Consider the following 60065-nt stretch of genomic DNA (forward strand, 5'->3'; position numbering starts at 1 on the left):
AGAAATCAGACCATTGTAACACAGCACATTTGGCACCAGTCTGAAGAAAAACTATTTAAGGCATGTGGTTCTATCATAGTTCCAGTTAATTGCAATACTGTAGATTAAACTGATCTATATTATTTTGACTTTTTGGGGTTAATGTTCCTTATAGAGAATATTCTTAAATTTATTGACAACAAAACCGAAATGCTTGCCAGATAGAATATTAAAATGTCATCATAAAGGAAACATCAATTTTTCCAAGACAGAGTTCTAGTTGAATATCTGATTATATTCTTACACACTATAATTGGAACACCTTTCAGGCACTTTGTCACCATAAGCATTCTAATGAAATAAAAATGAAATTACAACAGAATAGGAACTTTAGCAAAGAGAACTCCCCTTCTCTGTATATGTACACAAACACACACTCTCTTCTGGAATTGGAGCCAGCATGCTTCAGAATGGTAGTTTCTGTAAGAGTGACAATGCCACTGCACTCAAACATTGCTGTGAACTCCCCAGATAAATCTGGTTGGCCACATAGAAATTGCCCTTTGGTCTGATCGAATACTGTTCTTATGTTTCCAAAGGTTTCATTGTTGTAATCTGAACTCATACTGATGCATGTATTTTAGATGTAATGTTCTAAATTACTAAGTGTTAGCAGTGTTGCTATTGCTCCAAATCTGGAATACTAAATACTTTCCAAAACAAATAATTATATTGATTGAAGAATTTGGTCCTTTTGAAGGGTGGAGACACCACCTGAAAGCTCATAATCTGATAAATGTATTATTACCATGTGAGATAAATGTAATTTGGGAATAATTATTTTACTAAAAATCTAGGGGCTAAAAATCTAGTCCTCTTTAGTCAGAAACAATTACCTAGAATCAACAGGTATTAAACTCTAGTTAAGTGTCCAATATTTTGTGTAAAAAATAGTACATCATTATGTTTAGTATCCAAATATACTTCCACTGCTACATAACATGAATATTTACTTTCAGAGCTTCATCTGAAAATATGAATTCCTCTAATTTCTGCATGATTATACTAAGGTCTACATATTGTTTTAAATTCAAATAACAAAATCTTACTTATTACTATACTGATCTTTCCAATTTTACCCCATTTTCTTACCTGTTGAAAATATCAGTACCTTATGGTACAAATGTATGGATGTCTATTGAGAAGTAAATGAAAATAGACTTTAATAGGATTTAGCCCCAAGTAAGTAGATGAAGGATTGCAGCTTTAGACAAAATGTATTATGCAATAACACTGGCCAGATTTGAATTACCATTCAAATAAAAATGCAATTTTCAATTTTTTTAAATATATGAAGCACTGTCATTATGTGCTGATCTATACATTTCATGCTTTTTAAGTCCAATGAGGAAATAAGCATCCTCTATACTGGAATTTCCTCATAATGTTTGGCTTTGTTTTGTTTTTCTTTCCCCTAGGAAACCACACTAGCTAAACTACTTTTTTTCTACATTCTCAAAATGCATTAGAATGGCAACCTCTCTTCAGAGAGTTCTCCACTTACAACCAGTCATTTAGCAACCATTCAGTTATGATGGCCTCAGAGTGCTTTAATGGTTCATAAACCACTTCTGGCCACCATAATATGTGCTCCCCCAAGCTCACATTTAAAACTGCTTGCAGTGACCCATGAGCATGAACTGCAACATTTTTTGCTGGTTTTCGTCAAAAAAATGTCAATTTGGGAAAGTGGATTTATGACCATGTGATTTGTTTAACAACCACTGTAACCCTAACCCTAACAACTGTAAAAAAAATCAGGTCACATAGAGCCTTGGCTTACAACCAAAATTCCGGTACCAATTGTTGTTGTAAATTGTGGACTATCTGTATAAACTTTATAGCTGCTTAAAACAGGTTTTACTTTTTTAAAATTGTAGATAGAAACTGCTTCATACTGTTATAAACTTTGCACAGCACTGTATACATAGAGACTTCTAACTGGGAATTCGACAGAGTCAAAAATAGATTGAAAGGTAAAACTCAGCAATGGCAAATGTATAGGAAGTATTCGGGAGTAATTAAGCTATCAAGTATCTATTAAGGAGTTATGAGTATTAATTTAAGAGATTACATTCAGTAGGCATTCCATTTTTACTTTCAGTAAAACTGATTTAAGATTAAGTCAGTTTATAGAAAAGAGTAGCTTATAACAAAACTGAAAGGATTTTTGGGCCACAAGCTCATTATTCATAGAACTAAACCATGTTACTGGCTTTTATAAGTAAGTCATACAATGTATTAAATCCATCATTCTAACTTTGATACTTTGGTTTGCAATTCCTTTTTTCTGGGTTAAACTAAATATGAAAACATATTACATCATGCCTCTGTAAAAATAACAATGCTCTGAAATGAACATAATGCATCCTTAAATTGTGAAAGTCAGCTTTCTCTTAATTGACAATATTACAAATGGGCCTTTCCAATACACATGAAAAACACTGAACAAGATGAAACACAGAAAATATGCTGAACACAAATTACATACAGAGTTAAGCTACTGATACAACTGAAAAGAGGGAAGTAAAAGAAGATTTTCAAAAGTAAAAGGTAAAAAGAACCCACTGTAGATACATGATTGTGAATTATATTAAAAATATTTAGAGTGTGAATATCTGTATAAAAGTATAAAAAGAGCTATCTAAAGCAAGACAAATTTTAAATTCTTTGATGGAAGAAATCTGATGGAAAAAAATTAATGCTGTATCTCATACAACAATAGTGGCAGGTGAATTCTAAACTCAAGTTGGTGTATTTAAAAAAATAACTAACACGGAAATCACAAACTAAAGAGACCTGTGCATTAGTGGTACTTTTGAATGGATTAGGAGGAGACCTGATTTTTTACTTCTGCTTGCATCCTGTCAGAGTGCATGGAATATTTGTTCCAGGAGGCCTTCATAGGTCTTTGAAGGTCTCAAAAGCAGTTTTAGAGAAAGTAATAGAGCTACACAAAGAAAAAAGAGCTAGAAAAGTTGCACTGTAGATAAATGCAATATTATCCTTTATGTCCTATATATACAATTTATAGCCCTTAGCCCATAAAGCATAGTACTCCTTTAACAATATCCATCTTCACTTGGCAAAAGGTTTGAAATTATTTAGGTGCATGTCATTTTCCTGCTAAATGATGTACGTTCTTCATATTATTTACCTGTTGTTATTAACTTGAGAAAGAAAAAACAAATTCTAGAACTGCAACACAAACTTTTTAATAAAATAGTACCAGAACATGTTTTAAATTACTAGTTGTTGGACTTATGGTTAGTGAATTTAAAGTGCATCTAAAGATCATGGGTAATTTTAAACCAATTCCATGAGCTACATGACATCTGAATGAAATCTTAATGAAGATGACAATTTCATCCATTTTCCCTCTCTCCCAAATCAGCCATTAAATGGCATTCTCCTCAGTACTAAAATTGGCTTTATTAGATTTAATAAAAGGATTTACTATAGAAAGCTGCTCCTATTAGAAGAGGTTTGGAGGGTAACAGCTGCCTGTCAGTCCTTTCTCAAAAACCCAGCACTCTGAAAGAAAACCGTACCATGATTTTACCACTGACATTGACTAAAATCTTTCTCATTTATACCACACATAAATTCAACTGGAATCTGTGAGTCTATTCATGTACTATGAGAAATTCTACTGATTTGAAAATAATGCAAGTTTCAGGCAGCATAGGAGTGTCATAATGCCTTGACAGTGATTTTAGGCACATGGCCAATTTATTATAATTGGCTACTATAACTTTCAGATAATAAAATAGGCACTATAAAAATGGCAAAAATATTTAAAAGCTGTTTCTATAATTATAAAGTGATAATGTTATTTAATACTTTTTCTACCTTAAATTCCCTTTAAGCAAGCAAATGAAGTATTCAGAAAAATCTATTAACCTATGAAAGGTGATAGCATTCAAAAATAAAACAGCACTCATCCAATTAAAACAATTCTTCACAAAGGTGCAAATGATTTCACTACTGTTTTCCAAGCTCACATAGGCAGGTCAGTACTGTTATGCCTAGTTTTTCTAGAAGTACCGTCGTCTCGTGGCAGTGCTTTCTGCAAGTTTGACATAGCAGCAGTTCTTTCGATATCTATCACAGCATATAGCTCGGTGCGCCTGGTTGGTGTTGGAGGAAGTGGAGTAGTAGGAGTTTTGGGAGTCTGTGGGTTATCAGAGTCACTGCCAGCTTCCAAATCAACTTGTATATAATTGAGTTGCCTGTGTTCTGAACTTGGTCGCCTAATATCAAAATTGAAGACCGTAGGGGTACAGTCCCGACGTCTTGCATATTCAACTTTGTGAGCACTTGATGGTACTGTTACATTCTCTGTATTGACATAATTATGCATGGGATCTAAGTTATTATGATAGCCATTCAAAGAGGGAGTCTTTGGTCCTAAACTGTCATCCTCCTCTTTACTTAGCTTATGAGCTTCCCAAACTGGAGGCAAAGAAGGAAGATTTTCATAATTTAACAGTGCAGTTCTCCTTTGAGCTGAATTATTGATGTTTTGAGTATCAGAAGTACTGGATGACACTAGACGACCCCTCCTGTGCCCTGGAGCATTAGGGATAGACAATCTATTTACATTTTCATACGTTAGTTTATTACCAGAAGACACTTCTTTGCGTTCATCACTGTCATATCCAGTATCCCATTCATGGTTACTATTTCCACTAGCTTGAGTATTGCTACCATTTGTTTCAGTATTGTTGCCACTAATTTGAGTACTGTTCCCACTTGATTCCAGTTTTTCCTTTTCCATTAATTGTCGCTGGACAGGAGTAGGGCCCAAAACAAATTTGACTCCTTGAGGTTCCAGTACAACCTGTGCATCCCTGTTATCACAGCAACCCTCTTCTTCTCTTGCCTTGTTTGTTTCTGCATTGGGAACCTTTTGTTCCAGAGGTGTGCGTGCAGTTGGTTTGCTTTTTCTTTCTTCCTGTACGCCCGTTGTATTCACATATGTATGGACCTGCAAAAGTTAGAGTCCAATGTCAATCTTATACATTGCCATATTCTTTTTTGACCCTTGATCACATAAATCTAACAATGACATATAATAATGTAGACACCCACTAAACATAAAACTGGATTCAGTGTACTTCCATCGTATACAGGGCATATTTTAGCAATATTAATATAAATATATCATAATGGCTAGTTACAATAAAATTAGAATATGGAAAAGAAAATTCAGAATAACTTACTTGTTCCTCTGCTACAAGTAAGGGGTGTGTGGACTCTTCACCTACTGAAGGAAGACGTGCACTTCCTACTGAAGGGTGTCGGCTGGAAGGATGTGATGAAGCATCTCCATAGGAGGGATACCTTGGGTACCCATTAGGTAAATTCTGCCCACTCAATCCAGGTGCTGGTTAAAAAGAAAATCCAATTTTTACATTGATATCATTAATATTATTCCTTCAGAACATATATATTAATAAATACTATTTCACTACAAGTTAAACTGTAACAATTGCAAGGGCTTGTCCAGAGAGTAGCTAGGAATCAAAAACTCAAAAAGCACAGACTCAAACATTGCAGCAAAGAGTTCACAGAATTTCATTATCAGCATTTTATCTTAAGAAAAGCAAAATTCATACTTTCTGTTCAGGACCAGGGGCCATATATGTTAAAAAGGCTCCTGCCTAGAGCAAGAAGTCACATATATTAAAACCAAATACATGTCTAGAAGCATGGACTGGCTAAAAGACGAAACAAAAACAAATGCAATTCTTGTGTTAGGCCTACTCTGCATCAGATTTTACTCATTAAAATTTATAAACCACACCATTCCCAAGACTTGGAGCAATTATTTATTGTTTTTTAATAAGTAACAAAATTGAGAAAAAAAGAGAAAAAACCCAAAGACAATAATGGGGGATAGATACCGTATTTTTCACACTATAAGGCACACCAGACTATTTTACAGGAGGAAAAACAAGAAAAATATAGTTTTTGGCCTTGGTGCTTGCATTTTAGCCTTCCCTGGCCCCCAGAAGCACTCTGCACATGCCATTTTTGCCAAAACTGAGCCCATTTTTGCCAAACACAGGTTCATTTTTAGGTTCCAAAAAGTCATGTGCGGAGGGCTTGGGAGGCCCAAAACAGGCTCATTTTTTGGCGAAAACGGGCTGTGCAGAGCACTGCAGAGTGCTTCTGGGGACTGGGGAGGATGAAAACGTGACGCGCGGAGCGTTGGGAGGCCAAAAATGCCCGGATTTGGTCTATAAGACACACCTAAATTTTCTTCCACTTTTAAGGGGGGGAGGTGCGTCTTATACTCCAAAAAATACAGCACATTGTCAAAGAGAAGAATAAACACATAAAAACATGCTGTAAGAAAAAAGTGAAAAAAATAACAAAGAAAAAAACATAGTATGATAGGGCATTATACTATAATGTATACATACATACATACATACATACATACTTACATACATGTGTGTATTTATTTAATGTAAATATTTAATGTAAATATTATTCAAGTATATATGTATTTCTAATACATTTATATGACAATAATTTTAATAATTTTTATATTCTCCATAAATGAGTCCTATATTTCATGATATTGGCTGTACATAGTCTACATGTATAGGCAATTAGCCTATAAGTAGTAAGTGAATCAGGTCTTCAATCAATTGAATAAATGGAGTTATACATTTATCTTTCTAATGCTGCAATATCAGTTTTGTAGCATAGTAAGTACAAAGAATCCATTTATGCTATCTGGTTGTCTCCTAGGTACTGTATGTAGTTCAAAAAAACATTATCCTCTGAAAAAATTACCTTTTCTTATACAATCATATTTATATAGTCCACTACTTTCTCCCCAATGTGGCAAGTATATGGCACTGTAGAAACATATTCTCTCTTTCAATATTAGCAAGCATGTGTAAATCCCAGGCTAAAGCCCCATTCTGAAGTCCTTCCAAGAGATCACCTCGGTACAGCCAGAGGGCCAATATCTGTCAGTGCTTTTGTAGAGTAGGCCTCTCCAATCCAAACTTTGTCCTGACTCTACAGTAAGTTGTCATAGGTCATTTCCAAGACAATCTATCTCTGCCGACAATCTCCCTTCCTCAGAAACTTTCAATAACAATGACTAACTTCAATCCTTATCAGATTATCAACTTGAAAAAAAAATACAGTAATGAATTCCTTATGACAAATTATTTTAGTCCACTAATTACTTTATATTTTCTTTAAAATATTAACTGTCACGTGGTGTGAAAATTATGTATAATAATTATCACTTGATACATTCAAAGTAAAAAAAAAATGGCAACCTTAACAAATCATGTAAGCCTAGTCAATGAATCACTCACACATCAACTTACTGGTAGGTGTGAGAGGTGTTCTTGGAACCTCAATCTCTGTTTGATGTAGATTCCTTTCTACAACTGGTTCTTCTACTACATTTATACTATTGTTCTGCATGATTTCCTGCAGCATATTAAACAGTTCCTCTGCACGAGCACACTTGAAGGCAAATATCCCTGCAAAAACATATATTAGACATCATAATAATGAATGTATGCATAATCATTTATTAATATACCTGTTAATGAAAGATATTTAGTTTTTAAATTTTTAACAATTATAACTTCCTGCAATTCCAAAGGAGAATTTTTGGTATCTGTATCAGAAAACTAGTTGCAAGACTATAGCTACAGACCAAGAACTTTGGAGTACACTTGTAGCCTAGCATAGGACGTGAATAATATCAGAAAACATCTCAAGAACAATTGCCTCTTAGCAGAACATAGTTTCACACTTAATACATTCCAAGTTTTCAGGTCCATTATAGTACCAAAATTAATGTAAACATTATATATAAAGAAATAAGAAGGATCTAACACAAGGTACACAGCAGCGGTGGGATTCAAATTTTTTTAGTACTGGTTCTGTAGGCGTGGCTTGGTGGGCATGGCAGGGGAAGGATACTGTAAAATCTCCATTACCTCCCGATCACCTGGGATTTGGGAGGCAGAGAATAAATGGAGGCAGGGCCAGTCAGAGGTGGTATTTACCAGTTCTCCGAACTACTCAAAATTTCTACTATCGGTTCTCCAGAACTGGTCAGAACCTGCTGAATACCACCTCTGGTACATAGCCCAGATTCATGTCAAAGTTAAAATTTGAAGGAATGGAAGACAGATGTGAATAGAACAAATAAAACAAATCTGGTTTGGTCTCAAGGACTAAAATCAGAAACAAAGTAAGCAGTATCAAAGCTTTTCCTCTAGAGTTGTTCCACTTTTTTCTTTCAGCAGCAATGAAACCCCCATCTTATTCTCATCAACAAAGGGAAACAATATAGTTGCAATATTGTATTATTTGTCCATTGAAATAATTAAGTTGACCTTCTTATTAGCAATTGTATCTTTGCTATTGCTGGCTTATTTAACATCAAATATTTATTTAAATAATATTTTAAAAATTATGTATTATTCTATTCAAGCCAATAATACATTTCAACTTAACCTCCCCCATCCTTTAAATAGTAATCTATTGATTTAGTGTCATGCAAACTTCCTAACAGTAGTTGGGCCATGTACTATACTGTCTGGGATGATTCTCTTTGAAGAAAATTGTCTAGTCTAGGCCAGCTTCCAGGAAAGTAGGTTTATAAATTTGAAATTTTAAGGATTAAATAGGCAAAACTATATGGCAAAATTAGGGATTTTGCCTTATAGAGCAATTTTAACAAATGTGATTCCAAATAAGACTTTTAAAATGCTATACCAACTGGAGCTGACATTATGAAAGCTGTGGTGTATAACCGATAATTTCAGTACACAGTGAAGGCTAGTATTTTAAGATAAAATTTTTTTTTACAGAGTTACTTGATACTGAAACATACAACTCATACAAACAGGAAATTAATATTATACAACAGTTTGGAGATAAATTAATAATTTGAATAATTGGACAATAAATCATAAAGATGTATACTACATTTTTATACTGCATTTAACCATATTCCTGAACAAAAAAGCTGAAATGTTGATAAATAAATAGGACCATGTTTATATATTCTCAAATATAAGGCAATAGTTGGATCCTGAAAATATGGTTGCATTTATATGAGCTTAGTTTTTAAAATCCAATAAAATATTTAAGTTTTGAGAATATAAACATATTTACAATTTATGTCACTTGTCTACACATGAATAATGTGGGAGATGTGATTTATTCAAGGCCATTATGTGAGTTCAATGACTCACAAACCGCACTTCTCTGATATTGACCTTCAGCAGTTGGTATTGAGAAGCACATTGTATATCAACATGAAGTTTCAACTAGCCACTGATAGAACTATTCTCTATGAAATTGTTTAATTTTATTTTAAAACTCTCTAAGTTAGTGGCCATCACAGTCCTTGAAGCAATCAATTTCTCATCTTGTGACAAATATTTTTTTAATTCATACCAAAGCACCGGGATTCCTTTGTAATAAAGAGAGGAAAAAAACATCAATTTAGTTCTTTCCCAATATTTTATCTCTCTGTGGTCCATCTCTAAATTAAAAAATATTTCTTCATAGGAAAAATTCTATTGTATCACTCTGTCTTTTCTCTAATTTCCTTGTGTGACTACAGATTTTGGTTATTGTATTTTTAAAAAAGAAAATCCAATAAACTCTATGTCAAGGTTCTGACTAATGAACCCACGTTAACCGAACCTGGCACCAGCCATTTTTCTGTTCCTCAGTTGCTTTCTAGTTGAAACATGTCTTTTTCCTGCTGCCACTGAACACTCAATTGATAGTGTACAGATCAATGCCAATTAGATTAATACTGTTTAATGTCAATAAAAACCTTCTGTAACAACATAATCCTATGTTGCAGGACAGTATTTCAGGATGAGAAGGTTGGGTTTCCTTCTCCAAATATTGTAATTAGTTCCAACCTTATGGTGAAGAGAGGGGAATCTGATAGATACCACTCCTTTTAATTTCCCTTCATGTCAGGTTTTTTCTTTTACTGATTATCTCTCGTTTTGGAAAGGCCTAAAAAAGGGAGGGAGTGCCCCCAGAAAGCAGATGGGCAGGGCTAATATTCCAGACTATCCTTGATGTACCCATCGCTCTGTCAGACACAACATTCAGCTAGCTCTCATATTGACTTAAATATAATCTTTCCTTTTGCCTGCAATGGAAGTTTTAAAACTATGGGATAGCAAATGCTGGCCTTCTGCCTTACCAGTTGGTTATCAGTAGGGCTTTGAATTTGTCAAAGCACTTCAGAAGATGGAGATAGTAATTGTATCCATAACAGGGATTAACTAAGTACAGTTGATACAGGTTGGTTAATATTATGTATTTCTAAGACTTCATATTTTACCAATACTACTAGCTTTACATTATATATGAGTTCCATTTAACAGACTTATGAAATAGGGAACTATTTATACATACCTGGTCCAGTTTGACATCTTCGACCACTTTCAAATGAGAAAAGATTGGAATCATAGCCATAACGGCGCAGACAGAGGTAGTGCCACTTGACAGAATCCCGTTTACGGGTATACAAGATTAATTCTGTATCTGTAAGTTCCATTATACCAGAACCCAATTCATTACCATCATCATCCACATTAATAACCTAGAAAATACATTTTTCAGAAAATAAACATGATTTACACAATCAAACTCAAATATTTATTTATACACATCCATATACTTTACTAAATATAATTGAGCAAATATTTATTAAAAACTGCTAGATAACAGAAAATAAACCTAGCATAATTGTAAGAATAATACATAGTTAATTCCAGAATATGAAAATGTTTCTCCATGCAACAAAATATATTTCACATCTTTCCATCATCCATTTCAGTGGGTTTAAGTAGATATAATTTATCCCAAAGATTTGATGATATGAATTATGATATCAACTGTTCCTAATCTGAAAATATTACAAAAGAAAATATCCAAATAATCCATGTGGTAAATAATAGAGATATACATTAAGTAGCAGATAATGGAGTATGATATTTTGCAATTATTTCATTTACAGTGCTCAAAATTTATGAGCATTAGTTCTGCATTGATGGGAGTTATAGTCCAAAGTATAGCAAACACAGACTGCCTAGCACTGTATCTCAACCTTACTTAGCTCTCAATTTAAGAATCAACTTGAAAATAGAGTCAGTATTTAAAAATTACTTCAAAAATCTCCATCATTCCTTACAATTAATTTTTTCCCTTTGTCAATCCCAAACCAGAACTTGCATTCAAAAGTTTCCATGCAGAAATGTACCTTAAATTTGTTCCGATGGTTATCAGGGACTGCTTCTTTATCAGGACAGCTACAACAGCTACCCATGACTTCTTTAGAAGACCGTGTGATTACTATAGCAAAGAAAAGAGAATTGTTTTGAAGACAAATGCAATAAAGAGAATGGAAAATGAAGTGCAAATAATTGCAACATATTCAAAAAACATGATAGATATTATAAAAGCAGTATGAAGAGATCAAATGTAAACTGTCTTAAATATATTATATCTAATGCTTGAATAATGAACAGAATTCCATATTTCTAAAATATTGTATTTTTTAATAATAACTCATTTGATAATGCTGTTGATGTTTCCACATACAAAAGGAAAGGTAACAAGGATGATTGCAAAAATTGTATGAAACTTAGTCTATTAAGTATGCCTGGGAAAATACTGAGCAGAATTTAATGAAACTGAATGTTTTCTGAAGTGAGGGACAGGAGGCTCCAGTAGTGGTATTATCACACCCAATTGGCCACGAGACTGGGATGAAGCTGAAGCCACGCCTCTGTGCTCCACCCTTGACTTCCAGTTTAATCTCAGTCCGGCCAGAGACAAGACATAAAATTTTGACTCCTGATCTTTATCACTACTGGACCCTCCTTGCCTCTGCAGCCTCCTTGCGAAACAGCTCCCTTCTCCTGCCAGTAAGTTGCCTGACTGTGGCTTCCATTGCTGGCCACTATGGAGAGTGCCTTGTTTGTTGAGGGCTGAGAAGGCTCTGTCGCCATTGCGGTGGCCATTTTGAGCGGCGCTTTTGAGGTCTCACTACTGGAGATTCCTGTTCCTCACTCTGGAAAATAGCAGTTGGTCTTACCTGAACTGCTATTTTAGGAGTTGGGAAAGGAGGCTCCAGTTCCCGCCCTATGTTAGCTAGATAGCTGGTGGGGAGTGAGATTTCTCCTTTGTGCCTTGTTTTCAGGTCTCGGGAGAGCTCGCTTCGATGAAACTGGGAGTCAAGGGTGGAGCACAGAGGGGTGGCTTCAGCTTCATCCCAGTCTCGTGGCCAATTGGGCGTGATAATGCCCCTACTGGAGCCTCCTGTCCCAACTCCTAAAATAGCAGTTCAGGTAAGACTAACTGCCAATTTGCAGCAAACATTACACTGCTTGATGCAACAAGGAGTACAAACCTTAAAATGGAAAAGTAAAGCAAATGCTGCAGGTTTTACACAAATAATGAAAAATTAGAGCAAATAGATCAACGTATATACCTTGGTAGAATGTTTTCTAAAGATGGGGAAAGGGATGGAGGAATGTTAAGATACATACATGTTCTGGTAGAAAGGTAATATCACTTTCTAAAAAAAAGGTTATAGCTAGAATACATTAGTAAACTGGCAAAGGTGCTTACTTGCCACAAAAATTAAAGCTGGAAAAACCACAATTTGTATTTTTAGCTAATTAAAAAGCACAATAAAAAACTCTGTTGCTCTGTTGTTTTGGGGCAAGTTACTGACATTCTATCTATGTACAGAAAGGGAAATATAGTAACAATTGTATACCTTATAATTCATACACAAGATGATTTCAGATTCTGATAGAGAAACATCTCACTGAAAGTAGATATACTCACCTAGATTTGCCCATTAATATTCGTAGCCTCTGGTATAGCAGCAGTAATCCTTTCATACTTCAAAACATCGTGTTTTCTTTCCAGATAGTTGAATAAAAGTTTCAACAAACTGTAAAATGAATTAAGACAACAGCTTTAAATAAAAAACTGCCTCTAAAATAAAACAGTGATTACTATTCTGTTCTGAACCATTACTAATTATTCCTAATGAACAGCTACTATAGGGTATATGTTTCTTGTTTATATATAAAAAACTACGTTTTGAATTCAGTGTACAACAGAAGACACTCCACTCATCTTCTGTTGAAGTATGTTAGATTATAACTTTTGCACATCCATTTTAATAGCAATAACACTTAGACTTGTATACCGCTTCATAGTGTTTTATTGCCCTCTCTAAGCTGTTTACAGCATATTGCCCCCAACAATCTGGGTCCTCATTTTACCAACCTTGGTAGGATGGAAGGCTTAGTCAACCTTATGATAGAACTAGCCTGCAATACTGTATTCTAACAACTGCACCACCATGGCTCTTGTCTGATAATAGAGTATATATAAGAAAAGTTATAGGTATTTTGCTTCCAGCAATCTTGACTTCTGTATAGTAAATACCACTGCACAATCAACATCATGCTATTAAAAGCTAGCTATGTAGGGTTGATTCATCTACATTCTGTTACAGCGGTCAACACTCATCCCTCAAGATATTGGACTGCAATTCCTGTCATCCTGTACCATCTAGTATAATGGCTAAAGGGTTGTAGTTCAACATTAAAGAGCTCCATATTGCTTTCCTCGGCCTAATTTAGTAAATCATGTGTAGTAGCTTATATTGTACTTACATTACATTAAAAATAGACATTAATATTTTGGAATCTATAACATCTCACACACTTTGGATAGTGAAATATATGAAAATATCATTTGCAATAAAACAGGTGTAAAAAGCTGGAACATAGTCAAGTTTATGGGTGACAAATGTAAGAATGAAAAAACTGGTCAACTACCTTATAACAGTTTCTCTTGTGCGGGCAGTAAAGATTTTGTTATGTAATTTAATGAAGAAAATAAACTCAAAATCCTCAAATATTCAATGTACAGACAATCCTTGCTTACTAACTGCTCATTCAGCAACCATTCCAAGTTATAATGGTACTGAAAAAGGAAATTTATGATAAGTCCTTGCATCTGGGGCTATCAAAGCATCCCAGTGGCCTTGTGGCCAGAATTTGGGTGCTTAGTAACCAGTGCACATTTACAATGATCAGAGGGTCTTGCAATCATGTGACCACCATTTGTGAGCTTCACAGTCAGCTTGCAACAAGTGAAAAAATCAAAGGGGAAGCCAGCAGGTCACAAGTCATGGTCATGTGACATTACACTTAATGACTATGATGAGTCACTTAATATCTGCATTCCGAACTGATGCTGTAAGTTGGGTGTGGTCATGTGATGTTTCACTTTACAACAATGTTGCTTAGCAGAAGATTTGCCTACTGTGGTTGGTAAATTAGGACAACTATAAAGGAATGGAAAAACAATTCAGTAGTAATAGTTTAGACCAGGGATGTCAAAGTCAAGGCCTGTGAGCCATGAGGTGTTTAGATCTGGCCCGTGGGGCCACCCTGGAAACAGTGAAGGACCGGCCCGCAGATCCTCAGCCAGCGAAAATGGAGCTCGGGGGTGGTGGTGGATTGAATGCAGCCCTCCCAAGCTCTGTTTTCACTGGCAAAGCACTCAGGCCACCACAGGTATCCTGGGCATGAGTGATGTCAAGCTGGCCATGATCACCCTGGCCATGCACTTCTGACACCCCCGCCCAAAGGTTAAACACAACCCTGATGTGGCCCTCAATGAAATATTTGACACCCCTGGTTTAGACAATGAACAGGAAACCACTATATAGGTTTGACTTTAAAAAAACTATATTTGTACATCTAGCCATCTCTCACTAAACCACATTTTAGCCTTTGATCATGATAATCTGATTAGGTTCTAATACTTGTGTGGATTAATACCTAGATTCTAATATTTAAGTAGCAAATTTAAATTAGATTCTATTTATTTAATCCGTTTGAAAAGCTGCCTATCTCAACAGAAAACAACAACAAATAGTATAAAAACAATGATATTTTGAATTCAAAAATTATTATATATAGCATCTGAGAAAAACAACAGTCAGCAGTGCTAATACATCCAAGAGACAGGCTCTTTCACACACACTCAGGGTCCCAGGCCTGGGCACAGAACCTGGTCTTTACTGGGCTACAAATAGACTGCAGAGTCAGGGTCTAATCTCCATATGGCGGGTGTTACAGTGGAAAAGGAAGGACTCTTCTTGGCCCTTGTCAACCAGTATTCCTTAGCCAATGCATGCGCATGCTGCCCTGCCGAACCAGATTGGAGGAGTAGAAATGAAATTGTCTGTTTTTAAACCTCAAATTCTTGCATTAGAAAAATCTATTGATATCAGTATCAAGGGAGGAGGAGAGACATATGTTAATATTAAATTCAACTATTATGTTTTTAATATCTAATGCTATAAAGACCGGCTTAAAAGTAGCATGAAGAATTTTTTATTTTTATAAAGAATTTTTTTTGTTAAGTTTTATAACAGAACGCTACAGTTGATTATTTTCAGAACATGAAAGAGACTAAATTTAGTTTTGAACCTTATGAAAACATTCTTTAAATACCACCACAATAAAAAGCTCAGAAAAGTCAAGACTACATCCCCCAACACCTTGGTATAATCCTGAAAATGTTGTCAAAAAGGAGATTTAAATGAATTTGCCCATTTGTAAAAAAAGCAATTCAACATTTTGAAGGTAGAAAGCTGAAATCACGAAACAATAGCGTATCACATATGATAAAGTCAGAATCTTTCTGAGATCTTTTTCATAATTCATAACTTCATCAAACATTAGAAGCTCTGTGTCAATCGTCCTAACATGGTCAAATAGAAAAGAAAGACTCTCAAATCCATTGTTAGAGAAAGTACACTTCACTAAAGCCAAGTGGTTACAAAGATGCAAAGTAGGATCTGAGATTTTCACATCCAAAGCATAACCTTCCCCCATTGTTATCTCTAGGTCTCCAATTGGATTCAGAGAAATTGATTGGATAACAGTCCCTGCCTTCGCAGGCTGGATGGTGCTGCATTCCACAGTGTGACCTTGGAACTGCCAGCAACTCTCACGGGACAGCAAGATGCTTAGTTTTGATTCCTCTTTCCCTGATCCAACCCTCCAGTTCCTTCTCCCCACTGCATATAGCAGAATGGCAGCAAGCAAAGCATGGCATAGTGAGATGGCAGTTCTGACACTGCTGCTACAACAAAATACAGAAATCATTCAAATAATTATTCAACTGTTTTTCACACTTCCTGCATTATTCAAGCATAGTCAAACTTTTAGAAACAGGTTGGTACCTATAGCATTAATTTTTTAAAAAAACTACATACAGTTCTTAAGAGCATCAGTCCATTAAATTTGAAAAAAAGTATTTAAATAGCAGTTCACATAATATCCACTTTGGTAGTGAATGCTATGAATGGATGATTCAAAAAACTCAAGAGATTCATAACTATGTGTATAATACTTTTTTTTGTTTCAGTCCAGTATTTGTTTTGACAAAAATAAATTTCAGAAACAAGGAAAAATATCCTCAACTTACATACCTGATAAAAAATAACCTGCTTTGATACAGAATCTTGCAATTTATGATACCTATTATCTTTTGATTCCCAAGTATCTTTTTATTCAGCATATTTAAAGAAGCATTTATTTCTTATGAGTTTATTATGTTTGAAGGTATTAATTACCAACTGCCTTCCTGTCCAGAACCATCAAATTGCTGCTAATTTAGTCTTCCTCCCATGAACTAGCTGCAATCTAATCTTTGGTAAGATTGGTTTTCCAATACCATTACCTTCTCTTTTAGATAAATATATTTTCAAGCTACAGTACTAGTGTCAGTTAAAATATCATCTGACCACTCTTCCATTATAATTGGCTATATTTCTCCCTTTTCAAACCTAAAAAATGAGTCACAGATTCTTGTATTATGCTAAACTGTAATATAGATTTGTTTAATATAACTTTGACCTCACATATTGCGTGCACGTAATCACTGTCATAAATTAGGCACGGTTTAAATTTTTCTTGGGAGGGTGGGAGACAAGCTTGAAAAAAAAAATTTGTTTATGTTTGAAGAAACTTATCCTAAATAGCCAATTTGGTATAGTGATTTAAGAATCAGGCTAGAAATTGGAGGACCATGAATTCTAGTCCCCACCTAGGGTACAAAGCCAGTTGGGTGACACTTTATCTCAAACCTAGAAAGGAGCAATGGCAAACCACTTTTCCAAGAAAACTGCAGGGTCCTGTCCAGGCAGTCTCTGAGAATCAGACACAATTGAATGAAAAAAAAAGTTTTTCCATATTTGATCCCAGAAATAATTTAACAAACTTTGGACTACTATAACATGTGATTTCCCAATATATTTCATTGTCTTCATGTAAATTTAGTACATAGGTACAAATGCCTTAATCTGAACAGAAGATAGCAAAACAGACAGACCCCAAGTCAGCAAAGGAATGAGACAACTAGATTGGAAAATGAATGTGGTTTTGAGAATGTGTTGAGAATTGAAAATGCAAATGACGCAGAAATTCTGTTAATGAAAGTCAAGGAGCCCAGTGAAATATGGAATTAAAAGTAAATATAAAGAATTGCTACTGAATATAAAACTATGTTATATAATAATAAATATAAACTATTTATATTTACCGTATATACTCAAGTATAAGCCGAGTTTTTCAGCCCACTTTTTGGGCTGAAAAAAGCCGCCTCGGCTTATACTCGAGTCAGTGAAAAATTTGCCCGAAATGGAGGAGAAAAAGGGGCGGGGCCATGCCGCTGGGTGACGCTCGTGAATGGCCCGGCGCCCCTGTGAGTTTCCCTCCCTCTGTGTCAGTTTGCCGCGCAGCGCGCACCCACCATCCCCCCTCCTCACGTTCTAATGTAATGCAGGGCTGTCTTACGATTCCCCTTCCTCCCCCTCCTGCCGCTCTGCAACGATGTCCCACCTTCTCCTTGTTATGGCAAGCAGCCACATAACGATGTCCCAGAGCTAGTTTACTGTTTTTCTTTGAAATAAATATTCAAAAACATTATTGGTATCTATTTTTATTTTTGAAATTTACCGGTAGCTGCTGCATTTCCCACCCTAGGCTTATACTCGAGTCAATAACTTTTCCAGTTTTTTTGTGGTAAAATTAGGTGCCTCGGCTTATATTCGGGCCGGCCTATACTCGAGTATATACGGTATATAAAAATATAAAACTAATTGCAACTGAACTGATGGACAGCTCCTGCCTTTTAGAATTGACTATGAACAATATAGGAAGAAGCAATCAATAAATATTCCACACACTAGTACTTGCTAGAATAGAAATGAAGGCCTGGGAAAAAAATATTAAAATGTCAGGATGTGTCAATACCTACAAAGATCAGATTCATTCAATGGTTTTCCCCATGTCAGTCTATGGAAGTGAAAGTTGGACTGTGAAGAAGCAGAGAGTATTGCCACTTTTGAACTTTGTTGTTGGAAAAATTTCTGAGAATATCACATTAGGATGTCTTTCCTGCAGAAGTTACTATGATTAAGAAGTTGCATAGGACAGCATATTCAATAATGTGCTCCGTTCAATTTCAACTAGCTGAACAAATTTAATGGGTTATGAAAAATTCCCTATATCTTTACAAATTAACAGCTTCCAAATTTGGTATGAACTGTGAAGAGAAAGGTCATTCCTGTATATTGTTTACCCGGGCATTATCCTAGTCCCCTCTCACAATTTTCTAAATAGCAAAATAGTTTGGAGATGGATTCAGGGCTTCAGCATTCATGGCAAGGCATATTCAAAGTCTCTGAGGGCATGTGAAGGTTGCCCATGTGTGGTCTAAATCCTGCCTACCTTTTCCTGGTAGAGAAGAGAAGAAAATGTTGCCTTTTTGCAAATTGGAATTATTGTTCCAGAAAATCAAAAACCTGAAAGGTAAAATGAATAACCAGTAATATTAACACTACAAAGAAAAGTATGTACAGTACTGAGGGTAGGTAAATTATTTCCCCTGAAAACAGTTCTGAATGTTTCTTCTTACTGAAAGAGGGCAAATTATGAAATCCAGAGCTGGAGAGGTATTTTATTCCTGCAACTGCAAATTAAATGCTACAGTTAGATACTGAATATAGCAGTGTCTCAATACTGTGCCTCAAAACTAAAAATGTAGAATTGCCTATTATAAACTCTTTAGCTTCTAAAAATGAAGTAACTAAAACCCTCATACAAATGCAACAGAATTATAGGCTACTACACACCACTAATATAGTGTTTAGTACTTGAATGTGTGTGATTACTGTAGAAAAGCTAATGGATGATCACATCAAATTCTTTCCCTCAACTTACAGATCAAAAACTTGCCTGCTCAGCTACATTCTTCTTTGAACAGCCACCGTTACCCTGGTAACCCTATGCTGCTGACACAGGCAGCTGGTCCATTTAAAGTCAGCCAAAACTGGCAATTGAAATGCTTGTTCAATCGGTTGAGAATAGATTCTCTAATTTTCAAGTACTGCTTGCCTCTAGTTTTCAGATTTTTTTCAAGATTAAATCTTTTTAATTTGAAAGTATTTCAACTTTGTTATACACACACTCTTCCTTTCTAGCAATACGAATACATTAAAAAATTAGATATGTATGTGTCTACAACTTGTGGTTTAGCTTAAGGACATAATGGAGACAAAAGAAGCATTTTAATTAGTACATATAACAGCATATATCAGAGATTCTTGTGTATTCATTTTGCATCTGTAGTACAGAATATTGTAAACATAATGCAATATAATGTAGTGTAATAACTGTAATAATTTTTAAATATTAATGGAAACCTTCAAATCGCCTCAAATAACTCGAGTGTATAAATTTCCAAAAGCTAAGATTCTTTCCCTTCCCCCCTCAAAAAAATTACTAGTAAAAGTACATTTTAGTTCTACGCTTCAAATATTTTCCAATGTTCAAGGAATTGTATCTCTGGCTCAATAATTGTTCTGTATCTCTTTTGAGTTAAGCAATTTTGATTAATCTTAATGTAGAATTGTTTGATTATTTTCACCAAACCTAATGTAAATATGTAACAAGATTATTTATCTTTAGCCTATACCAACTGGAATAACCCAAGGCTAGAGCAATGAATCATCAGATAATGCATAGAGGTTGTTTATAAAAAAGTAAATATGTAGGGCTCCCAATAATTGATTTTTAAGTCTTTTATCACATTACTAAGATTAGTGGAATGTTAATTTTTGTAGCATGTTACTTGATAACAACTCTTGATACAAGCCACAATTATCTGATTATGTTGATTCAATTATAGTCTGATAACCTCTATTAAATTGACAAATTCTAATGCTCATTTACATCCCAGGACTCCTGAATGCATCAAAACAAGAACTCAAGAGACATGCTACAAGAGTGTCCTTATTTAAAACAGAAATGAAAATAAAGACTCTCCTACTCTTCTGTCCATTTTCCATCTATGAAATTAGAGATTTCTCTTCTACCTATCTGACACACATAAAAGAAAAATGCAAGGCCATTCACTTCCAGGTGTAGAACCCATCTCTTTTATCAACAGTTCTCCAAGCTGCTATCATCCTATTATTTATTACTGTATATGGAAGGCTTATTGCTGAGATAAGCAAAGATATAGAGTCAAAGGCACTCTGCTGATTAAAAAGTGATAGAAGTCCTCAGGAAGATTTTACTAAAATGTTTTGCCACCTGGAAAATGTACTGCCATCAGAATGCCACCTGGAAAATATGGACTCTGGAAAATGCTATCTGCCATTTGGAAAATGCCACCTGGAAAAAATTTAACAGACATTTATCATCTGGAAAAGAAACAAAAGAAATGTACCTAACTCGCTTATCAAAACTGGCATTGCCAAATTTTAATTTCTAACTATTTGCTTTATTTAATACGTAACAGTTGCATACTTAATTTCACTTCCAATAACCTATAAGGAATGCAAGTCAAAATAATCTGAACTTCATTGAGGCTGTTCTGTATACGTATTGGCCTAGAAGACCTCTAAGGTCCCTTCCAGCCCTGTTTCTTTAAAAAAAATTGTACAGCAACAGTGTGTGTCGTGTAAGTAAGGACCCAATTTTTCAAATGAAAATGGGCAACTTGTCTCATGGTTTCATCATTCATTAACTTTTGCTCACTTTCTAGCACATCCAATGTTTCTGAAATAGAGAAAAGCTTGCCCTGCGCCTCAGAGGCTGGCTGGAAAAGGAAAGGTCCATCCCAAAATGGATCTCAATACATCTTTTTCAACCAGTCCCCAGGAACCAGAGGAAGCCCTGTAGCGACTTTCCTACTGACTTTCTGAAGGAGGAGTGGCAGAGCCAAGGCAAAGAACGAAAAAGATTCTAGGAGTCTGCTAGAATCATTATATAATATACAAAAAGCCATAAATTAGTTAAGTCCAACCTTCTCTTGATGGCCATTGACCCTTATCTAACCATAACCAAGTGCTGACTGAAGATTCCTGTGCTTGGTCTTTTAGTAATAAAGCAGTTAAATTGAACCTTCATTTGTGGACCTGGTCTTTCGGGCCTGACACTTTCTGAGGAAACCAGCAAGGAAGATTGCAAATGATGATTACATGCACAGACTTTGCAAAAGCTTTTGTACTGTTGTACAAAAGCACTTTTGTTAGGCGCTGCTCCTATTTGACATACTGCGTTGTGGTTGTACTGGCCCGGCTTAGAAGTAGACTAAAAATGGCAGAAGTATGGACCGATTTAAGATTGGATCACGGCTGTCCCAACGCTTTTGGGTTCTTCCCAGGGGCAACCAAGATGGCAAGAGGGCAAACCAAGAACATGAGCAGTAGAGGGACAGAGACTCATTCTAAGGCAAGCCGGGGGGGGGGGGGGAGTGTGCCACAACAACAGTGTGTCAAATAGGAGCAGCGCCTAATAAAAGTGCTTTTGTACAACAGTTTTGCAAAGTCTCTACATATTTGGTGATTACATGATCGCCGAGGGCTTGGTGTCAGCACTCCTTCATTGAGTAATTAGGAAAGAAAACCACAAGACTCCATTGATAGAAATCAAGTGTACTTTTACTAATTATAAATGATCAGAAGCGTAGCAAAGCGAAGACTGATTATTTAGGTGCGAAAGCGATTGATATATAAAATAACCCATTCCCCACCCCTTGGCATCCCAGTTGCAGTCCAATCATAATTCCCCCAAGTGTCAGGTGTGAGATAACTTCGAAAGGCATCACCAAGATGGAATGTCAGTGCCGTTGGCCTTCGCGGGAATATACAATAACACCCTTGTAAAGGTGGTCATGCAAAATTTCATTAATTAATTGCATGAAAACTGCAGGCACCCCCTGCAGGCCAAAGGGCATCACCCGGAACTGGAAACAACCCAGGGGGCAGTTGAAAGCCGTCTTCCACTCATCCCCCTCCTTTATGCGGACCCTATAGTATGCTTCTCTTAGGTCCAATTTAGTGAAAATACGGCCCTTTCCCAGTTGGGCCAGCATGTCCTTCATCAGTGGTAATGGGTATAGGTTCTGAGCTGAGATGCAGTTCAAGTTTTTGAAATTAACACATAATCTCAGGGAGCCATCTTTCTTTTCTCTGAACAACACAGGCGCTGCCACCTTGGGCCGTGCTGGCTCAATGAAACCCCTTTTCAAGTTTTTATCAATGAATTTCCTCATTTCCTCCATTTCCCTAGGGGACATTGAATATATTGGGGCTTTGAAGCTTTACTCCAGGTAAAATATCGATGGAGCAATCCGTAGGTCTGTGGGGTGGAAGTTTATCTGAAGATTTTTCACTAAAAAAACCCTTCAGGTCCCAATACTCTTTTGGAATCTTTTCTTCCCCCTCAATTTTCTCCTGGCCCCTGGCAGCCAATGCGGGGCTGGAGCCAGCAGGCTCTGGGACGTTGGCCTCCCCATCTGGGGCTGTGCTGGTCCGAATACGCAGCCACCCCTCCCTCCAATTAATGCGAGGGTTCCATTTACGAAGCCAGGGGAGTCCCAAAATAAGGGGTCTGTCCATTCCAGGAGCTACAATAAAAGAGATCAATTCTACATGGGTGCCCATTTTCATCTCTAGAGGTTCAGTGTAGAAATGGGCTGGGCCACCCCCTGCAATGGATCCATCGATTTGGCAAAAACAATAGGGGTTTTCAAAGTCCTCAATTTCAAGCCCAGTTTTTCAACCATTGCAGGATTAATCATACATCTAGAACAGCCCGAATCAAGGAGGGCGGGAAGCTGTTCTGTCTCCTCATCGGGTGGCACCCTTAACTCTATTGGGATCAACATGGGGCCTTTATTCGAACTCACCCAATGAGGCGAGGCATCATCGGAGTCATCAGAGGAGCTGGTGGTCACGTCCGCTTCTTCTTCCGCCTCCTGCTGGAAACGCTGGGGGGTGTTTTCAGCAGCGAAAGCAGCCTCTTTCTTCCTCCCTGGGGCCTTGCTAGTCTTCCCTTCCCTCTTGGCAGGGGGCGGGGCAGTTGCAGGAAGTTCAACACGGCAATCCATGGTGCGATGGCCCCCTTTTCCACAACGGAAGCACGTGAAAGGCTTGGCCTTGCCGGTGGAGCTTCCCTTCCCTTCACCCCTGATGCGGAATGGGGCCCTTTGAGCTGGGGTGTGTGTGTGATCTCTTTGCTTTCTCCTCTTTCACACGTTGAAGTCTAATCAAGGCGAGCTCAACGTCTGCTGCATTTTCATACCAAGCTGTAACTCGCTTGGGAAGGTGTTTGTTAACGCATTGTTGGTAAATGTCCTCATTTAATCCCAATGCAAACTGATCGAGCAGCGCCTCTTCAGACCAACCTCTCATATAAGAAGAAAGCTGTTGAAACTCCTGAATATATTCAGCCACCGGTCTATCCCCCTGTTTGAGGGCCATAAATTTCACCTTCCCCCATTTCTCAATCAGCGGATCATCAAATCTCCTCTTTAGTGCAGTCATAAAGACATCAAAATTCCTCAGGAGGGGGGAGTTACATTGGTGTAAGCTGACCATCCAATCGGCCGCTTTTCCTTCCAAAGAAAGTAAAACCATTCGCACCTTCATCTCATCTTTTTCTAAATCGGGCCCATAAATTTCCATATAATTCCAAATCTGTATAACAAAGAGACCCAGGTCCCTGGGATTTTCGTTATATTTTACTGGCAAGGGAGGGACTTTTGCCATTCTGCGTCTTCTGGGGGGGGGGGGGGGCTACTCTGGCAGCAGCTCTGGCTGGGGGGGGAGGCTGTTTCTGGGTTTGTTTGCTCCCATCCCCCCTCGGCCTCTTCACCCTCCCTAAATTTATGCGTAGAGTACCTTTGTTCAAATTCTTCCGTTTGCTCTCTTTCTCGGGACCTCCGCGGTCATGGCTTCTTCCCAGTCGGCTGGTTTTTTTCTTTTCTTTTTTCCTGGTAACTCCAGCATCCAAATTCTCACAATCCTCCTTTTGCCCCACTCCCAAAGTCCATCGGGGCCGAACTGCAGTCTCTTCTATCCTCAGCCCAGCTAGCTTTTCAGGTAAAGATGGTTCTGCAGTTTCTCTTCCAGTCTCCTCATCATCGCTCGCTTGCAAGGACATTTTTTTCTCCGTTCCTTCTTTTGAGTACACCCCCCACGGTAGGTTGAGACCTCCTGGTGGGGTGTGAGTGAGTCTTCGCTTACTGTCAGCACTCCTTCATTGAGTAATTAGGAAAGAAAACCACGAGATTCCATTGATAGAAATCAAGTGTACTTTTACTAATTATAAATGATCAGAAGCGTAGCAAAGCGAAGACTGATTATTTAGGCGCGAAAGCGATTGATATATAAAATAACCCATTCCCCACCCCTTGGCATCCCAGTTGCAGTCCAATCATAATTCTCCCAAGTGTCAGGTGTGAGATAACTTTGAAAGGCATCACCAAGATGGAATGTCGGTGCCGTTGGCCTTGGCGGGAACCTTCTCCGCATGCGCAGTCCGACAGGCAGCAGAACTCCAGAATCTTCCTCCAGCACAATTAGTAAACCTCTCCCAAATACCATGCCCCCCTCCCCGTTTCAATGGCAGCCGAAGCAGCAACAAAGCAGAGGCTGACACTTGGCAACCCATCATGTGCAAACAGGTTGCCAAGAGTCCAGATTGCAACAATTATATGACTACAGAGCTGCTGCAATGGCTCAGTTTAGGCAGCAGGTAATAAGTCCCTTCATTCAGCACCATTGTAATTTCGTAAGTTGAGGACTACAGTGCTTAAACTTTGTTTTGCATTGCAAAACAAAAACAAGATTAAAGATATTTAATCAACATACTGCCTGTCATCCTGTCTTGGTTACTTGCTTATGGCTGCTTGCTACAAATGTTTACTATAGGCTGCCATAGGAACGGGGGGGGGCATGGTATTGGGGAAGGGAATAATATTGTACTGGAGGAGTCTTGTTCTCACCATCTTCTGCGCATGCTGGTGGCTGATGTTTGGACTTGGTCAAGGACAAACGTCTCACATACCAACTTGATGAGGCTGTTTGAAGATGCACCCCACATGACATCTTAGGGAGTTGCAGATTGGATACTGGGTTGGGGAATTGGGGGGAGGGTGCTGGGTAAACGTTTGATATGTATATGTTTCCGCCTTTCTGGCTCAGATCTTGCTTTCCTTTTAGCTGCTTTCACTTCATATCTAGTAAAAATACTTTATCTCTATTAACATGGAGTTGAGGTTTTTCTTTCTTGGATGTTGAAGGAGGCATGCCTGACATTAAGCAAGATCTCACTTCGCACCCATCTCGGCGTTAAAAGCTTCCGTGGGGGAGCACCCAAATGTCTAACCCCTGCAACAAGCAGGAGAAGAGAATGGCAAGGGTCACAACCAGCCAAAAACCAGAAGATGACTGGCAGGCAGCGGAAAGAGAGGATCTCATGATGACCCATGCTTTACACCTTCTTCAGGAGGCTTGGGAACAACAGCGCACCCATGTAAATCTCACTGAAAGGAGAGTGGATTAGCCGAGCAGGTGAAGGGAGGAGCAGAAGACCTGGTTAGCCCTGAAACGTCCCTGGGAACAGCTCCCGGAGCTGGGCAAGAGGGAGGGGCCACAGCAGCAACAGTTTGAGCTCCCCCCGAGGGGGGGAAAAACCCCGAAGTCACCAAATGCCTCAGATTCCTCCACTTGGAGGGAACTACAGAGATCCCAAAGAACTGAGGGAGGGGGTTACTGCAAGTTTGGGATTACATGCAAGAGTATGGGGAAGTTTTCTCATCGGAAGTTGCCAAAGTGAGAAGTGTTACAATGGCTTTGGGAGGCAAAGCGGCTGCCTGGATGATACCCTTGCGTAATGATTCCCCCCTGCTGAAGGATTACAAGGAGTTTATGATTGCCCTGAGGAAACATTTTGATGACACCCTCCTAAATCAAAAGGCGAATGCAGGATGAAACCCTAACCCAGGAGGGGAGGCCTGAGGTTGAGTACACACAGGAGTTTCGTGAGCTGTTTGTGCATATGCTGACCCCGGCTGGTGGGGAGGAACCTGGCTGGCAGCTAGGGAGATGCTCTGAAGCTGTCCTGGCAGCATGGAAGGTGCTAATGTCCTTCATCCAGGCCAGGAGGAGAAGGAACCCTCCTCTTCCATGGGAGAAAGTGAAAATGATTCAGATGATGACCACTCGGTGAGTCCCTGATCGGGCCCCATGACAATCCCAGTAGAATTAAAAGTGCCATCAACTGGAGCCCAGGGGAAGATGCTGGCCCTTTTAGACTCTGGATGCACCCGATGTGTAATCAGCCCAGAGGTGGTGGAGAAAATGGTTTAAGACTGAGGACTTTGAAAGTGCCCATTGCCTTTTGCCACTTGGATGGGTCAATCGCTGGGGGTACCCCTGCCCATTTTGTAACTGAACCAATAAAAATGTGGATGGGGGGTCACCAAGAAACCTTGATTTTTTTTTTGCAGTTCTGCTGGTGTTATTTCACATAATTTCTTTATGTGTTTTGTAAAATTCTTGGAGATGATACCAAGTGCCCCGATGACAATGGGTATCACTGTACATGTTTCATCCATAGCCATGTAGTTTCAATGGCCAGGTCGCAATATTTCATTATTTTTTCTAGTTCTTTTTCTTCGACTCTGACATCTCCTGATACAGCGATATCAATAAACTGTATGCTTCGGCCCTCTATCACTGTGATATCTGGCGTGTTGTGTTCCAAATGACGATCCGTCTGTATTTGAAACTCCCACACGATCTTCACCTTCTCATTTTGGTAACCTTTTCCACTTTGTGCTCTCATGACTTTTTGGATACAGGTAAGTCGTATTTTTACATAATGACCGTTGTTGTTGTTGTTGTTACTATTACTATTATGTTAATCTTGGTGAGATTCACAGCCTTTGGGGCTGGTTGGTAGCTCAATAGCTCGAGTCCTAACAAAGGACCTAGGAACTGATAAGGTAATGTTGGAGGATATAAGCTGTTCCAAGTAGGGTGGTTTTTTGTAGAGTCAGAATGTTCAAGTCCAATAAATTTAGAATTTCCAAATAGCAAGGTAGCCCTTTAGGTATTACTCCAAGGGCTCCAATTACAATTGGGACAACACTCGATTTCTTTTTCCACATTATTCCACATTATTCTTGTTGTTGTTGTTGTTAAAATGTCATGTGTGGTGTGTTTGTGTGTTTACGTATGTGTATGTGTATGAAATTTTAACAAGATAAAAGCAATACAAATATTAAAAAATAAAAAAGTAAAGAATGGTGAATAAGTAACAAAATAGAAAACTAAACTAAAAGAAAGATAAAGAGAAGCAGCTTCCAGTCTTTCTGACAACAGTATATAAGTGCATTTATATTTTACTCTCTTTCTCTAAGGTTACATCATAACTTCCTTCTTCCACAATTCTTGATACGGTATCAGAAGGGTGACCTGGCATGTATTACCAAAACCTGTTGGTGAGAGGAGGGAAATGTTCCCCTTTCTGAGATATCTCCATCTGGGTTCTAAATGTGGCACCAGCCAAGACCCCAGAGTAGGGGAAGTGGGATGGAAGTAGTCATCTGAGACTGTTGAGAGACTTGATTGTTGGGCATGAGACCTTATTTGTTACGTTGGGCTCTAAGAGAGATCCATTGGGATTGTTGCTATTGTACCCACCTCTCTGTTGTATAGCAACCTTTCTGCCTCAGCTTCTTCACTCCGTGTTTAGATTGTGGTAGAATCCCTCAGGCTTATGATCTTGGGGAACTTTGTGTTGTATTCTCCGGACTGAGATCAGAGGTAGTGTGAGAATTAATAGCTACCATGATAGCCATGGGCCTGTTCCAAATCATTGAGGGCCTGACACATAATAGTGGGTCATACTTCTGACCAGCAGTGGCATAGTATTTTGAATTTGGGAGATATATTTTTTTCTCCCAACATGGTGAGATCATTTCCTGGTAAAATACCGGTTCTCTGGTGCCACCCTCCTCTGCAGTAATTTGCCCAGATGAAATTCACTGGGTTCCAGAGGGAGCTTGGGGTTGTTCAGAGTCTACTACTTGGTTTGGCTGGAGCATTGATGCCTGCCTGAAATTGGAGAGCTATTGTGATTTTGGACTGGTTCATACCTGAGCATCCACTCCGCATCCTTGGATCTCAGAACTTTCCTTAGTATACAGAGGAGTTAATGGAGTTAAAGAGGGTAAGAGATGCCTATACAACCACTGGCAACTGACAAAAGAGGGAAGATAACTAAACAAGCTAGAGCACAATTAAATCTATCTTGTGGTAGTAAGGGTACTGAAATATAATTATTTCTCCATCCTTAGCGCATTCTCAAATAGCTATCCAGTGGTTCTGTTTCAGGTGACCCAGAACCTTCTTGGAAGGAATAATTGTGGGGTTCATCTTCAGAATCACTGTGAGAAATGTATTGAACATCTGTAAGATGCAATTGCTCAGACTCACTCTGAGTTGGACTGCAGCCTTGATGCAGGGCCAGTGGAGACTATAGAGCTACACAATTATTTGGGAGGAGTTCAATTCCATTACACCTTAGGCAGTGGACAGGCTGTAGCTTGTACTGTTATTTTGGCCACTTCCGTGTTAAATTTGTGCCCCTCCTAGTCAAAGCTCCCTAAAATGAATGCATGATTGGAATCAGATTACCAGAGGGAATCTTTTCTCTCAGTGGCTTCTACCCATCTAATCCAGTCAGGCAATATAGGCGTGATCCAGGTCCCATCCGTCAAGGAGTATTAGCTGATGAGACACAGAAAACATGCCTTCTTTGCAATAGTAACTGCCCTCAGGAAAATCCTCTCACCCAAGATTAGAATGGCCTCAACCTTGTTGGCCTTTTGGAAGGCATTGAACATCTAGTTATTTGCCCAGGCTTGGTGCCCAGAATATGTAAGAAGGGCCCTGTTTCCTAGTTATGCTTAGATCTACAGACTATAATATTTCTTGCCTGTTGGATGCATTTAATTTTAATTGATTTTATGATTATTTCCTGCACAGAATCACTTGTTTGAGATGTAAGAATATATGGGCAGGTGGCCATAAGTTAAATAAATAATCTGTGTTTTAATGAAGCTAAATTTCAATATTGCTTTTTAAATTTTGCTATTGCCATACAATTTTACCCTCCCTCTTATACATAATAATATAAGAAAAAGCTTTGTCATAGTTGATTCCGGTTTATATGCAAGTCTGTTTATAAACAGGAATCATATAAAATGTTGAAAGCAATTTCCACTATTGCACTAACTGTGCTCACATTAATTCCTAAATCCTTATTCAATTGCTTGCTTGTCAGTCAAATTAACTAGATAATTATCTTTCCTCTCCACTCCCAACTCTGCAGGGGTCTTTTCAGCTTCTCTGTTTAAACCCTTGATTATCTCAGTCATGTGAAAAGCTAACTCTATATTAGACAAACAAGAAACAACTTGACTTGAACAAATACTACCCTTGGTACCCTGCACTAAATATAACCTTAGTAGTAAAAAAACCCTAAGATTTGTATACTGTCAAACAAATGAAGGGGGGTGTACTCCTAGTAAGTTTCTGTTGCACAAAAAGTGAAAGATTCCTGGAGTTGAGCTTACCTCCTTTTTACTACATGAAGAGTTTCAAATAGATTTCTTTGCCAAAAATACAATAATTACTTCCCATTTTGTTTTGTTTGTCTAATCTACCTCCCTGGCTTTCCTGATATTCTTCATGGATTTAATTTGCTAAATTACTCATGTGAAGATTTGTGGCTTAGATTGATTTTGTAGTTTGACTATTTGTCATTTTCTATTTTCTATTTATTTATTTTAATTAATAACAAAAGAGCAATAAAAACAATGGTGATAGTGATTTATTGTCAAAAAAAGAGGAAATTATTATGACATATCATATTATGGGTTTTTGATGTATTTTTTCCACTGCTTTTCTTGGAGCATGATATATGCGGTCTTTTCCTTTCTGACAATATATGCATCATTATCACTGTAGTATCATCTTTTTTCCTTGTCCACTTAATGAGAAATATATGAATTGTTGCATTTTCTCTGGGTTCAATCTCTACTTAGCCACGAGCATGACAAAGTGACTCAGGAACAATCATATCCCCATCATATCTAAGAATGTTTGGAGGATAAAATGATGGCGTAAAGTAGGCCTTATTAGAGGAGACACATGATAATAGTGCATACAAGTTGTAATGTAGGCAAAATATGACAATTCGGTAAATACCAGTTTTTAAATTATGGTTTCATAGCATTGTGTAATAGTGGTGAACTAAATAATGTCATAGACTCTGAACACTGACACAGTAAGAAAACTGAGAGGTGGAAGAGATTGGCTTATAGACTTATGTATTTATTTGGTTGAACTATGGAGCTTTTGTTTTACCAGTTGATTAGTGTTAGGAAACTTGTGCCATTCAAAACTCTGATTTTGAAAAAGGAATAGCTGTTCTGTAAATTCTAACAAAATCAATTCATAGAATAAGTTCCTTATCCTACAAAATCTTATACATCTGTTGTCCATGAGTTATATATAGTTTTAATCTCTGTAATTCCTTGAGACCATATCTCATGGTTGTACTAGCTACCCAATGATAGAAGATATATTGTGTGGATGGATTGCAGAGATTAGCTTGGTGCAATATATACAATAGAAAAATATATAAACTATATACTATTAAAAATCTCCTGTCTAGAAACTTTTAACTGATCAAAATGATGCATCATAGGACAAAACCTTGTCAACTAAGGTATCTTAAATGAGCTAACTTACAGAATGCTGGGACCCTTCTCTCCTGAGAATGAATTTAGGGAAGTTGTGGCAGCTTCAGCGCTACTGGATTGCTGTACTGCAGGCTTCATGTTGTCCTCATTTTCAACATTCTTGGACAGTTCTGGACACTTGCACAATCCCTTTTCCTCCCCCCCCCCCAGCAGCAGCCACTTACCTGCCTGCTGGGAGGTGGAGGAAGGTTTCCAATACTAATTCAGCTTCCCACAAGGAAATTCAATGGGGAAACTAATAGAAAGTTGGAAGTTGCTACTATTCCCATTGATTTTTTGCCTGCCCTTGGTCATTCTGTTGTTGTTGTTGTTGTTGTTGTTGTTGTTGTTGTTAAGGAAATATTTCTGAATTGATGACTGACTGGGCTTGCCAACAGCTATAATTAATGCATAATTAAGAAATGACCTGCTAGTGTGAAATGAAAAATAAGAGAAATACAGATCACACATCCAACAGAATAATGCGACATGTGAAATAATTTGGCTTGTTCATGCAGTTTCTTCCTTTTACCACACAAATCCTATATTAGATATGATTTCCATTTCCTGTGAGCTATGAAACTATATTTATCAACTTCATTATAGCTTGGAATATTAAAACAACTGCAGATTCATAGAAATTATCTATAATTTTTCAAGGATAATAAATAAAGCTTCAACCAACCAACAGCTAAATCTTTTGTGGTCTAGGGTAAATTCATTGGATTCTCCAGTGATAGAAAACATCTCAGATAGAAAACATCCCATTAAGTCTCCATAATACCCATTAAACCATGAATGCTAGGAGCCAAAGTTCTGATTCTTCACTGACTTATTTATGGTTCTGATAAATCCACTCAGCTTGTCCTAAACTGCTAACCTTATGTTTCCTAATTTGGATAAAACAGGAAGCTATGATTGATTGATTAATTGATGTTTCTGGTTAATTGGACTTATCACAAAGAGAAATTGCATATGTAGGCAAAAGGCTACATATTCAGGCAAGAATCTTCCATATGTGCTGAATCAGCTCAATGGTACCATTAATGCATCAGACAGTCTGTTGTACTAAGTGAATAAATTTATCTTGGTGTCTGTTTCAAATTCTTTATGCAGTGTGCTCTCTCCCCAATCATTCTTCTAGTGTGTTTTTTGTTTTTTATTCAGAAAATTCTCCAGTTTTTACTTAATGATTTTATCTATATAGTTTTCTCATATTGCTGAAAGGAATGAGAAATGGTTCCATCTTAACTCTTTCATTTACATTTTATTGAACATTCCACTTTCTGTCCTATGTTTTCCTTTCCTTTTCAGTTTATTCCATAGTGATTTTTATGCTAACAATTAGGAGTTTGAAGAATTATTTGTACTGTTGAAGATTTGGGGGCAAGAAAAAGGCCTTTGTTTTAGAAACCTATATTAACTAAAATTGTCCATCTTACAATTATTTAAAATGTACATTAATATTTCTTAATATTCATTCAAATGAAAGTCTATTATTTGCCTGTGTAGAAAAAAATTAAAATAATATAACTCAAAGTAAATTTAATTTCTAGTATGTACTCACCACTCGATCTTGATAGACTGGGCTAGTAACAATAAAATATTCAGTCTAACAGAGAAAAGATACATGTGCATGAATGATGGGAGATGAAAGAACATATTTAGTACTGCAAAAATAATTATAGAGAGGTAAACTTTAACAATGCAGTGCAATGTCTGTTTACTTTCAAGTAATCCTTCTGAATCCAGGAAGTTCATTCACTTGAAAATATATTTAGAATGGACTTTTAGAGTTCTTAATTGACCATGCATATATGGCAGCTTTTGATTAAGATGTCATTTTGTATATTGCTGGGGGCTCATCAGAAATTTTAAAATGCTTAGTGGGATCTCACATAATATGCAATATTTTATATTAATAAATGGCTGTTATGAAAATAGTAAGTTGTAAATCTATTTAATAAAGAGTAGGCTGGAAGTGATGCTTTTAATACCTTTTTTTCCTCGATGGGATTTTTTTTAAACAATTACTGATTATTTTTATAAAGCATTATTTTTCTAATAAAGCATTAGATTGTAGTGTTATATTGAGATTATTCAGCAGAAATTGGTATAAAAAGATCTTTAACCCTTACATACCCAAAACTACTCATCTCAGGGAGAATTTAAACTCAAGTACTCACATGAAAAAGAAAGTACATCTTCTTACAACTTGAAGTTCTAATGATTTTACATATCAGGACATACTAAAAATCATTGGTTGTTTGCATTTCTTAAAAATAGGTAAATATAACCTTATATAAATAACACCACCTGATGTTATGTGTTACACCATGTCATCATTTATTTTTTTTAAAAAAGAAAGCCAAATGGAGAACCCATGTATGAACAACTATGTACACCCTTATTGCTTCCATGGGTATGAAGACGCTAAATAGCAACCAGGTGCTGCTAATCAAATGTCCTTAATCAATTGATGAGTAGCAATTGTGACTACCTCTATAAAAGCTAAAGTTTTAGGAGTTTCCTGGTCTCCAGCATTAAGTGTATGTTAACACAATGCCAAATAGGAAATGTATCAGCAATGATTTTAGAGAAGCAATTGTTGCTGCCCCATCAGTCTGGACCATTTCCAAACAGTCCATCATTCTATAGTAAGGAACACCATTTCCCAAGTGGAAAACATTCAAGATAGTTGCCAATCTTCCCAGGAGTGGAGGTCCCAGCAAATTCATCCCAAAGTCAGATTGCAATGCCCAGAGCAATTGTTACAGGATCAATGGCATTGTATTAGAACAGGGGTGTCAAACTTGTGGCGTCACATCATCAAGTGACGTATTGTGATTTTTCCCCCCTTCGCTAACTGGGGTTGGGCGTGGCCAGCATGTGACACATCCAGCCCATGGGTTGCAAGTTTGACACCCCTGTATTAGAATCTTGCAACATTCCTGGAAAGTAAATTTGTTATTACGTTTTCCCAAAAATAAGACATACCCTGCTAATAAGCCCAATCGGTCTTTTCAGAGTATGCAGCATAAGCCTTCCCCCCAAAATAAGCCCACCCCAACTATTTAAGCGCATGCGTAACTGGTCCCCGCCATTACCACTGTACCACCTACTGGTACAGCGTGTGGGGCAAAAAGAGGGCTTGCCGCAAAAACAGCAGCAGGCGAAGCAAAGTTCTTCCACCTCCCACCCTTCCCTCTCGTGCAAAAAGAGCCCACCGCAAAACAGCGGCAGGCCAGCAATGCGATCACCCCCTCCCACCTGTTCCTTCTTCTGCAAAAAACACCACCCATCCCAATGGTAAAGGCAACCTGTCTGGTTCCCTTCTCCACCCTCCCTTTAGCGAGGGGTGGCAGGTGGGGGGGAGAAGCGAGGCACGCTTCTTACTTTTCCAGGTCCATTGCGTTCCTTGCCCTTTCACTCATTGAATCCCCTTGTAAAAAAAACATCATGAGTTCAACTTGTGAGGTTTTTTTACAAGGGGATTCAATGGGCGAAACGGTGAGGAATGCAACAGACCTGGAAAGGTAAGAGGCACGCCTCGCTTCTCCCCCTCACCTGCCACCCCTCACTAAAGGCCACGGGGGTAGGAAACTAGGCAGGCTGCCTTACCATTGGGGCGAGGTGGTGTTGTTGGGCCGCGAGGCGCGCCTCTTACCTTTCCAGCTCCATCGTGTTCCTCGCCCTTTCGCCCATTGAATCCCCTGGTAAAAAAAACCTTTTTTTTAATAAGGGGATTCAATGGGCGAAAGGGCGAGAATGCAATGGACCTGGAAAGATAAGAGGCGTGCCTCGCTTCTCCCCCCCCCCCCACCTGCCACCCCTCGCTACAGGGATGGCAGGGAAGGGAACCAGACAGGTTATCTTTACCATTGGGCAAGGTGGGCGGTGTTGGGCCGTGAGGCGCGCCTCTTACTTTTCCAGCTCCATCACATTCCTCGCCATTGTGTTCAGGGAAGCCCCTGGTAAAAAAAAACCCCTTCTCGCGATTTCAAGAAGTTTGATTGAACTCGCGAGAAGGGGTTTTTTTTACCAGCCGCTTTCCTGAGCACAATGGTGAGGAACGCAACGGAGCTGGAAAGGTAAAAGGTGCGCCTCGCTTCTCACCTGCCCCACAAAATAATAAGTTCTCCCCTATAATAAGCCCAAGGCCATATTTTGTGGGGCAAAAGAAATAAGACCCTGTCTTATTTTGGGGAAACACGATATTACCTGAGCTTCCCCTAGGAATATAAGGTCAATTTCTGCCTATTACATAAAAGGCCAAGAGATGATAGTAGGCATTATTAACAGAGTTGGATGGGACTGTTCTGACCCAGCCTTAGCAAAAGCAAGAAACACTCCTTGTCACAAAAAAAACCTCTCTTTATTTACCTCTTGTGAATTAACTGCATTCAACCACTGAAAAGCCCAGGCAAAGTAATTAAATATAGTAACAAACCTTATCAGTTACTTGTGATAATTGCAAGGCGGTGAGCTCCCAACTGAAAACCTGCAAATTAAGTTCTGGCAAGCAGTCTTTATGGCACGAAAACACAATGAACAAAATCTTCAGAAATACAAAGTGTTGTCTCCTATGACAATACTTCCCTTTCCTTCTATTTATTCCCCAGCCAGGGAGGTGCCATTCAGCATCCACGTGTGCTTTGCTTTCCGAGTCAACTCCTTGTCCTCCGTTGCTCACCTCTTCTAACTGCTCTGCGCAAACCTGCATCTCAAACAGACCCCAACTGTTCTTCCTCCTCACTCATATCAGCCTGCAGACTGCTGCCTCTCCAGTGGCTGGAAAATGCCAGACGGCCCTGGCTCTATCTCTGCATCTGGCGCAGAGCATCCATCAGAGCCTTCCCCAGACTCCAGAACTGGCCCAAGTTCCTCCCCAACCTCCTCATTGTCCAAGTCTGCTATAAATAGGATGGTCACACTGAATAAGATCAGAAAAGGCTTTTTCAAGAACACGGGTCCATAAATTTTATTAAAAATCAATCACTTTTGAATATGAGATAAAAAGTACAACAAATTATATTCCCAAATAATTAGCATGATGTAATCATAATTGCCATCAGGTTAAATAAACGAACTACTGCTAAAGCAGTGGTGGGTTTCAATTTTTTTAGAACCTATTCTGTAGATGTGGTCTGTTTTGTGAGAGTGGCTCAGCGGTCATGTGACTGGATGGGAGTGACTTTGTAGCCATGTGACTGGTGTGGGCATTGCCAACTTGACATCACTCATGCACACTCAGTCAAATGACACCTCCCCCAACCAAGCCATTCCCACGATGGCAAACCTTTTGTGACTCCGATGAAGGGAAAAGGGGGGAAAAGAGAGGGCAAAACTCCGAAAAAATAGACCGCTGAAGGATTTAGGGCTGAAATTGCACACTGAGGAAAGCAATTGGATTGATCAAGAAGGGACAAGGAGGAATCCAGGAGAAAACTATCACACGCTGGAGAAGCAATTGGGTTGATCGGAGAAGGCAGGACAGAGAGGAATCCAAGAGAAAACTATTACACGCTGTGTCAGCCTCCACTTTGCTACTGCTTAGGCTGCCATTGAAACTGGAGGGGGGCATGGTATTTGGGAGGGGAATCATTGTTGTGCTGGAGGAAGATTCAGATTTTGAACTGACCACCTTACTGCGCATGTGGAGGAGGAGTGTTTCCCGCCAAGGCCAATGGCTCAGCATTCCATCCTGGGGATGCTTTCGATGTTATCTCACACCTGACATTTGGGAGAATTATGATTGGACTGAATACGGGATTCCAAGGGGAGGGGAATGAATTATACAATATATTATTCGCTTTCGACCTAAATAATCAGTCTTAGCTTAGCTTCGCTTCTATTCATTTATAATTAGTAAAAGTACACTTGATTTCAACAAATGGAGTCCGGTGGTTTTCTTTCCTGATTTGTGAATGAAGAAGGGCTGACATTAAGCTAAGTCTCACTTTCACACCCACCCGAGCTACAACCTACCGAGGGGGTGTCCTCACAAGAAGGAAAGAATGTCTTTGCAAGTGAGTGACCAAGAGGAAACTAAGGGGGTGACGGCAGAACCATCTTTAACTGAAAGGCTGGCTGGACTAAGAATGGAAGAGCCTGCTGTTCGTCCCTGATGGACTTTGGGTGTGGGGCAAAAAGAGGAGTCGGAGGAGTTGGATGCTGGAGTCACGAGAAGGAGACCAAAAAAAAAAAAAAAAAGTCAGTGGATTGGGGTGCCGCTGGGGAAGAGGATTACAAACTGTCCCACACCATGAGGCTCCTCGAGGAAGCTTGGTCTGAACGCAAGAGCCGTGAAAGAGCCGTGGAAAGGGAGCAGGCTGAAGATCTTGAGCAAAGGTACTCGATGCATAGGTTAAGGGAGGGTGAAGAAGCCGAAGGGGGCTGGGGGCAAGAAAACCCAGAACCAGCCTCCCCCTCCCTCACACCTGACATTTGGGAGAATTATGATTGGACTGAATACGGAATGCCAAGGGGAGGGGAATGATTATACAATATGTTATTCGCTTTCCGCGCCTAAATAATCAGACTTGGCTTAGCTTCGCTTCTATTCATTTATAATTAGTAAAGTACACTTGATTTCAACAAATGGAGTCCGGCGGTTTCTTTCCTGATTGGGAATGAGAAGGGCTGACAACGCTGGAGAAAGAACTTTGGAGATCTTTGGGTGATAGTTTTCTCCTGGATTCCTCTCTGTCCTGCCTTCTCCAATCAATCCAATTGCTTCCCCAGTGTGTGATAGTTTTCTCTTGGATTCCTCTCTGTCCTGCTTTCTCTGATCAACCCAATTGCTTCCCCAGTGTGTGATAGTTTTCCTCCTGGATTCCTTATTGTCCTGCCTTCTCTGATCAACCCAATTGCTTCCCCAGCGTAAGATAGTTTTCTCCTTGTTTGGGCATGTGGCCACCTGCAGCCTCGAAGCCTCAGCTAAGCAGGCAAAGGAAATGGGTGGGCGGGGCAAGCATGATGTGGATGAACGGGGCAAGCAAGCGAGAGGACGACGACCAGAGGGCGGGGGAAGCGAGCAGGGGGTCAGGCCAGGGGAAAGCAGCGTTCCAGTATGGGCCTCCAGAAGAAGGGGTACAAAAAGGCACACTTAATTTCACCAACCGGTACACCCGTACCGGTGCGTACCGGCTGAAACCCACCCTTTTGCTAAAGTAAAATTGTCTCAGAAAATACCTGCAGTGTCTTGTATTTGTTTTTAATTAGAAGCTCATTAGAGGGACTCTGTCCACAGATGCACAAAAATGCACTGTGTTTACATGAGTAATTCATGAAAAGGCATCCATTATGACAATTTAACATTTTAGTATTATTAAAATGCATTGCATTACAATATCCCTCAGGAAAGTTACCACGGTGACAAAAGCTCTTTACATAAATTAACAGAATACCTTATTTAGGATAAATGTTTAATTGCAAACTTGATTCTGAGAACACTGCCAAACAAGTGAGATAATTGTAAAAGCAAGCTGTATATAACCAGTTATATTCCATTTATGTCTAAGCAACTCACATTGTAGGTTAAATAACAATATTAAATAGTTATATAAAAGTAGTCTTCAAGATATGATGGATCACTTAACAGCTATTCAAAATTAGAACAGCTCCTTCAAATATACAAACCTGTTTCAAAATTAAGGCAGCTTTAGCGCCCTCGTGGTCATTCCCCTCTTTGACCAACCACAGGGATATTGCAGTGCTTCTTCACCCTACCACCCCCATCCAGCTCTGAGGAGACTACTTGAGCCTGCTCTCTATGCCTCCTAGGAGTAGTTGCCATTTTCAGCGCTTGGACAATTTCTTACAGAAATGGTAGCTGCTTTTGGAGTTTTCTGCCCTGATCAGCTGGTCATCGGAAGATTGAAAACTTCTCCTGACTCTTGCTAGTCTTTAAGAAGCCAGACACTTGCATGCAAAGGCAACAACTTCAGAAGGCACTTTTCAAAACCTTTCCCCAGCACATGCAGAATATGGTCAGGGCAGAAGCTGGCTGCTTGGAAAGCTTTTTCTGTTTATCTGACTGCCTTTAGACAAGTACTAGGTGAGTCCTAAAGGCAGTCAGACTAACAGTAAGAAGCTTTCAGAGAAGCCAGCTTCTGCCTTGACCATTGCAGTGAATAATGCTCTAGCCAGCTGAACTTTTTGAGCTGAATTTTTCTTTAGTTCCTTAACACAAGCTGCAGAAAAAAGTTTTTTTACTTGCTTTTTTGTTACCCTCTTTTCAGGCATAGAGTAAATTTAGAAAATGAGATAAATTAAAATATCAAGATTTTAGAATAGAGGTAGAAAGGTTAGTTTCAATACCCAATTGGTCAGGGAGGGGGAGATCAACAAGTATTTCATTTCTCCCCCCCCCAGCTTTTTTCTGCTTTATTGAAAGAAATGTGGATAGCTGTGGGAGGCAGAGGGGTTACCATAATTTTTGGAGTATAACAGGCACCTGTTCCCTCCCAAGAAGAGAGGGTGGAAAATCTGGGTGCAATTTTATACACTGAATACAGGCGTTTTTGGCCTTCCTTCACAAAAATGGTGAAGAGGTTTGGGATGGCCTGCAAGTGGCTCCTTAGGGGCTGAAAGAGGTCAAAAGCAAGCAAAAAAAAAACGTGAAGGCAGTTTTTTGCTTAGTTCGCCCCCCCCCCCAGCCCTCAGGGAGCACTTTGCAAGCCTCCAAAGGCCTATGCATGCCCTGGTTTTTTGCAAAAAAATGGAACCCGCTTTGGCAAAAAATGGGCCATTTTTTGCTCATTTTGGGTGGGAGCCCCAGCCGCCAGGAGCACTTTGCAGGCCTCTCAAAACTGTCTGCATGCTCTGTTTTTCACAAAAAAACAAGGCTTGCAGAGGTTTTGGAAGGCCTGCAAAGTGGCAAAACCTTTTTTTTAAATTTACCTCTTCCAAATCTTGGTACGTCTTATACTCCAAAATATGGTAAGTAGGTAAGATTTGAGACCTTCTTACTGAAACTGCTGCTTTGGCATGCAAGCAGTTGATTTCCCCAAAGCTTAGGAAAAGGTTTGCAGTCTTCCGATGGCCAGCTGATCAGGGACAGAGGCCCGCCCACAGCCATCTTCATCAGCCAGCACAGAGGCTTATTTTTTTTTATTTTGCTTTTATTTGGAAGCTTCTCTGATATTGGAACATGGCACTAGTCCCTAATCTAGCTGGGCTCTTCCCCATGCTAGCTGGGTTTTTGTTTGTTTGCTTTTTGCTGCTTATCTGTCTCTTTATGGACCCAGCTGGATAGTGGGCCTTCCAGGGCCTCCCCGATCCACAAGGTGCCCTATATGCTTTGTTTTCAACATCCTGTGTGTTCATTTAATGGTGGTATCAGGGGTGAGCAGGGGTGGGAGTCATTATACAAAGCTGTCTGACTTAATGTTTTCACCACTTGCAACTCTAATAGAAAGGCTCCATTATGGTCATAGGTTGAAGGATTGCCTTTAGTCCTTGAAGTATATAATTATTGTGTCAGAGTTTGACTAGACTCACAGAATGAGTAATATTGTTTCTCTAGCAGCATTAGGGTCACATTTACACAACGTACTGAGTGGGATTGCATTCTGTTACATCAACATATTTTATTAAAAAAGGGATAAAGATTTTATTAATGCATCTTTTATCCATCCAGCTAATCTGAAAATACTGCCAGTACTCATATATACACAAGGTGACTATTAACTAATGACAAGAGGAACATCACTCCAGTACATACTTTACATCCCAGCACACTCAGATGTCCTACTTCAACATTTCTTTTTTTAAAGCTAGAAACAATCACACTACTACTGCCAGTTCCATCCATTCCTAACCACTGGAATTCAAATGCAATTATACTTTATATTAGATAAAAGAGAATACACAATATACAGACCATATACTGTAGCTCCATAAAGCTTCTCGGCCCTCTTTGAGCCTGGAAATTCAAAACCCATCCAGAAAAAATAAAGTCTCTTTCAAAAATAGCCAAGTCAGGACCCAGATCATCCAAACACTGATAATAACAGCATTCGCTTCTTGGGGCTCAAGGGAGAAGCATGGGAATGGAGTTCAAACTGCCCAAGAAAAAGGGAGGAAAGTAAGTTTCAACCTCACATAGCTGACATGCAAAATAATACTAGAGGCAAAAAAGTGGAGGCTCCCATGGCTCTTTCCCATATTGAGAAATCTGCCCAGAAGTTATTTAACCACTCAGCCTTTACAGCAAATTGGACACACCATGAGGCATTAGTCCTCCCACACCCCCAGTATAGGAAAAGCGGACATTTTCTTGTTCATCTATATTTCAACATTTTTATAACCTAAATTACACATGCCGCAAACTCCTGGCAGTGTTTATTTAAGTATCCTTGTACACAATAAATTGTATAAGACAAAAATCCTCCCCGAGAATAATTTGGGATATAGACAGGGTCTGCGGTACTAGGAAAGAATTGCTATGGTTATTTAAAAATTCTGCAAAGCATTAAATTGGAGCATAGGGTTTTATGTTGTTGTATCAACCTCATTTGAATGCAATCCACTCTGCCTCATCAAGTTCCGGGCAAGGATGAAGTTACAACTTCCAAAACATCTTAGGGAATTATTACATGAGCAAGATTCAAACAGCTTGACACAATGATCAGATATGGGAGATTCTATTCTATACCCTACAATGAGCGTCTCTGCATTTGCGGAGCGGCAAGGTAGAAGACCTGGCTCACATCCTATTTGATTGTTGCTTGTATAAGGGGATGAGAGACAGGGTACTTTGGTCTATATACCAAACAATGACCCGCTGGGATCCCCATATCAAAACAACTTACCTTATGTGCGGCTAGAACCTGAAAATAACATTTAACCCAGCACAGTACTTAAGCAAAATGGGTTTGATTGAGATCTCCATATGCAGACTGATTGGGGTAGATTGCAAGGGTGACACCAAAATACAATTTTATCATATTTTATCTGTATCTTAAATTATTATATTGTATTCCAATTTCACTAAGACTATATTTTATTCCAATTACATTAAAAATTGTATTTTATCAAATTCCATTTTAAATTGCTTTTATCAAATTTTAGTAATAATTTGTTTCTGGAACTTTGCAGTTTGATAGGCCCAAGGGCTAATCATAAAGACTCAATGTCAATATAATAACATGCATTTTAAAAATTAAAACTGATATACCAACTTTTAATATTTCTTATAAATATAATTTTAGTGAAATTACAGTGTGATTATTAAAAATTGTAGAAGAAAATAGTATACATTCCTAATATTTAACATTTTAATGTCATGAACCAAGCAAATTAAAGATTACTGAAATATTTTAAATACTTCTGCTTATTAGTCTTTCAAGAAAATTAATAAAAAATTCTGCAGTCTTTTTTAAACAATATGATGCAAAAGGTTATTGATTTTTATTCTGCAAAAAGGCATTTTATTTAAAACTTATATTTTTAATGTAGACAGCACTTTTTAAAATGTTCAAAACTCAACACATACACACACACACATATATGACATTTTAAATCTATTATGTGATTACTGAATACTGTAAATCTTACCCAAGAATATAAGATTATAAACGTGCTTAAGGGAAAAGTAGAAGAAAAGTTAGGGTATTCTATTCCTATGGCAGGAGATCTCAGACTTTGTGGTACTGTGACCCACTAATAATAAATGATAGTGTGTGACTTCATGAATAAAACTATAATTGAAGAGGGGGATTTACTATGCAAAGTAGGAACAAAACATGGAATGAGTGGTGCCAGTGTTCCCACTAAATATGCATACTTCTGTCACCTTGAAAAAAAACCAGTGACCTTCCCAATTTGTTTACAATCCCCACCCATTAATTGCAACTCGCTGTTTGAAAATGTCTCCCTGTGTGAGCCAAATTTATGTACTATGATACAAGAATTACTGGATTAAAAAGTGAAACAAAATTACCCAAACCTGAGTTATCTTGGTTTGTTGAATGTACTATGTAATCATAAGAACATCTCTATTCACATTAAATTGCCACTTGCCTTATAGCTGCACACCTGAAGGAAAGCAAATCACATCTTTTCCAATTACCAAAGGGAAGAAGCCCAGGGAAGTGACTCTCTCCTCTTATCAGGTAAAAATAATCCAATCAAAATTGAAAATAAAGGCTTACTGAAGGCTCGTTCTTTTGTTCAAATATTATCAGATAAAATTCTGCTATTCTTTTTTCCCTCAACTCCTGTTATTTTTATTTGTAAATCTTAGGGATGGTTCTAATCTTTTTTATTTAATCAATGTGAAGCATTTTGTCTTAGCCTGAAAAGCAACATATTTATGCATGAAGAAAATGGCAAAACCAAAGAGAGCTCTGTGAAAGCAAAGCCAGCAAGTAGACCTGCTCTTTGCAACTGCCACAAGTGTCCAGACAGCTGCTCCTCCCAATGAGATTGCAAAACAGTGGTCTCTAGCATGGTTTAAAGCTCTGGGAGACGAGGGAATAACCACCTTACTCAATCTAAGTTGGCATCTTTGCAAAGAAATATGCAGAAAATAAATGTAATTTATTTAGACCATCATATTGACTGAAAAGGAATCCTTTGACTTTTTAATGTATCAGAAAATATTCTGAATGTTTTTACTAGTTCTATACACATTTAGAATTTGTTTGATAGTTTGTGATTAATTTGATACCTTGTTAGCTGGAGGCTCACAAGAGAACACACGCATTACTGAGTTATTGTGAAAAAATACAAGGAACCTAGGAGATCTAGAAACATGCTTAAAGTTTTATACTATACAAATAAAATAACTTATATTTTTAAAAGCTGTACCTATTTAAATATTTTAAAAAGCACCTCTTGAAAGTGTTGATGTAAAAAAAATTGCTAGGCACAGAATGCCTATAGATTTCCTCCAAAAAATCATTGTCACGTATTGCACTGTTACACTTATACTACTGGTAATTTGTATTCTGTTCCACCATTTCTAGTTACGAGGTTGTATGGATTTGATACATAAGGTCTGCCATCTTTTTTCCCCAAAGGCAGTCATCAATCCGAAGTTATTTGGATTGTTTTAAAATCTGGATCTGCTTGCTCTTCAAACCCTGAAACACAGAGTAACCCAGGAACAAGCACATAGACAGGGAGCCAACTCCAGAATCTATTTATCAGCCCCAGTTGAGCCTCGGTTTACCAGAACCGCATTTTGTTTATTATTAATAAGGGTGAGGAAGCAGCGTTTCTAATCCACATACCCTACTATAACATAATGTGATTCGTCTGGGTCAAGCTAGCAAGTGTTGGTCAACCGGACATCAAACTGCTCCTGAATGATCCCATCCCGCTTCCACAGAAGGCTCAAAAGCAACACTTCTGAGAAAGGAGGCGCCGGACTGACTCGTTTGGTGAGATCAGTGCGACTGACTGAAGATTGAAGACGGCCAAGGTCTTTGAATTCATGTACATTGGAGCCACCCGAAGGGAAAGCTGGAGATGATGACCACGAGTTTGACACCCCTGATCTACAGGTATGGCAGATTAGGCCTCCTCTCACAACACAAACACATGTTTATTGCTTTTAGAAAGCTATGTGCAGGCTACCTACTGTGTGAAGTACAATTCTGATTAGCGAGATGTAAGTTTTTTCCCCCAAAGAAATCTCAGAAAACAGGATGTATAATATAGATACTAAGGAGAGTTATAAGGCAAAAACAAAGACGCATCTGGAAGGGACCAACTCGGGGAAAGCGAACGCATCTCAAGTTAGCGCATCTCTCAAGCCGCCACGGAGCAGACCTTCACCGACCTTAGTTCTCGCCGACACCCGCCAAGAGCGCTTAAAGAACCCAAGCGCGCAACGCCGACTCTCCCGCCTGCCGTCTCCGCTGTCGCCCGCTCCCCTTCGATCCTTGTCAGGCCACCAGTGCCCACAGCCACCCACCCGCCTCGGACCGCAGCCTTCGCCGGGACTTCCACTTCTCCGGGGACAGGCGGGAAAGGGGCGCCTCCCTTCCCTTCGCCGCAGCCTTCCTCCCGAGCGCAGAAGAAGGGAACGGCGCCCGCAGCCAACTTCTCCCCCTTCCTCTTTCAAAGTCAAACCGACAAAACCACCTCAGACCCGAAAAAGGCTAAATCAGCGAAGAGCCCGGACGTGGCGGGGAACCGGGAAAGAAGCAGCCGAAGCGGCCGCCGAGAGAGGTTCCGCCCTCACCTTCTTCTTCATGAGGCCGACTGCCCTACAGGTGGCTAAGAGGCAGCCGACCGGGGTCCACCCCTGCCTGGATTAGCCGGAATTCCAGTCCCCGAGAGTAGCAGCCAGGCTCGCTCGGGACCGGACCCTGCCCAGACAACTTCCGAGGCCAAACAGGCGACTCCTTCCGGGCCAAAGAAGGGAGAAAGTGGCGTGGCGGCCGGTCTTCCTAATCGCGGCTTCTCCGTCTTTGCCGGTGGGTGTGGGGAAGGCGCGCCTTTGGCTGTCGCTACGGAGGGTTTGGGAATCACGGCGCGAAAAGCGGGGCGGAGGAAGGAAATTAACCCCTTTCAATTCTGGATTGAAATTAACCCCTATCAATCCTGGATTACAAAATGCGGACCACCCTTTGGTGGGCCAGGATTGATAGCCCGGCGAGAGTATTATTGGCTAATTCATCTCCTACCAAAATAATTTGCTTCCAATGAACAGAGGCATTTTGCCTGTAATCCCATCAAGACTTTTTCCTGGGAGTAATAACATCCCGCTAAACAGAAGTTTTTAAGTGCTGTTCAATTAAACATATTATCTTCGTTATTTCAATGACCACATGCCATTCTCTTGCCGTCAGTCCTAAAGCAAATGACTATAAAGAAGCTCTGTTTAGCTTGTTCATGAGGTTTACTAAATTATTGATGGATAATGTCTCTATAGTCAGATATGTTTTTTATTATTTAATCTTCATGAGATTATATATATAAAGTGTACTCACAGATTTAATATCTGGAATTGTTAATACAATCTGGTTAAACTACTAATATATCATTTATTTAAGAGATTTCTACGTCTGCCATCACGGAGCATACTATGAGTGCAGTTAAAACTACAAAACCATAACTGAAAAGAGAACTAGTTTAGTGTGGTGAAAGACTGAGTTCTAAGCCTTCTTTAGGAGGAAAAAATACAAGGTAACTTTGGGTCAGTAACTTTTGTTCATCCAATCCATCTCACAAGGCGCTTGTTTTAGAGAAAATAGGCAGGGCAGGGCATGAAGTATATTCACTTCCTAGTAAAAGAAGAATAAAAATATAGTAATAACACTGACTCAAAAGACAGCAAAAAGGAAAAAAACGAACCTAAAAACCCAGTGCCTCAATCAGTCTAGAATGCCTCAACAACTATCCGATTTCTCACCAACTAAGTCTTGATGGCCTTTCAGAAGGCTAAAGGTGGGGGCCTGCCAGATCACTGGGGAGTGGGTGTTCTACATTAGTTAGAGGCAACCACAGAAAAGGCAGTTTTGTGTAAGAGCAAATATGTTTTAGAATAAGTATTCTGGTTTTCTTTGTTTTTAATCACTTGAATTAAAAATAGATTGTGAACATGGCCAGAGTCAAGTTATCTTGTTGGAATCTTTTAACAACATATTGTTAGATTCAGAAGGTAAATTCAGTAATAATCACTTCTCCATGAGTAGATTTTGCAGTGCAGCCTTAAAATTTCTCACATTACTGTATCTATGGTTGGGGCCTGCATTAGCTTCTCTTTCTTCCAAGCCATCTCAATTTTGACCTGTCATGACCTTATTATTCCAGTCTTTGCACTCTTACAGGAAGGAACTCTTATTGTGTGGTGTTTTTGTCATGGAAATTAGACTGCATAGACTACATATTTTCACCTATGACCCATATTGTTTTAGCAAGTAGCCAATTCTATGTAGTTCTAAAGAGCAGTCAAGCAGCATAACTTGTTTTTACTCAGTGGAATATATCTGTAAAATAAACTGCACCTTATTCTTTCCCATGCTGTTCTTTGGTTAGCTGGAGTAAGACTCATTCCTCTGCTAGATAATTTCCCACAATTCCTGTGAGGTCATCTGAAAGTGGCACTTTTGCACATGAAAAACAGGGACCGTATTAAAGGAGTATAATAGCACTCTGTCTCCATTTGAGACCTCACACATTTCTGAGCTTTAACTACCTTCCTCTGGCAGAATGGTAAATGGTAAAGAGTTATGGTACCTTAAAGACTAGCCAGTTTGATTATCACATAAGTTTTCGTAGATTACAGCCACTTCAGCAGATGAATGCAGGAAATTCCTGTGAGAGCAACAATAGCCAATAGAGAAAGAAGTGGATGGTGAGAATAGAATTACATCCAAGACAAAGAGAGAAACAGAATAAAATAATGGGGTATATTCTCATGTGATCCATGTAGCAAAATCAACAAAAAATATGGTTTAAAACACTAGTTACTTGCTTACTACTTATGTGAGATTTATAATCCTCAAATTTTTAAGACATCTCTGGAAATGGAGAAAAAATCTGTAAACTGAAAATGTTCCACATCTACAATACAAAAATATGGCTGCCACTCTGGGGTAAGCTAATTATGTTCATTTCAAAAATCATGGTCAAAAGACACCTGGTTAGGTGAAGTATGCAAACATTTGTATAAATCATATTATTATCCCTAAACAACAAATTGTTGCAAAAATGGACATTAGCGAATGTTGATTGAATTCATTTGTGGCAAACGTTTCCATGTTATGCTCAGAATCAATATAACTCAAGTTACAAGTTCCCTTGCTAAATGTGGGTAATTCAGTTGTGCCAAATTACTTTAGTACTGAATCAGTCTGATTCCATCTGTTGCATAGGAGTTTGCACAGAATAATGGCAAGTTTTACATTTATTTCAATACTATACAGTTACTTCCTGGTTCCTAACTTGGTGTTTCTGATGGAGAAAGTAGAAATACAACAATAGAACGAAACATAATCAATGGCTAGGATATATTTCTGTTGTTTCTTCAAAGAACATCATGTCAACAGTCAAATATGTTACTTTGCTACTATGAATATAGCATCTTTCTCTTTGATTATGGGCCGAGTTGATGTTGTCTCTTAGCAACTATACAAGATCTGTCCCAAAACTGGTCCTTCAGGTTTTCCTGTGCTGCATCATTGCTACTGTAAACAAAGTGCCAATTGTTACAAAACAATTGGTACAGTCAATCCTACCTAGCTCAGGTTCAATTGAATATTTTATTTATTAATTATTTATATCCCCTTATTATTTTTACAAATAACTCAACGTAGTGAACATATCCAACACAGCTCCCCCCTCTTCTATTGCACGTTGCATTGAATGTACATTATAAACATCTGTAATATCGAAATATTTCAAAGTATTTCTCACTCTGCCAGTAACTTCTGAATTTTAACAGCTGATAACCTAAAATGTTTACACTTTGTTGTTTGAACTATTTTGCTTATCATTGATTAGTGACTAAAACAGTGCATTAAACGGTTCGAGAGAGTTTTCATGTAATGAAAGATTTAACAATAGAAACCCTTTTATTGTTGGAGGATCCACGTCGCAACATTACAACGTGAGGTCTCGACACTCTGAGGCCGCCGTTGACACTTTGCCGCTGGGGAGTCCACTGAGACCTAAACCATCCCGTAGAGATGGTGATCAGGAAGACAAAGCCTTGCTGCTCTCAGGGATATTGCAAAATCCCTGTTAGGCCCAAAGAAAGTGCTTGCGGAGAACAGGCAGCCCCTAGCCCCTAGTCAGGATGCTCCGGAAAGAAGGAAGTGAAAAGAGAAAGTGAGTCCATCTGGTGAAGTATTTTTTCTATTTTGCTAAGACTGCCCAAAGAAATGTTTCCTTAAAACCAAATTGATCCTTAAACAAAAGAACTGAGCTGCGAAAATAATCCTTATGGGATCGTTGTGGAAAGTTTTTTTTCCCTTTGTCATTATAACTATTTTTGTGGATTAAAATGTCCGTCACATTCTCCATTTCTCCTCTTAAAGTGAACAGATTGATTTTTTTCTCTTCTGCTTCTTGTTGCTTATTTTTTGACTTCTGGATTAAAATCTTCCTTTTTATTTTAACAGTTCTTTCTACTACTTGTTATTAAATTACACTAAAAGCCGTCTAAAGAACTTTGTTTCCTACAGAAGGTAAAAATTAACTGCCAGTCGGAGGTTGTTTTTTTTAAGCAACATATTTCTTTCTTTATTTGACTTCACTAACTCTGCAGCTGAAGGGTTTGCAACTTGTTTACAGAAACTGATAAAAAACCAAGGGCACCAATTGTTTTCACAGGTGCCTCTGAGAACTATTTTGGCAGAGAAAGGAAGGGAGGGAGGGAGGGAGAGGGAGGGAGGGAGGGACGAACCCTTTCCCTTTGAAGAGCATAAAAGAATTTGAGATGAGTAGGATCCAATGTCGCAACAACACAACGTGTGGTCTCGACTGTCCGAGACCGCTGTTGACACTTTTGCCACTGGATGGTCCAGCAGGACCTAAACCGTCATGGAGAGACGGTGATCAAGAAGACAAAGCCTTGCTGGTCTCAGGGACACTGCAAAGTCCCTGATTGACCCAAGGGAAGTGCTTCAAGCCGGCGGCAAACAGGCAGCCCCCAGGCTGACGAAGTCGGAGACAGCTCCGGAAGGAAGGAAGTGAAAGTGAGTCCATCGGATGAGGTGTTTTTTTTTTACTCTGAGAAAGATTGCCCAAATAATTTTTAAAAAAAGATAAATTAGTCCTTTAAGTAAAAAAAATAAAGCAGTGAATTTAATTCTTATTGGACTGCCTTGGAAGATTTTGTTCTTTCTTGTAACAATATTTTGTGGATTGAAGTGATTGTAACATTTCTTGTTTCTCCATTTGAAGCGAATGGATTTTTTTCCTCTATTTTTTACCACCTTATTTTTTGGCTTAAATTAAAACTCTCTTTTTTATTTTAACAAATTCTCCCTTCTATTTGTTATTAAATTCCACTAAAGACAAGTAAAGATTTTTGTTTTCTATAAAATTGAGAAAAGTATGAAAAAGTGGAATCTGCCATTCGGAAGCCAGAGTCTGAAATTCTTTCTTTGAAACAATGTATCCTTTGTTCATTCCTATTTGATCTTACTGACTTTGTAACTGAAGGGTTTGCAACTTGCTTACAAAATCTGATAGAGTCAAGGGCACGAATTGCTTTTTGCAGGTGCTCTTGGAAAATATTTTGGCAAGAGAACGAAAAGGAAAGAAAAAGATAAGAACCCTTCTCCTTTGAAGAGTACAAAAGAACTGGTGCTTAAGACTTTATATATATATTGTTACAAATGTAACAAAGGCAACAGTAAAAATATTGGGTTTCTGTCTGGATGGTCTCTTGTGACGAGCCGATGGACAGAGAATGGAAGCAGTGAACGTCCTCCCATATTTGGGCATACCAGGGGTTGTGACTTTAAATATATACCTTTCTCCCTGGATCAGCTGATAAGGAGAAGAACCTTGTGGCTTAATGGTTAACACATCTGCCTAAAATGCAATACAGCACAGGTTCTAATCCCAGTAAGGGTATGGCTAGCTGATGAGAGCTAAATAGCTTGAAATAGATCTATACTAGTCTCCCTTTATTTATTTATCAGCACAAATACAACACACACAGACACATATACATATGTATGTATGTATGTATGTGTGTGTGTGTGTGTATGTATGTATATATATATATGTGTGTGTGTGTGTGTGTATGTATATATATATATGTGTGTGTGTGTGTGTGTGTGTGTGTGTATGTATATATATATATATATATATATATATATATATATATATATATATATATTTATATTTAAAGTCACAACCCCTGGTATGCCCAAATATGGGAGGAAGGTCACACTTCCACTCTCTGTCTTCGGCTCGTCACAAGAGACCATCCAGACAGAAACCCAATATTTTTTACTGTTGCCTTTTTGTTACATTTGTTATATTTATGCTGATAAATAAATAAAGGGAGACTAGTATAGATCTATTTCAAGCTATTTAGCTCTCATCAGCTAGCTGATTCCCAACAAGGGTGTGGCTAGCTGATGAGAGCTAAATAGCTTGAAATAGATCTATACTAGTCTCCCTTTATTTATTTATCAGCATAAATATAACATATATATATATGTGTGTGTGTGTGTGTGTGTTTTTATTTGTGCTGATAAATAAATAATAGTATAGATCTATTTCAAGCTATTTAGCTCTCATCAGCTAGCCATACCCTTACTGTGATTTGAACCTGGGCTATATTGCACACTAGGCATACTAGGCAGAGATCTTAGCCATTAGGCCACAGGCTCTTATCCGTTTATCAGCGAAGCCAGGGTGAAAGGTATCTATTAGATTTTTTTACAACCCCTGGTAAGCCCCAATTATGGGAGGAAGCTAACTGCTTCCATCATCTGTCCTTCGGCTCGTCACAAGAGTCCATCACGACAGAAACCCAATATTTTTACTGTTGCCTTTGTTATATTTGTTTTTTTTTTTTTAATTTGTGTTGCTAAATAAATAAAGGGAGACTAGTATAGATCTATTTCAAGCTATTTAGCTCTCATCAGCTAGCCGATTCCCAACAAGGGTGTGTATATACGGTATATATATACTGTATGTATATATATATATATATATATATATATATATATATATATATATATATATATACGGTATATATATATATATATATATATATATATATATATATATATATATACACACACACGTGTGTGTGTATGATATTTGTGCAGTAAAAATGTTGGGTTTCTGTCGTGATGGACTCTTGTGATGAGCCGATTGACAGATAATGGAAGCAGTTAGCTTCCTCCCATAATTGGGGCATACCAGGGGTTGTGACACTATATATATATATATATATAGTCATATATATATATATATATATATATAGTCATACATATACATACACACACACACACACATACATATACATATACACATACATACATACATACATACATACATAAAAGACGCTTGGTGTCAGACCTGCAATTATATCCCTTTTAGAATCTTTGGCGTGCCACACTTTCTGTTATTTCAATATGCTGTTCCATTAGTATAGTAGTTGGGAGGGGGAAATAGAAAGGAGTAGGATTGTGGAATGTGTTGTTGTCATTCTTTTCTAGAAGACCAAGGTAATCTTTTGTCTCCGCACTTTTGCACCTGACCAGAAGCAGCTGGTGGAGATGCCAGCGTGAAAAAAGACGATTTGACCATGTGATGGATTTGTGGGTGTGGGGATAAGATCATGAACTTTTAACTGGGTGGAATCCCAGGAAGTTCTTTAGAATTGGGATTCCACAGCACGATGCTAAGATGTCTGATTTATTAAATTGGAACTTTAAGGATCATTTTGCCTTGGACTCTGATTTAATTCTACATGATATTTGGAATGCTGACACTTGGAAGGCTAGAGTGGCAGTGGCTATAAGACTCCTTTTTTCTTTTTTTCTACTTCATTTTTTTTTTTTTGAAAAATGGATCAATATCCAGATGAGGAAACCTTAAAATTTCAAAACATCCTGGCTGGAATTTAAAATATTTTAGAAGGATTTGGGAGATATGAGAAGAAGTTGGATAGACTATTGTTTATCACAGCAAAAGATGATGGGTTGGAGCCCCAAAAATTAAAGAAGAGAATGAAAATATAGAAGATCAAGACAAGACAATAGATGAACTTATTAATGGAGCAATATGGGTGAAAGCTGAAAGAAGGGAAGATGGAAAAGTGAACTTGACAATTTGGAGCTTTATCCCAGATTTCAAGATACAGGAGAAAAAAAGGGTGATAATGATGGAGTTAAGAAGAGAAACCTATTCAGAAATAAGTTTGATAACCAAAGACAAGCTAACGTTAATAACAATTCAAGGGCAACGAGACTATTTGTAGATCTTTTCATCAATAAAGTGTGGAGAGAAGTTTATACAAACTTTATAAAGGAGCTGAAAAGAGGATTGATACAACAACTGGCAAGAGAGATAAGACTGTTTTGCTACTGAAAAGATACAGGTTGATAATGGAAGTTGATGATAAAAAGTTAGCTAATTTTTGGTGATTAATAAGTAGGGATTTCAATATTTTGTAGATTGTTTTAGATTATCATTGAATGTTTATTTGTTAACATACAGTTAACTATGACAACAATAATGAAATGATAACTTTAATTAGGATAAGTTACCTGGTTATAAATTGTAAATTGGGACTTGGTGAAAAGACCTATAAATTTTATTAACAAATTTTAGATCTTGTTATAAAAGTATAATTAATCTGGGTCTGAAGAGAGGAGATGTGATATAAATAGTAAATAATTTTTTCGTTAACCACAATAATAACAAGGAAATGTTAATGGATATTTTGGTGATTAATAAGTAGGAATGTTAGCATTTTGTAGATTGTTTTAGATTCTTATTAAATGTTCATTTGTTAACTTATAATTAACTACAATAATAATAATGAAATGATAACCTTAATTAGTAAAAATAACTTGGATATAAATTGTAATTTGGGACTTAGGGAAAAGACATAAATTTTATTAATAAATTTTTGTTTAGAGCTTGCTATAAAGGTATAATTTCTTTTGGGCTTGATGAGATGAGAGGTGATATAAATAGTAAATAATTTTTAGTTTACAATAATAACAAGGAAATGTTAATGGATAATGTTTAATGATATATATGTGTGTGTTGTACTAGTAAATTGGATATAAGCTTTAAATTGTGAGTTGGGGGAAAGGGGGGGAATGCTTAGATATCTTACTCACTGACTTTGTTTCAGAATATGTTATAAAGGTGTAATGTTATTGGAGGTTTATTGAAATTGCGAATGAATGCCAATAGGTGGTTGTGTCTTTAAATACAAATGATTTTAGATAAAAGCACATTTAAATAATTGTAATTAAATGAGAATTGTGGTACAATGATAGTAAAATACATAATTATTTTTTTATTTAAAATGTACAATTCAATTTGAATGAAGTATATGTAATGATTGTGGAAGAAACGCAGGAAATGTATTTGTAACCATTCGACACGCTTTCTACAAGATGTAACGAAAGATTATTCTTTTTTTGTGTTTTTGTTTAATTAAAACAAAAAAAACTTTATAAAAAAGAACTTGTGTTTAAGTCAACTTAAATAAAATAAAAGCTAAGAGAAGCCTGGAAGACTAGACTGGCAGTCATTATTGGTTTTTCTTCTTTTTCTTTCTCTCTTCTGTTTTGGAAACATGGGTCAATACTTAGATGAGGAAACCTTAAAATTCCAAAATATCTTGGCTGGAATTCAAAATTTATTGGAAGGATATGGGAGAATTGAGAAGAAGCTGGAAAGACTAATCTTGCTCACAGCAAAAGATGATGAGTTTGGAGTCCCCAAAATTGATGGGGAGAATGAAGATATAGGAGATAAAGATAAGATATAGGAGATAAAGATAAGAAAATAATAATGGAGCAAATGTGGGTGAAAATGGAAAGGGAATGTGGAAAAGAGAATTCGACGAATTGGAGCTCTACCCTAGATTCCAAGACACAGAAGAGAAAAAAATACTAATGATGATAGACATAAGAAGAAATTTTTTTCAGAAGCAAGATTGACAAACAAAGACAAGTTAACTTTAGTAGCAACTGGTGGGCAAGGAGATTATCTGAGAGACCCTTCAAGCAACAAATTGCGGAGAGATGCCTATAAAAACCTTGCAAAGGGGAAGAAGGCAGGGCTTATCAGTGTGAAGACGGACTTTCAGGCTGTTCCTGAATGTCCATCTAAAACGGATCATCTGGACGGTTGTTTTTGGACCCAAGCTGTTCCGAAGAGACAGTGAAAGGTAGGGAGAAATCCAGTGGTCCCAGAGACACCCGCAAAGTCTCTGGTGACCCAGGAAAAACCCTCTTTGCCAGCGATTCCGGATCAGCCAAGGCTACTGAAACTGCTGACAGCCCTAAATGCACTGGATAGAAGCATGTCGTGTTGGTGAGAGTTTTAAAACCTTTTTTCTATTGGAAAGAGATCACTCTAAATTTGGAAATTCAATTTAAAATAAGGCTGACTAGTGAGAAAAGCAGCGGGTATAGGTTTTGCCAATTGAATGATTTTTTTTTCCCGTTTCTCTTTCTATCTCCGGAGCCGGGCTGGACTTTCTTGCAATGTAGATTGGCTTTCTGTGTTCTTCTTTTTATCGCTGATATTCTTAATTCTGGACCTTGTGGGGACATTGAATTTAAACTTAAAGTGCTTTGAAGATCTGTTTTTTATCTCTCAGCTTGCTCTTTAGTAACTCATTATTTTTTCTTTTCTTTAAAAAAAGTTGAAACAGAAGTCTTAATATCGAGTTGATACAAGTTAACAAACTAACACAAGCTAATACTGCCATCTAGTGGACTTGAAATATTGTTACCAAAATTTCCCCTGTAAACCATTTGACTAGACTGAAAAAAAACGTAGGCTTTATTTATGCAGCTGGAGCTTTTTGCTATCTGGAATCCTGCCTTAGACTAAATAACTAAGCAGCAAAGGAAGCTGAGTATGACCTTGGAAAGACTTTTATCTTGGGGGGGGGGGGGGAGACTGAACTTATTTATTCTAGCTTGGTGGCAGTTTTTATATTATTTTTATATTATTCTGCTGGGGAGATACTGACTTTTTGCTTCTTTTTTTTTACTCCTTTTGACTTTTTGACTCCCTCCCTTCCTTTTTTTGTGGCTTGAAGTATCTTTGTTTTTTGCTTTTTTTTACCCTATGTTTTCTTTTTGCATTTTTTTCCTTTTGAAGATATTGGGACATCAATGGATGGCTCACCTTAAATTTGAGCAAATTGGACTGAAGAGTTTTCCCACCCCCCTCTCTCTCTTCTCTTTTTTTCTCTTTTCCCCCTTTCCTAAGTCAGATTTTCACTCTCCACCCTTTTTTTCTTATGCCCTTTTTTCATTGCATTTATAACCTCACACCTTCAAAAATTGTTGAGCATGAGTAGAAAAGTAACTTCTGTTGGCTCTACAACAACAACCCCTGCCTCTTTACCGGCGGGAGGTCAGAGGTCAATACAGTCAATGCTTCAGCAAGAAAAAGAGAAAGAAGCAAACTTTGAGACAATCATGCAAGCGATACAGAAAATGCAAGTAGGACTTGATAGTAGGGATGATAAGTTAGACACCATTGTAAAGAAGTCTGAGAGTATGGAAAAAAGAATGGAGATAATAGAACAACAAAATCAAAGCATAGTACAAAAAGTTGATAAAATGGAAGGAAAAATGGAAAATATGCACAACTGGATGATGAAATATGAAGACAGGATTCAAAAATTGAAGCTAAAATCCAAGAAGGAGAGAAGAAAACTGAGAAGTTAGATAGTAGACTGAGCAACGTGGAAAGGGAGATGGATAGTTCTGAATTTTTCTTAAGATTTCAAAACATAGAAGAAGAAAAAGGAGAGAACTTAGTACAGATAATATCTAAGTTCCTGATAAACGTATTAGAGATACCCCAAGAGAAGATGATCGATGGCATAGACGAAGCCTTTCGAGTAGATACAAGATATGCAATGAGAAATGCTCTTCCAAAGGAAGTTCATGTAAGATTTACTAAGAAAACAATCAAATTACAAATTCTACAGAAAATGAGAGATAGAAAATTAGAATACAAAGGCAAGGAGATCATAGTTCTCAAACAAATTCCGAGAGAGGTGAGAGAGAGGAGAAGAGAATACCAATTTTTGACTAAAGTTCTGATTAAAAAAGGTATTAATTACAGATGGCTCATACTGGAAGGTCTACATGTACATGGCAAGGACAAAAGCACAGGATAGATACAATTGATAAGGCAGAAGCTTTCTATGCAGAATATTTTAGAGAAATGGCTGAGAAAACTGGGAAAGATGACTTTGTGGCACAACTACTGGAGGCACCTATAACTGAGACTGAAAAAGTAGAAGGAGCTGTAGGTGGAATTGAGAAAGAAGAAGGTGCGGTGGGGGGTGTAAGCTACAGAGAAAAATGAGAACCCAGATCTACTAGAGCTATAAATCCTGTATATAAAGTATAAACGTGGAGGAAAGAAAAATGATTACAATTAATATCAATCGACTTAATTCAGCAACTAAAAGAAAGAAAACATTTCATAAATTAGAGGTTAAAACTTGACATAATTTGCCTACAAGAAGTACATATCCAAAAGAGATATGAACATCTACTAACTCAACCAAAGCTTGGGAAAATGTTTTCAACACTGGCGAACTGCAAGAAAAGAGGAGTGATCTTCTATATTAAAGACAATATTCCAGCAAAATTAATTTATGCAGATAAAGAGGGAAGAATTTTGATGGTGGAAATTATGGATATCAAAAAACACTACTAATTGGAATCTATGCCCCCAATGAAAAACAAGACGAATTTTATAAAAAACTACATAAAAGAATTTTGGACTTAGACTATGTTGATATTTGTATGATGGGAGTTTTAATGGCATTGTGAACCAGAATATGGACTATAAAACACACAATACAAAAAAGCTAAATAGAAAATTGCTGCCAAAATCTTTCTTTAGGATGATAGATGAAATAAATTTAAAAGATATATGGAGAGAAAGAAATGCCAAAAAAGAACAATATACTTTCTATTCAAATAGACATTCATCATTCTCTAGAATTGATATGATATGGGCTTCAGCAGAATTGATCTGCAATGTACAAGAAACTGAGATTGGAGCAAGCACTTGGGCGGACCACAACCCAATCTCAATTAAATGGAAAGGCCAAAGAGCAAGATCTAGATGGACATTAAACAATACCATACTGAAAGAAAAAGACTTTGTACAAAAAATGGAAAAAGAGCTAGCCCTTTTCTTTAAAGAAAATAGGAAAGAAGATACATCAATGCAGAATCTTTGGGATACAATGAAGGCTGTTACTAGAGGTCTGATAACTATACAAGGAAGAGAAACTTAAAGAAAAGACAAATGCATAAAGCTTTCGATAATGATTTTAAAATACTTGAAAGAGAATTACAGAGATCGCCACAAAAAAAAAGATGTTAAGATAAAAATGGATATAATTAAACATAAAATGGATCTTCTGGAAAAGGAAGAACTGGCACAAAAAATTAGAGATACTAAACAGAATTACTTTGAAAATGCAAATAAACCAGGCAGATGGTTGGCATATAAGCTGAAAAAAGAGAGAGAAACAAAGAAAATATTTCAATTAAAAGATGAACAAGGACAAATTCAGTATGGAAATACTGAGAAAAAAAATTATACAAGATTACTATGCTAAGCTCTACGAACAAGAGAAGGTGGAGGGGGGAGGAGTCAAAAAGTACTTACAGGATGCCGATCTCTCCCAGATATCAGATGAAACTAGAACAATGCTAGAAAGTAAAATAACAATGATGGAGCTAAAGGAAGCACTTAAAAAACAAAATAATGGAAAAGCCCCAGGTCCGGATGGATTACCTGTGGAATTCTACAAAACATTTGAAGAAACCTTGACTCTCCCACTCTTAGAAGTCATGAATGAAGTGATATCTGAGAGTAGATTACCGAAATCATGGTCAGAAGCATACATTGCATGGCTACCCAAGGAGGAGACTGATTTAACACAAAGAATTATAGACCAATTTCTTTATTAAATTCAGATTATAAGTTATTTGCATCTATACTAGCAGAGAGACTTAAAAAATATTTAAATAGCTTCATCCACTCAGACCAAAATGGTTTTTTACCTAAGAGACAAATCAAAGACAATATGAGAATGATTTTGAATACTTTGGAATACTATGAGGCCCACCCCGAAAAACAAATGGCTTTGATGTTTCTTGATGCACAGAAGGCCTTTGACAATGTGAATTGGCAATTTATGTTTCTACAACTGGAGCAGATGAACTTTGGTAAGAAATTTATTCAAACCATACGAATGATATATCATAAACAAACAGCAAAGATAATGGTAAATGGAGAATTGACAGAGCCTATTGAAATAAAGAGAGGTACGAGACAAGGTTGCCCATTATTACCGTTACTCTTTGTCTTAACATTAGAAGTTTTAAACAGAAAGATCAGAGGAGAAGAAGAAATAAGAGGAATGAAAATTAAAAAGGAAGAATATAAGCTACAAGCATTTGCAGATGATTTAGTTTTTATCTTTGAAGATCCACTAGAAACAGTACCCAAACTGCTAGAAAGAATAGAGGAATATGGAAAAGTAGCAGGTTTGAAAATAAACAAAGACAAAACAAAGGTTATGACAAAGAATATACCAGCAAGACAAAAGGAAGAGTTGTCAGAAGCTTTGCAGATTCAAATTACAAACAAGGTTAAATATTTGGGACAGGGACGTGCAGTCACTAGAGGCAAGGGAGGCAGGGCCTCACCAGTCTACTCAGGGAAAGAAAAGAATTTTAAATAATTCTTTTAAAATAATTAAACCCAGGGTAGTTGCTACCAGATTTCAAGTCACAGTGGCTTGGTGTCTGCTCTCAGTATTAACTAGGAGGAGGACAGAGAACTCGGGGCCTCCTTTGCATAAGGAATTTTTCACCTTTTAAAAGTTAAGAAATAGTTAAAAAGCAAAAAATTCCATATGCAAAAGAGGCACTGATTCTCCCGCCTCCTGATCGGGGAGCAGCGAATCATGCCTTATGAGCACGCTTACGTTGAGCACGCTTATGTTGGGCAGATAAGAAGAGAGTTGAGAGAGTTTCCACAGCTGGAAAAGGTATGTGGATCGGACAGAGGGAGGGGGGGATTCAAATTTATTGTAATTAAATATG

The 60065-nt window shown here is 38.0% G+C and overlaps 1 protein-coding gene across 1 annotated transcript; it reads right to left on the bottom strand.

The window, feature by feature from the left end:
• Positions 1 to 827: 827 nt before the first annotated feature.
• Positions 828 to 45633, bottom strand: FRS2 (fibroblast growth factor receptor substrate 2). Its single transcript, XM_032221259.1, has 7 exons — positions 45482 to 45633; positions 12925 to 13033; positions 11330 to 11421; positions 10483 to 10669; positions 7401 to 7559; positions 5265 to 5428; positions 828 to 5029 (listed from the first exon to the last, which is right to left on the bottom strand). Exons 3-7 carry the CDS (start codon positions 11393 to 11395, stop codon positions 4040 to 4042), a joined length of 1566 nt encoding a protein of 521 aa, XP_032077150.1. The 5' UTR covers positions 11396 to 11421; positions 12925 to 13033; positions 45482 to 45633; the 3' UTR covers positions 828 to 4039.
• Between the last annotated feature and the right edge of the window lie 14432 nt (positions 45634 to 60065).

The sequence above is a fragment of the Thamnophis elegans genome, chromosome 7, assembly GCF_009769535.1.
Source record: "Thamnophis elegans isolate rThaEle1 chromosome 7, rThaEle1.pri, whole genome shotgun sequence".
Classification (NCBI taxonomy): Eukaryota; Metazoa; Chordata; class Lepidosauria; order Squamata; family Colubridae; genus Thamnophis; species Thamnophis elegans.

Excerpts from the sequence above, each read along its gene's own strand:
- FRS2 (XM_032221259.1), bottom strand. The coding sequence starts at position 11,395 with ATGGGTAGCTGTTGTAGCTGTCCTGATAAAGAAGCAGTCCCTGATAAC. Across the intron at positions 10,670-11,329 it reads ACCATCGGAACAAATTTAAG|GTTATTAATGTGGATGATGA; the intron begins GTACATTTCTGC and ends TGTATTTTCTAG. Across the intron at positions 7,560-10,482 it reads AAGATGTCAAACTGGACCAG|GGATATTTGCCTTCAAGTGT; the intron begins GTATGTATAAAT and ends ATGTTTTTGCAG.